General features: G+C 38.7%; 1 long non-coding RNA gene across 1 annotated transcript; it reads left to right on the forward strand.

Moving 5' to 3' along the window:
- The first annotated feature begins 925 nt into the window (after nt 1-925).
- LOC134175111 (uncharacterized) lies at nt 926-52,577 on the forward strand. The gene is made up of 5 exons (XR_009968897.1): nt 926-1,206; nt 18,897-18,975; nt 43,968-44,060; nt 48,060-48,153; nt 52,082-52,577. It is a non-coding gene; the product is annotated as an uncharacterized LOC134175111 (long non-coding RNA).
- The last annotated feature ends 8,371 nt before the right edge of the window (nt 52,578-60,948 follow it).

Here is a 60,948-nt window from a genome sequence, read left to right on the forward strand (position 1 = left end):
ATCAATAATCTTGCTTCTGTTCTGCTCAGTCCTTCTCTTTCTTCATGGACAGTGCCTCCTCCACCTCAATTTCTGATTACCTAGTTCATTACCTAGGTGCAGTATTTTGTTGGTTTAGATTATATCCTGTCAGTTTTCCTGGCAACTAATTCCACTTCAGAGGTTCAATATCATGTCAAGAGACACTTTGAGAGGGTGTTTTCAGTTGTTTGGGGAATCTGGGTCATGGGAGTTTGGGGCATCATTTTCTCTACAGCCCCATTTTCTCATAACCCCAGAAGGGTTATGCTAGCATGAACAGCAGTGCCGCATTTTCTTGGGGGGGGGATGGGTGTGGAAATCAGAAACTCCTTATCCAAATTATAGTTGATGTTATAGCATTAAAATTAAGTAAGACCATAGTTAATAAGAATATCTCATGTACGCATTAAATTTTAAGGGGTATATTCTCCATCCATTTAATGTGTGATTATTCCTCTTTGACATTAATTGGAATTCTGTGTAAAGGCTGAAGAGAGACCATCAGTGGTAATGTAAATTGAAAGAAATCTTTGCTATAATGCAGCTTTTAAAGAAAGAGTCATTCAAGCAACACTGCTGCAGTACCCAAATATTCTGTGTCATTAACAACTGAAGAATCCTCAGGGCTTTAGAAATTATGTAGTAGGATGGTATAACCTACTGTTGCTACATGAAGACATCAAATAAATACTATCAGCTAATACTTTTACATAGCAAATATTTGAAACTGCTACATGAGATGGAACGACCTCTGTTGCAGTCTCACAGCTCACCACAGTGAACTGAGAATGGATAACTTCGATATGGTTTACATCACCTATGAAAAATGACTGGAAAATTGACAAAAAAAAAGATGTTAGCTCCTGACTTGTACATCTTAGTCAGTGGAGCTAGAGACAAATTATGAGAACAGCAAGGTCTGACTGCTTCCTTATGCAACCAGGAAAAAAAATCTCTCCTTCTGTTGACAGACAGCTCTGTGCTCTGTCACTGCAGTTCAGCTGGAAAAGGCAGAAACAGGGGATGCTGAAGTGCAGCTCGCTTCTCCTTGCTGCTCCTAGATGGCTCTGACTGCTACTGCTGCACTTTGTACAGCTGCGTACCAGCGTCCTCTCGCTGGCTCCCTGATGTGGGTCCTGCCTGTGGGTCTGCATAGCCATGGCACAGACTGAAGCCTCCCTCATGGTAAGGCTTTCTAAGATCTTTCTTTAGGGAGAAAAGATAATTTATAATGTATTCTATTCTCTCAAAGGTTCTTCCTTTGCTAGGATACCTATAGGCGTTATTATTCTTTTTAAGCAGTTTTCCTAAATGGGGATCACTGCTCTGATTTCATTTACCACACAGCCACACCAGCCGTGGTGTAGCACCAGAGAGAAGAGCATGGGGTAGATGCTTAAACTGGCTTTACTGTTGAGAGAAATACTAATTTATCTCAACTTTGCTGACACTTTCCTCCTTGAAAGGCAGTGCTTCAGCACTCACTTCTGTAGGGCCCAAAAGTGACAGCCCTCCTTCATTATAAAGGGTGTTAAAACAGTGGAAAAAACAGCCATGTACACCCTCAGAAGAAAAACTGGTGCTTCTGATATGCCTTTTTTTCTGTCCTAGTTTAGTTCTTTAAGTGATGCTTTATTCTCCTTCTACTTGATGAAATGCATTCACAGAAGTTAACTCTATTTTCTTAAGCACACACATACCCAAACCAGAATTTGCTTAGAGTAAACATTTGTTTCCTTTTTAAATGGAGCTAATTGGCAATTAGCATGATTTAATTAATGGCAGTGATTGCAAATTTACACCTTCCCTAAAAATTTATTCCAGGAAACAAATAGTTGTTTCTAGTCTTTCTTGATGTAAGAAAGCCAGGATGAGGCACAGCCATTTGTGTCTTGAAAGAAATGATTGCAAAGGGGGTAGATTTGCATTTGTCATCATGTGTTAATTATTCCATGTTAAATGGCAACCAATTAAATAAATACAAAAGAGGACCAAAGCATGTGGACTAGGCAAGATTTTCACTGAAACAGGAAAATGTTCCCACATGTTGGAAAGCATCAGTCAAATGTAAGTGTGAGAAGGTGGTGGGACAGGAGGGAGGGACTGTGGTATGTTGTACTTTGAAATGTTTACAGCAACCAGATTGGGACTTATGTTGACTACTGCAAGGTTTGCATTATGGTAAAGAAGTGAGAAATTGAGCGTTATCAAAGTTCATTTAAAAAAAAAAAAAGGAAAAATAAAAAGCAAATCTCGTCCTAGGATTATAATATAGCATGGCTTGAGGTCTGAAGAATACAATTTAATGAGATTGCTGTCTCACTCAGTTTATAGTAAGGCAGGTAAAGAGACTCCCTGGTAAAACAAAACAGGCAGAGAAGAGAAGAGAATACAAGAGAATTCTCTTGGAAGAGAAGTATTCTGTATTGCTCTGTGGACTCTGAAGGTTAGCACAAAGTAAGAAGCAAACAAGGGGGAATATTTTCCTGGTTTTGCCTGGGTTGTGAGGAGAGCAGCTATGACTCTGTGCACTTTTTTTCCACTTGAAATTCTTGCATCACTTTCTAGCTCTCAAAATGGCATCTCATTTCCATTCCCAAGTTTCTGTATTAGCTGTTCTTCAAAAACGCTGTGGTAGAGTTGTGTCATAAATTATATCACTGAATTGATCCAGTTTATCCCACTAACTTCATGAGAATATTTAAGTTCTCGTCCAAGAAACGGCATGGAAACCTTCACGATGGGCAATGCGTGCACCATGTATGCTAAATTACAAACCCTCAGTGCATAAAGCTTAGAGTTCTGAGAAACAGTGTGTTTAAGCCCTGGAATGTCCCCTGAAGAATGAAGGAGAGCACCACTGCCTGGGCGGATAGTGAGAGTATGGTAGCGAAAGACAGATAAGATGTAAACAAACTTTTACCCCCAAAAGATATATTTTGGGGAGGTCTTCCACTGAAAACACCTGAGTCCACTGAAAACAATTCCTGGATTTTTTTTTTGTCACAAAAGCATCGAATTGTAAAAATGCATTGCCTGAAGTTTAATATGTTGACTTCTTTCAGGAAAGCAAATTTCTATCCTTTTACACCAATGTGGTAATTTATACAGTGCTTAAAAGACTATAGGCAGCGAATTGTACTTTAAATGAAGGATGAACTTTTACATCTGTTGTATCAGAACTAGATTCTCTCTAAGAATGTAAGTCTATCTTTATAAAGCTTACACTAAAAAAAAGAAAAAAAGGATAAATCCTTGACAACCCTATTTTTCAACATCCACTGAATAACTCCTAACGTGTCTCACTAAAGGTTCTTGTGCTTGTCTTGGAATATGTTGCTATTTTGTCAGTACCTTTAATATTCATGCAAAACCCTCAGTACGTGAAGCTGCAAGGAAGCAAACTCTGTATTTTTGAATACTTGCTGAAACTTGGTTTTTGCTTTGTGCTTCCAGTGGTATTATTCTCTTCTGATTACTGTTCCTGCTGCTTTTAGTTGCCACCTCTGCATTTTAAGCATAGTGGAAACTATGCAACATTGTGCATTGTTCTTTTTTTAGCCAGTATAAAGAATCAGGAAAGTACAAAAGTAGTTGCTATGATTTTTTATGAGTTTGTTACAGTTTTGGAGTGCAAAGCAGCTTAGGTTTGGCAGGCTTTTCAGGTGAAATGTAGCTGTATCTGAACTCAGAATTTCCTGAGCTTGGTAGATCATATCCTCATAATGTGATTCAGTAAGGGTACTCTGGGGTATGCATGCTCGGAGTGCACATATTTGTCTTCCTTCACTGCTATTTGTATAGCTTCTTTCAGATTTTTGCAGGATGACAGTGTTTGCATTTGGCCTACTTTAGTTATTATTAGATTCTTTCTGTGAACCGTAATTGACTCTTTTCTGAGATGCCATGTAGGATGCCCGAAGTCTTTTACATGTGTGATTTAAATATTTGATTTCTTCCATTAGTTTGTCTGTATGCCCTGTTTCACTCTTCAGCAACAACCTCAAATATTTTCAAGTCCCCTAATCTTCTGTAAAACTACCGAAAACGAGCAGTAGTACCTAGTGAGAAACTAACTGGGTACTGTCAATCAGGTACAGTGGTGCTAAAGTTCAATAATAGCATCTTGCCAAGACTTCCAGCAACATGGTAATGTAGCAAGAAGGGATTAGGCAGGATGGAAGCAGATCATGCTCCAGCTATTTCGCCAACTCAGTGAAATGGTGAGGCATCGATAGTTTGACCAATGTTGTCAGCTGAGTATTTTCTTCATATACCTGTTATGATTCTAATATCAGCCAAATTCTGCTATATCATTGCCTTGTTTTATGGTGTCTTTTGAACATTAATTTCTACTTAATAAATTCCTTCCACAACCACCATCCAGGCCTTGGGGCCAAAGTAGAAGGTATGAAATTATGTAAGTAGTAGAGAACTGCTTGTGTTGCAAAATCGGGATGGGAATCCAGCATCAGCATTAATTGAATGCAGGGATATTTTTGGAATTTGGGGGAAAGGCAGGTGGTGGCAAGAGAGGAAGAATTTCAGGTTATTGATTTCCTAATTACAAGCAGGTCATGTCAGACACTAGAATCAATAACTTGTTCACCCACATTTCTGCATGACTGGAAAATACTGTGAGTTATCACGGTGTGTATTTTTATTTAAACAGCAGGGTAGATGACCTTACATGAGGGTCAAAGCTGGTGAGCTGAAGTATGTTGCAAGTGAAATTTCAAAGGGATATCTGCTAGCTAGTGAAATTATACTTTCACGTGATTAAGCAATTTTAGACAAGTACTGTAGCCAAGAATCAAAATGCAATATTTTTCCCCAAGTGATTAAGCACAGATTCTTTACACTGTAAAAATATTTCTCCAAGTTCGTTCAAGCATCTAAACATCTGACTGGATGATAGCCAGAAGCTAACCGAAAAAACTTGTGCTTGTATAGGCTGGAAGCAATGAAAAAACTGTTGCTGGAATGTGTAGTTTTGAGAAAATATCTAAGTCAGTTACTCTTTAAATACAGTTTATTGGAGTCTCTCTCTTTATGCTTTTAACTAAAGTTGCAGGAAAGCATTCAACAACTGTGAGGAGAAAGCATAAATACTCAACATGTATTCTAGAAATCATCTTATGATGAAAAAACCCAGACCACTAAACCTGCTTTAGCAGGCTCATGTACATTCATGCGGTCACAAAAAGATTAAAATATGCCAGTGAATACTGTATTCTTTCTTCTGTTGGACATCAAATAGGCATTGTGTTCATGGGGAGACTGAAGCACTCCAAATTCCAGTGCATCAGTCAGGTGCCAGATGTTTCTCTGTATGAGAAGCCAAATTTTCATTTTGACATGGAGTTTTTCCTTTTTTTTTGTTGATTGCTAAAATTTTAGAGAACAGAACAAGTTGGATACTGACAGTTCTGCAAAACAGGGACTGTCTTGCTGATCTGAAAAACTGAACACAGCACTGCAAATACCTGAGTCACCTTTTTCAGGTTGCTAGAGGTATCTTGCTCAGGAATGGTGTAAGTGGAGATGGATTAATTTAATCTCAGCCACCAGAATTGAACCTGCTTCAGTTCAGATACTGTTTGCATTAAAATGTTGTTGTGCCTAGCCTAATAAATCCTGCTTCTTAGGGCTCTTTTGATAAGGGATAGAAGTTAAGCCTGTTCTTTTCACTAGGACCTCAATATATTGAAATCTTCAAACTGGAGAAGTGCTGAGCTCACTACTTACTCCAAAACTTTGCTCAACAAAAATAACCAGCTTTGCAACAATTCCTCAAGTTTTGGTTTATACAGTTTTTTACAGGATAATTTGGGTTGGATCCTTAGGAAAGTTGGACTAATGCAGGGATATGTATGTTGTCTCACAGACCAAGCCTACTCTTGCCAAGTCAATGAGCATGACAACTGTGATTGCAGTGAGAATTTGGCTGGCTCCAAAATAATTGAAGCTGACAGCCAATATGGAACTGAAGCACATCTGCCTCATTCAAGGAGGAGAGCTGTTCAGGAAATTAATATTGGTGTGTACTATATTTTAGGAATTAACTAGCTGTGATAAAGAAAACATGGATATAAGACAACAGTTGCAAAGCAGAGAGGTTGTATGCTGTGAAGAACAGGCTTGCTAGAACAAGTAGTCTGTATTGTTGCTGTTTGTACATTATGGCTTGACTTGTATCATCTGACTGTTTGAGATATTTTGTTCACTAGTTATATCGCTTGCAAATTTAGGAAAACCAAATTTAATTCTTCAAGGCACTGAAAACTATAGCTTAAAGAAAGGATTTGCTCCTATGCTTGAAGTGAAATAGTATGTGCTTAAATACTCTGTTGAATTGGATCCGGAATGTTCAGCATCTCAGACTCAACTTAGGGAAATTAATTCAATTTATTACCAATCAAATCAGATTAGCAGAAATAAAAAACTAGTCTGAAACCACCTCCACCTCTTCTTCCCAGGCTCAATTTCACTCAAATTCTCTACCTCCTCCCCACCCCATAGCAGCACATGGGGACATGGAATGGGATTGTGGTCAGTTTATCACACGTCGTCTCTGCTGCTCCTTCCTCCTCAGGGGGCCATTCCTCACACTCTTCCCCTGCTCCACTGTGGGCTCCCTCCTACAGACTTCTTGTTCACGAATTGTGAAGTGTGGGTCCCCTCCATGGGGTGCATCTTTCAGGAACAGGCTGCTCAAACAGCGTCACAAGTCCTGCAGCAAACTTGCTCCAGTGTGGGCTCCTCTGTCCATGGACCACTGGTCCTGCCAAGAGCCTACTCCAGCATGGGCTTCCCATGGGGTCACAGCCTCCTTCAGGCATGCCCCTGGTCCAGCATGGGGTCCTCCACAGACTGCAGGGGGAGATCTGCTCCACCATGGACCTCCATGAGCTGCAGGGGCACAGCCTGCCTCATCATGGTCTGCACCAGGGGCTGCAGGGGAATCTCTGCTCTGGCACCTGAAGTGCCTCCTGCCCTCCTTCTGCACTGACCTTGGTGTCTGCAAGTCCTTTCTCTCACATATTTTTACTCCTCTCTCTGGCTCCCATTACTGTTGCACAAGTAATGTTGGGTTTTTTTTTTTACCCTCCTTAACTATGTTATCCCAGAGGTGCTCTGGGATAGGCGGATGGGCTCAGCCTTGGCCAGCAGTGGGTCCATCTTGGAGCCGGCTGCTATTGAATCTGTTGAACATAGGGGAAGCTTCAAGCAGCTTCTCACAGAAGCCATCACCTGTGGCCCCCCAGCTATCAAAACCTTGCCACACAAACCCAACACAACAATTTTATTTTTTCCTTAGGATATAAAAGATCAGCATACTTTAAGAATAATAGAGCTTCTGAATTGCATGGGAAGGAAGAAAACAAATACAAAGAATTGAAAATGTGCTGCAAACTTGTTTACCAACCTACTCAGCTATTGGTTTTAACATATGAAAATATTATTTGTAACTTATGCTTCTTGCCTTTGGCTAAACCTCTAGCATATAGAGAAAAGCAAGGAAGTAAGTGGAGAAAAACTGTTATTGTAGCTCTGGGAAACAGATCAAATTATATCTAGAAACGTAATTGTAGCACATTTCATATGTGGGGGGACTCCTAGGTTTCCTGTGCTCTGCTGCACTAACTAAAAAGTTGTCTTTAATATGAGATCTGTGTCTAAGTTAATGTTTAAAATTAACTTTGCTATTTACAGAATGTCTGACCTAAAGATTTTTCTAACAGCTATTTTAGCCATCTAAAATATTAGATACAAACAGTGGAGAAAACCTGAAATGCTCATAAAATTTGTTTTAGAATTTGAAGAGAAAAGGGATGAAACACAGATGGAAAAATATGTGAGCTAAAGCAGTGACTAGGCACTGGAAATTCTGAGGACAAGGACGTGAGGATGGCAGGAGAGGACAATGCAGTGAACACAGGCAGATGCAGCTTGGGGAATGCAGCCTTGAATTGGCAGTGGAGGTGGTTCAATTGTGAAGGAAGGATAGCTATTGCTAACAACTGCTCCTCTTTTCCATGGAGCATTGCCAGATAGTACAACCTGGGTTATGAATTACATGCCCTTTAACCAGGTGTCTCGTCAAAGACCAAAATTCTTTTCTTAGGACTGCAAGGATTTTTATTGTTATTTAATCTGGAGAAGTGACACTGGAATGGTGTTGCACTATGTTGTCACTTCATGAAAGTCTGCAGGTGGGAAGTTGAAGCCCGTAAGTTAGATTGACTCAATAGTCTGAGGTGTCTGGAGATATGCTAAATAATGGTGTTTAAAATATCTGTATTAATTGAATAATATTACAAGGATATTGCTGTTATGTAGTGATTTTGACCTGAGTGATCCAGAAAAGTGTCAGTTAATAAGCTCCATGTGGTGATCAAAGACTGGCACCCCTTTCACTTACCAGCTCAGCATTAGTAGTGATCTGATTCCATTTTTGTAGCTTTTATTTTGGAACTTTGAGGGAAGTTCTCTGATGTTGCTGGTTTGGAAGGCATTCAGACATCTGAAGCTGGAGATAGACATCTGCTGTGCTGAAAGCCTGAACAGGGAGATTTGCTAAGCAATGCAGATCAAACTGTGGGCTAGAATCCCGTTCTTGCTGAAGGTCTAATAGTACTCATGGCTGGCACTGAAGTAATTACAAAGACAAAGAAGCCATTGAGGACATTCTGTCTGGATTTAGGCCAGGTCTCTTTCTTTTAATGGCCTTACTTTCTTCTCTCTTCTCCTGAGTTTCCTTTTATCTGGCTATTGGATCATGGCTAGAAGTCAGAGAGGATGGGCCTAGAGCCAGGAGAACATCCGTATAAGCACTAGCAGAATCTATCCTGCAGAATGAACATTATGAAGCAATGCTGCAAGTATAAATTGAAGAGGCTTGTCTGTGACCATGACCAAGTAGAACACTGTAGAGCTCTCATGAGGTCCAGCTGGCCTTATGCTGTCCATCTTGTCCATTTACATGAAAGTTCTTATCATACACAGCCTGATGTTGGAGATTTTCTTTTGCTCTCAGTTTGTTTACAGCTAATTTCATTAAGTGATTTTTTTTTTTTTTGTTAAGACAATGGCCAAGGAAGAATTCATTATTTCCTCTTGTAAATTTCTCTCTCTCCCACCTTTCCATCTAGGCATAGTTGTGATACAAATCTGTCACGTTTCTGAGTCCTAGGGTGTCTAATTAAAAAATGCTGATGATATTCTTAAGCCAGGACTCCATAAATACAAAACTCCTTAAATAAATTCTGATGATCATTTTTTAAAAAAAAAAAGCTTTTCCTAAAAGGTTATCTAATTGCTTTCCTACTTGCTGTCTATTGATTTTACTACTATATTTCAAGTAATTCTTCATCTAATTATCTCTAAGCACTATAATTATGGCCAATTATCATAATACATATGTTGTATAATTTCATTATATTCATTGGTGACTCGAAATCCAAGCTGATACAAAGATGAAAGCAGAGTCTAGACCATTATGTTTTGTTCCACTGCTGTGGGAGTCTGATGTAAGGCACTCTCCCTAATGTCATGTGAAAGAAGGTGCACTTTTATAAAACAGCTTTTCTCATAGAAGATGAGAGATGTGGTGGGTAACCAAGTAGCCAGGGCACCAAAACAGACCTGAGAATTGCAGGTGTAGTCACAAAAAAATAATCCTAAAGTTTCTGTTGCTTGATCATCAAGAATGACATTAGATTACCTGAATTTATCCATAAATGTAAGCCTTTCAGAAAGCAATTGAGTAAAACTTAACTTGGGTTCCTTCAGAAGGGAATTCAGAGCATCTGCCTCCACTGACAGGAAAAGGGTCAGGGGGGTTTTGCTAACTAGATTTCCTGGTAAGATTAGAAAACTAAATTCAGATGGGATTAATGCTCCTTTTCTCCTAAGGGTTCAAGCAAAGAAACAAATTTCCCTAGATAGAGCTTCTCAAGACTGGTATACAGTCTTGTGACTTTCATATCTCCTGTGATTTTACCCAAGTAAGGCACACTATGTTTCAGTTTATTACTAAGATGACATTATCCTGTATTATTTAGTTTCTGGACAAGGTCTTCAACTAACCTGCCTTCATCAAGGTATGTCTATAAGAAGCTCATTCTCTTATAATTCTGTAGGAAGTGTTTGTTCAGCTACTCAGTGATTAGGAGGATTAATGATATAATGTTACATATTTTATAGAAACACTTCAGATACCTCCAAAATAGGCATCCAATGCCATTTTAGATGGCTGGGTTATCATGCCTACTCTTTGCTTGCTGCTTCAAGGCAACTTGACTCTCTCCTGTGTACTGCATCCCATTGCAAGTCCTGCATGGATGTCACTTATACCCTAGGATGTCTCAAATGTCGCTATACAAACACATTTTATCACCTTAATCTCACCTTTTCCAGCTTGAACATAAATATTTAATTTTAACAATACAAATTGGTGTGAGATACTGCCACTGAGATGTTCAACTTCAACAAAAATAACTTCCAAGCATTGTTATGTCAGATGGAAACCTATAAGCAAAACTTCTAAAACATTGTTTAGTTTTGAGTTGTTTGTTGTTTTTGCAGGTTTTTTTTGCAACCCAGAATTGAAAAAGCATGTCCTTAACAAAGCAAAGCAATATTATCATTGCAAGCCAAACACCTAGAGTAGTTATTGAGCAAACAGGATAATTTTGGTACTATTATGGTGTGTTGTATTGTATCTCAGAGAATTTTGGTATCATTGCTTTAAATTTTATCTGGAGTCTATAGAATGTGACAATTTCAGCCTGTAATGAATTATCTCCATTGGAAGATAATTTGACAGTCTTATAAACTGTCACATCCATAATTTCAATGATAAATTAGAATGTTCACACAAAATATCTTGAACTGAAAAGCAGTGGTCTTCAAATTTAGTTAAAGCAACAGACTTCAGGATTTTATGCTCCCTTGCACAGAAAGTGCAACAAAATTGCTGTCTTCTCTCAATTACCTGCAGAAGATACTACTTGCGTAATGTGCTACCAAGTTTGAAGTTAGCACAATACAGTATGTTTAGGAGGAGAAAAGTGAGTTTTCATGAAAGAAAGTTGGTGTTTTTTTCATAAACATTAAAAAAAAATATAATTTTGTAACCTGAAGTATTTTGAGGAGAAAACTTATCCTCTGTAGAAATGTTTGATTAATCTAAACCAATTCTCCTCTGACAAAAAAAAAATCCAATGGAAAACTTGCAATCATTTCCGTCTTGTGGTGCTTTGTTGGTTTAGTGTCTTTACCATATTGCTCTGCTAATTACAGCAACACTCAGTTCTGTTGCCACAAAGTATAATAAATCATGTTTGGAAAGGTATCTGCAAAGCAGATATTCCTTCCAAGTTAAAAAGTCAAACATCTAGACTTCATTTGACAGCAGATACATGTTTCTCATTTCTTACTACGTTTCTAATATAAATTACAGGCTTCTTCAAAAGCTCAAACTTGACCCCGGGAAATCTCTTTCACCCTTGTATGCTGATCTTTTGGAAACATGCACTACAGAGAAGTGTTCATAGAAAAATAAGAAAGATGTTATAGTTTTTTGTGATAGCATTTAATCACCCCCCCAAAAAACATGCTCCTATCTAAGATAACAAGAGTATTGTCATTGCTCTCAATGAAGCCAGAAGCAGGATGCCATACTGAATTTAGCTGCTGTTTGTTAAATGAGGTCTGTAGCTTTTTGCCGATTATTCAGAATCAACTCTAAAGTCAAATCTCTGGTTTGCTACATTTTACTGACAAGAAAGAATTACAAAACTTGAAGCATTAATGAAAATATTTCATTTTATTTTTTTTTTTAAAGAAAATCTAGTATGTTAGCAGGTCCAAAATAAACATTTTCTCTGTGATGCTTTTTCTTTTCTGAACTTGAAATTTGAAATTATACTTCATATCACTTAACACAATGTTTCCATACTAACAGTTAAAAGCTCTTATAATAAATTGACCAAAATTTTACAATCTACTGTGACATTTTTTGCCTTTGGCAATTTTTTAAATGGATGCATAAATATATAGACATCTTGAATGGTCTTTTAATGGCTGTAAATTCTCTTGAGCTAATTCAAGGGTTATTTTGCCTCTGTAAATGTCTCCTGCTGATGTCAGGGGCCCTCAACCCAGCTCTGTTTCTCTAACCTGGCAAAGCACTTAAACTAGTGCTTAACTTCAAGCACAGGAATAGATAACGGGTATTAAAAGGCTGACCTTGTGTGTAAATAATTTCTAGGCTATCTATCAGCTCCTTAGAGGAAAGGAATTAGCTTCAAAATATCCTGAGACTTCCATAGCTTCAGGGGCAAAGTCACACAAATCAGTAAGACCTGGTGTGTAGTAGAAAAGAGGTCAAAGATTCCAGTACAGAACGTTTCAGTGCTAGAACACAAAATTTATTTGTGACCTTGTAGAACATCATCAGCAGAACAGATACTGCTGAAAATATTGCATGAGGTGCAACTATAGCCAACAAATTCAGGAGATAGTCGATAGTTTTGTTTCAGTTTAGATGCAGATTTTATTTAATTATTATTCAGTAACTTACAGGGAGCATTTCTCAGTTACATTATTTGACTAAGATGATGTGGCCAAAGTCAGCCATGATAGAATTGCTTAAAATTTGTCATGACTAAGAACTATGTAGATTTGGGATTTTTAGCAAGCAACACGGAGAGACAGGCTAAGCAAAAGCCAGTGTAACCAGAGAAGAAACCAGTAAGATAAGAAGATGCATGGTGTTGACTCCAGCAAATACAACAGATAAAAGGACCATGTTGATCTTGGGCAGCAAGTCATTGATAAAAGTTGGTATGAGAGCTATTGTTAGCCTGCAAAGACAGGTGGAAAAAGTATACTGTAGACAGCTGGGAAGATCTCTGCCCAGAAGGCCCTGGAACAAGAGGTCACGATGGAAATGGAAATGGAAATGGACAGGTCTGATTCTTCTTTAGGTCATCTGTGTCCTCAGCAATTCCAATCACTTCCACTTTCCTTCACTAGGATTTAGCATCATCTTCAAGCAGATTGAGTTACCTTTCAGCCCAGCATTAGAAGTCTTGCAAAGTTTTAGCTAGATCTGAATGTCCCCATTCTATTCACTACAGCTCAGCAAAAATATTTTGGTTTTAGTTGGTGAGTCTATGCACATTTGTATTACTGTCTTCTAGATAAACTAAGGACATTTGCATCATTGCAAAAATAAATATTTTAGATTTTACCTGTATTTTTTGCTTATTTGTCTACTAAACTCAAACTCAATTGTAAAAATATGGTAAAATCTTAATACAGTAAGAGTTTACCTAGAAAAATCGATGTTGAAGTATGACAGGAAAGAGACTCATATAAGTAGTATGACTTTGCCATGTACTCAAGCATTTTTGGAGCCCAGAGAGTACATTAAGAAGTGACAGATTCATGTAGTTTAGCTGGTGATTTATAAAGTTTGCTAGCTGATTTAATAGAGTGCTAGAAAGCGTTGTTGTTCAACCAAGTAAAGAGAATCATAAAATGGTAATGAATGTTATGACAGTTCATGAATATTTCATCTGGGGTCTCTTTCAGATGCCTGTTAGTTTATCTCAAGATCTAGGAGTATATTGCATATAAATCTGATACAGGGTAGAACTGCACAATATGCCAAGAGACAGAGAGGAGAGGGCTGAGAGAGCAAAGTGTGTTTGAACAAGTGTCTCAAAAGCACTATATCTCAGTTAAGTTTTCTACTAAGCGGTCATGAATTGTAAAGTATCTATGGCAGAAAGCAGTGGTCTTATATTTCTTTATTTGCTATTTGAACATTTACAAACAACAGGTAGGTTTTTTCATGCTTGTCATCTTTACCAATGACTTCTGAGAGTACTGGTTTATTGTAACTTTGAAGGTAAGCTTTATTTGAAAAGACCAACTGAATTCTCATATCATCAGCTTACACATGCTGACCAGAGCAACGTACAGTGGGGACAGACACTTGTGATAAGGTAAATCTGGAACAAAGACTTCCATTTTTTCATCTTTATCATTCTGAAGTGGTGAATTCTATATGCTGCTTTAAGTCTTGCATGGGTATGTTTGCCCCCTAATCAATTAAGTATTCCATTGTTAATTTTGTAATAGGTCTTGAATACTTCAAATTCTTTCTGTGTTCTAATGCCAAACATAGTAAAAAAAAAAAAAAGTTTTGTCCATATAACGTGGTTTTCACTGCCTTTTGATGCACACAAGCAAGACGGATCTGCCTTTTCACAGCAGCACTGTACAGCATGAGGTGGAAATTCTTCTGTTTCCATTTCCTTGGTTGTTTCTTGAGATAAACGCCCTTAGAACAATGGACTTGCAACTTCATGCAGCCTGAAGGCTTGCACAACTCAAAGCAATGAAAGAGCAATGTCTGAGAACAGATCAGCAGCAGTGCCACGTTAGAAGTTTAGTTTAATGAGAATTACTCAGAAAAGGTGAAAACAAATATGAAGGATTTGAAGGGGCTTACGCAGTTAGTTTGCAGGTTTTTTGTAAGTGCTTGCATGTGAAACTAGACTGAATCCCATCCCACAGTCTGAAGGCTCTGGGATGAAGGGTCTTGTATTAGCCCATGATCCAAAATTCAGCTTCATTTTTCTATCTTGTAGGCAAGATGAGCTTGTACCTGCAGATGAAAATGCACTATTTGCAATGAATTAAAAGGAAGGTGGTAGAGATATTCTTTGCTGCTGACTGTATCTTGGCACAACTTTGTACCACTTGACACCATCTGAAAGACAGTAAGAAGGGAACGGCATTTCATGAAAGCTGCAGGGCTTTGCAGTCTGTCACACTTGTTGAATCGCTATTTATGAAGGGGTACAATTCAGTATTAAAATCTCCGTAGCACAAATCATTGCTTACTTTCAGTAAAAAGCCTAGAAGTCCATAAATGAGTCTGCTTTTACCAAATTAATTGATACTGCCATACATACAAACAAAAATGCACAGTTTCCCTGTATAGTTTACTCCATTTCATTATAACCAGCATAGGTAACTGGTGCAATCTCACACAGGTAAGCCCAAATATTTTTTTTTTTTTTAATTATTATTGTCACATGTTGGACAGTAACACACTGAACAAACAGTGTGTACAAAGTTTTCAGTAGCTTCAAAGATAGCTTGATCTATATTTGCAAGATGGACAAAGAAGTCTGAAAATATCTGTGAAGAATTGTTTGTTCTACTCTGGCTTGTTTCAAGGTCTGCTCTGCAGACAGAGAAAGAGGTATGCTGTCCTAGCAGATTTGACTTATGTTTACAGTAATTTGTTTGGCCAGTGTTTATTACTTAATAATCAATCTTTATTATTACATTAATTCTAATTGGGATATGTGAAATATGTAGTGCATTGACCACATGACATCAGTTTACTTCCTGAATAATTTAAGCTATTTCCTTCTAATACCTTAGGCTGCAATATCATTACTTTTAGGCTGTCCTAATATTCCAGTTATATTGATGTTATTTCACTTGTTATTACCTTCTTGACAGGAAATTGTTTTTCAAATATGGAAATCTTGCTCAAATATTTCTAGATGACAGAATCCTGAATTAGTTTCTAATGCATCATAATAACAAAACAGGGCAACACAGAGCAGATGATTTGTTTTCTAACCTGTGCCAGGCTTCACAGTGCAGGGACAAAAGATGCCAGAAGGAGAATTTTGGTCTGTATATTTTTTATATATTCTTATGCATTTGCCAAAATTCAGGGAATAATCTTGCTGATAATACAGAGGCAGCAAACACACAACCCTTAAATGGACAGAGTGATTTATCTCACTTCATGATCCTTTGTAAGCAATATGTATCGCTCCTGTGAGCCTTCTGCTTAAAGAATTGTAAGAAATATATCTTACTATTACTTTTATTGATAAAACAGACCAAACCACCTTAATTCATTCTTCATTCAGAGTCTTTTATCACAGGGTGGTTGTGATTAGGATTCTGATCAGCCTGTGTGCCACTCTGAGATTGAGAGTCTCTATCTACTCATCTATTATTCTTCATGAAGCAAAGCTCCAGTGTACCATCTGTTTTCTTACTGAGTCTTGCATGTAGCTGCAAGGAGCTCATCACCAGAGATTGAGTCTGGCAAGCAAGCTCTAGATTTGCTTAGAGATAGCCAAGCATTTGCTGCTATTGGCCTGTTTATGTTTCAGGTGAAAATAAACTACTTTTCTCTGACATGTTTTAATTTATATTTCAATCTAGTATTTATTTACATTTAATTTTAACTTAATTTCTATTGCTCATAATTGACTTTGGGGTTTTGTTTGCTTTTTTCCAACCCAAAATCAATTGGCAAAAGACCCCAGAGCCATAAGTAAGCATGCTGTATAGCTTTAATTGAGGACATGTCTTATATCATAATACAACTTGAATTAACAAAGGCTGTTTTATGCTGATGATGTCTGCCCCTTCTGACAGAAGAAGCAGAGATGGTTTCTGGTATGCTCATGCTCAGACAAAAATTGGTAGCAGCAACCAACTGAATATACCTGAATATCATCATCCCATGATTGCTCTTTCTTAACCAGGTCATATAATCACCATTGCTTTATTTTAAGAATGTAGGATTGAAAACTGAAGCACCGAGGCATCACAAGTTTACATTAAGTTGTACAAGATTGAAAGGCAAGGTGCTGAACACTGCGTAAGGTTGGGATGTGGCCATCTCTAGGACATTGCACCATCCCTGCCCCATGTACCACTGTCTCCTACAATAAGAAAGTGTAGCTCTACCCGGCTCACTGCCACTGAGCTTTCCCTGTTTTCCTGGAGGCTTTTTTTTTTTTCCTTTAAACTGCACAATGCTATTGGAGCTTCATAAGCTGCAGTATTTTATAATAGTCTGCGCTATTCCCCGAAGAGCAATAAAATGTAGCTTTTGAGGCTCCTCTTTTTGATCCATTATTTAGAGCCTAATTTGTGCTATCTGCAATCCCCACATCAGTGCCAGGGGTCCTGTAGTTCTGCAAACTCCCTTCAGGAGTAGACTAAAATCATAAATCCTTTTTTAGGAGGTATTTAGACATCATCCTAGTACAATTTTTTTACAATCTGCTCCTCTCACCATGGATTTGATTTTCATAGCAGAGAAGGCCTGTCTGAGGAAACAACTCTATTTCTTACTGACTATCAGCTTCCGGATTAAATTTTTACTTGGCAACAAAACTTTCTATCCCAAGATGATGGTTTGACTGTATTGGTCCTGGGCTCAGCTCAAGCAAACATTTGTGTTTGTACAAAACCTGGCTATTTTCCCCATATGCTCAGTAGGACTCTGGGAACTGAGCCATACAGGGTCAGCAAGATCTGAAGTCATTAGCTCTGTGCAGATTCTACATAAAGCAGTGCAGGTTATTAGACTATGTCAGTAGTAGAAAGGGAGTTTATTTTTATTTCATTCCTGTAAATGACAGCTTTATAATATGCACACACTTGGGCAATCAGTCTTTCTTTTTTCTCTCTTCCTCCTCACCCCCATTTTCCTTTTACAACAGGAGTCAAACCATTCTTTTCCTTAAATATCCCAAGGCCTTTTTTCACTTCCATTGAATTCATTTTGCTATATATAATGTTTTGCCTGACATGGCAGCCCAGTGATGCCACATGGCAGTCTGATACTGCATTATGATTCATTCAAACGCCATAGCTGCACACAGTACTTGACAAAACTAGTCCCCCCCCCAGCTAGTCTTTAGCCCAAGCAGCTTGCAGTCTAAGTGCTAATGATGCTGTGTGGTGAAAATCCAGAGTCATGGGCGTGCTGCTGGCAATAACTGTACAGAAGTATTGCAGGCTTCATATTTGCAGCACCAGGGAATTTTGTGTGGGTTTTAAAGCAGCTCAGAAGGCAACTTTGTTGAGTGAGAGAGTTAGAATGCGAGTTACACAAGAAGCAGCATAACACCCTTTTCTGCTGGGTGAAGGGTCCTTGCATAGGGGATCAAGAAGGAGCACAGGGGTTTAGTTCCTACTTCAAAGATTACAGGCATGTCTTGGATTAAGGAGTCCTTGAAACACAGTTCATCCAGAATGCTGCTCACAGGAATACCCTAGGGATATAATCTATAATGGTATATTACCTTGTTTCACCTCACAGGCCCTCCCTGAGAACCAAAGACAATCTTTTCTTTTTTTTTTTCCCTTTTCCATTATTTTTGACATTGAGTAGCTCCAGGAAGGGGGAGCACAAGGTTTCTCAAGGCTCCCAAAAGCCGCTCTTTGTAGCAGGAGCTAAGAATCATTGTGCATGTTACATAAATAGCTAGAGAGAACAAAATCCTTCAAAGAGAGCAGAGCCTGGAGATTAAAAATGGTAAATCAGAAATTAGTCAGCAGAAAGGTGAGATTTATTCAGGTACTTATTCAGCCATTGCCCTGGGCACTATATGATTTGATATAAGTATGAAAAGTGCAGATGGACCAAAAGAAGATTATGGTCTGCAAGTCAGGTATGGTCTGAGAGACAAGAGCTGCTGCTTCTTTCTACCAGTGCTGTTTTGTGCCTCTCTCTTTGTGGTTGTTTTGTTTTATCTTCTTTCCAAAAGAGCTGTTATCTTCAACACCTTCTGAAGAAACATCAGTGTGATCTTATGTAACAGGATAAAACAGTCACTAACAGTGGTGGTTTGTCATGGAAATCGGCAGACTAATATCTCTCAGAACATCACACCTTGTTTTACTGCCTGATGACAAGGATGACAAGGCCATGCTAGTGCTTTGACCATCTGATTCTTCTTATGCCACTGAAATCATCCACATCACAGTGTAGTAGTTGAGTAATGCTTCTGCTGTACCTCCAGATGTGCTCTGAAAACCTTCAGGCTGGAAGAGGCTGTACACAAGGAAGATAACACCTCCCTGCTCCCCCATGCACACCAGGTCTGCCTCTTACCTACATTATTAATTGCTCGAGGGATTTTTAATAACCATTCTTCAGTTATCAAAATGTTCTTGTTTTTTGATAAGTTGCAACATATATTATCTAACAAGATACAGTATGTCTGAAATAGTAAGGGAAAAATGAATACCTGCTGCTTTCAATTCTGAAATCAAAACTATGCGTGACATAATACTGCTGGTCAGAAGCAGCAGACTGAGCTGCTAATGGCCATGTTATCTATGAAATACAGATTTTTCCTTTCCACAGATTGCTTGAGGGAAAAGTACAGAACAGTGAATTCTCACATTTCAGACTCTCTCTTGATAAAAATAAATGTTTGATTATTCAAATATATGCTGATTGAAAAACAAAATTTGAAGTGGATATTAAAAAATGAAATGGAAAGATGTCTTCATGCTTAGTGCCTAAAGCATAAAAGGTTCATATTCATGATCCTTTTTCCACTAAAGACTCCATCTCTGGCACTGGACAATTCTGCCAGGTCAGATGCTCAAAGTGGCCACACATTGCAATCAACTTGGTGGTATGAAGATCTTTAAGCGGCAATTGAGGATCTGGATTTGGTCCCTGTGGGTCAGTTCCCAACCTGTGAAATTGCAAAAAGTAGTTTTCTGTTTAAAATTACACTTTGTAGGTACATTGTAAGTAATCACAATACCTCTATGATGAAGACCATAAGCAGAACAGTTACATCATTATGGATGTAACAGTCAAATTCCTAACTTTGTTGTGCTTAATGCTGTCTGAACTTTACATAGTAAGCTATCCCAATTGAAAAGTTAAAGAAATAAACCAATAGAAATAACATAAAGAGTAAAGTTTTTTATTAAATAAAAAGTCAAAATAATTCATATTCTAAAAAATACTGTGTTGAACTTAATTCCATATGAAGGTATTTGAATTTCATTGTAATTGTTTAAAAGCACAGACAGTATAAATACATTCACTTCAGGCATGCATCTTGGCTAACTTAAACAACTGTCACACTCATATTGACAGTGGCTAGAAATTGTTATCCCTCTTTGTAGGGAAACAGTCAGAAAAGCAAAGATTTTCCTTATTGCAACTTCACTGTACGAGGTAATGACAATTCAGCGTCTCTTAACCTACAGCTTTTGGCATGAAATGTGTATGAGAGGGATGAGTGAGTTTAAAGAAAATAAGGCAGCAGGTACATACTCCATTTTATTTATTTAAGATCTTGAATTATTAAAAAGACAGGTGCTGCTTGGCAGATAGCTTCCATTGTTGTATGAACTACTAACCAGCAAAAGGAGCAATGACAGATATCTTGACCATGAATTACAATTACAGAGATTGAACCATGAAGGACAGAAAGGGAGAATCCCATTACATTTAAAGCTGGAGTGAACAAAAACCTGCAGATAGATGATAACAGTATGAACTGGCATTAATTATTTTAGGATTAATTCCTTTTTAAACAATTAATATAGAAGATCACAAACTAGAGGACCTGTTTGCTAAATGACACTAGGGCAAGCTATCCTGGTAGACCAGTAACAGGCTATAATGCTTTTAATCTACAGGTCATTGACTTCAGTCTGTCTCAAAATGCTAATTATTAGTGGAGGGCCAAGGATCTCTTCACTGATCTAGACATTTACGTTCAGAAAATGGCAAGAACAATATAAAAGAAGAATGAAAGACAAAAGAATAAGAAAAGATTAAAATGCAGTGATTTTTTTTATTTTTTATTTTTTTACCATAGCAGAGTATACAGGCAAGATACTGAAAGAACTCTTCCTTTAGGAAATAAACTGTCTTTGCTTGTAGAGGTACCTTTGAAAGAACTGTGTTGTACTTACTTTTCAGAGAATATATAGCATATGAGTAGCATGATATTGCAATGTATGTCCCTAACTCATGAGCGAAAGAATATAATTTTAACATAGAATCGTGGAATCATAGAATAGTTAGGGTTGGAAAGGACCTTAAGATCTTCAAGTTCCAGCCTCCCTGCCATGGGCAGGGACACCTCACACTAAACCATGTCACCCAAGGCTCTGTCTACGCTGGCCTTGAACACCACCAGGAATGGAGCATTTGCAACATCCTTGGGCAACCCATTCCAGTGCCTCACCACCCTCACAGTAAAGAACTTCTTCCTTATATCCAATCTAAACTTCCCCTGTTTAAGTTTTAACCCATTACCCCTTGTCCTATCACTGCAGTCCCTAATGAGGAATCCCTCCCCAGCATCCTTAGAGCCCCGCTTCAGATACTGGATGGCTGCTATGAGGTCTCCATGCAGTCTTCTCTTCTCCAGGCTTAACAGCCCCAACTTTCTCAGCCTGTCTTCATACAGGAGGTGCTCCAGTCCCCTGATCATCCTCGTGGCCCTTCTCTGGACTTGTTCCAACAGTTCCATGTCCTTTTTATGTTGAGGACACCAGAACTGCACACAATACTCCAGGTGAGGTCTCACAAGAGCAGAGTAGAGGGGCAGGATCACCTCCTTCGACCTGCTGGTCACGGTCATTTTGATGCAGCCCAGGATACGGTTGGCTTTCTGGGCTGCAAGCGCACACTGCCTGCTCATGTTCATTTTCTCATCAACCAGCATCCCCAAGTCCTTCTCCTCAGGGCTGCTCTGAATCTCTTCTCTGCCCAACCTGTAGCTGTGCCTGGGATTGCTCCGACCCAGGTGTAGGACCTTGCACTTGGCATGGTTAAACTTCATAAGGTTGGCATCAGCCCACCTCACAAATGTGTCAAGATCCCTCTGGATGGCATTCCTTCCCTCCTGCGTATCAACCGAACCACACAGCTTGGTGTCATCGGCAAACTTGCTGAGGGCGCACTCAATCCCACTGTCCATGTCAGTGACAAAGATGTTAAACAAGACCAGTCCCAACACCAATCCCTGAGAGACACCACTCGTTACTGGTCTCCAGCTGGACATTGATCCATTGACCACAACTGTTTGCGTGCGGCCATCCAGCCAGTTCTTTATCCACCGAGTAGTCCATCTATCAAATTGATGTCTCTTCAATACAGAGACAAAACATCTACTTCAGACTAGGAATTTTGATGCAAGTCTTACGTTGTTTTTGTACATGATGCTGGGGTTTGGTTTGGTTTTGTTTTTTCCTAGGCATGGATTTCTGAAAAAGAACTAACTAAGATTTTATTAAACTGCCTCTGTCCTAAGCTCTGTTTGACTCAGAATCAATTATAGCACAGCTTCTCTGAGCAGAATTTAACACTTGAAGAAACACAGAGTCTTATTTCTTCCTGTCTCATATTGTGCCCTGCTTTCAAATATTGAATATGAAGAGATGTCCGCACAGGGATTTAAATGTGCTTTAAACTTCCACCATAAATTTCTCTTCACAGTATCATCATGTAAATAATCCATACAGTATCAGTGCTTGATATATATCCACTTGCAGCCTACAGTTGCAGATCCCATGGCATCTCCCCGCTGGATAGTCACTGTTTTGCTGCTGCTGGGTTTTATGTTCTTCTAACTCTCAGCAGAGAATTGAGGCCAGTGACAGCACTGTCCATAACGTAGGGAGTTCCTCATTTTCTGACATGAGAACTGCTTGAAAAAATTAATGTTTTGCTGAATTTTATTCAGCCTCTTAGTAATGCTACCCTTGCCCTAGTTGCACTTGGACAGCCCTACTGTGTTCATCAGACTCCATTTAGAGCTGCCTCACAGTGTTTTTATCACAGTCACCTTTGCAGGGACACTCTACATGGTTGTACAGAGCCAAGCATTGATTCAGCAGAGGTTATCCATTTTACTCTACCTGCAATAGGCCAAAAGCAGAGCTTCCATATGAGTGTCGCTTCTGCAGAGCACACACCAGTTTGCCAGCTCTGCCTGGAACCAGGGACATCTCCCACCTGCCAACGTCCCAAGTCTATGTCAAGCCTCCCTTTCATGTCATCCCCTCCTCAGAGGTTCTTTCTCTAGTGCTACACTCATTTGGCTTTTTTTATGAGGTCATCTAACAGATTAGGTAAAGAACAAATTTTAAACTAGAATTTCTTGAACATACAGCTTGCTGTTGAACAGCATGTGAAATGTTTAAAATTAATCAAGTCTATGAATTTAAATCCTGAAAATAATTCTATCAAAGACGTCAACTTCTTGGGGTATTTTGGGGGAAACTCTGCTGCTCCTACTTTTCCCTTTTGTGATAGCAGTTCCTATTACAGAGAAAATATTATTTTTCACAGTAGGCAAATATGATGTTTTTATTTTAATTCTTCTGTCTTTACCCTCTTTCCCTAGTCAGACCCCTCTGTTTCTGACAGAGAACAACTAAGAGTCAGTGTGGCTTTATCTGCTTGCAGCCCCATTTCATAACAGGTGTCAGGCTTGTTTCACCTTTCTTAGTTGCCAATCCACTTCTATGGAACTTTTGATCCATAATGGAGACTATAGACATAAAAGTAATAATAGACAAACCAGCATCTGAACACTATCTACGTCACCACAATTATGCTCTTACATGTACTTCTTGCAGTTGGATAATCTGCATGGGGAATTCTTTGTGTCGTTAATAGCATTTTATCATTTTATGACATTTTGACTCCTGTGCAGCATGGTAGATTTGAGTACTGTCAAGAATTAAATTCACACCATAACTCCTGACTATTTCATAACAGAAATTTCTCTTTCAGAGTTAAGTACCAAAATGATGAGTGTGGGCAGAGTCAACGTTTTTCATTCAAATAGTATTTATTGGTTTACCTGTGGCCCATCAAGTGAATCCAGCTAATTTACAACATCATACAAAAATCACATCTGCTTCCTTCTGCCAGAATAAACACTCTCTCTACTTCTTTGTTGCAATAGCTTAGATCTTCAATAGAACCACTAATGACCACATGAACTCAGAGGTGCACCTTTGATTGATTGATCTTAACTTTTTAAGCAGTCTTAAATGCATTAACTTTTTTGTTGATTAAGTTCTGGACAGATGCTTTTTTTCAGTAAGGAGTTTCAGGATGTCATGTGCAGCTCCTGGGACACTTAGATGATTATCTTTCAGGAGAACCATTCTGCTTTGTAGCTCATCACTATTATCTCTCATTAAGAGTCTAGCCTGCACAGAGAACAAGGAAGGTTTTCTCATCCTCATTATTTTCCAAACCACAAGCTCCCTGGCAAGAGTATTTGTAAATCCAAGTTGTTACAACAGCTAGATGAAAACGTGATCTAAAGCCATTGCCACATACAGCGGAAAACAGATTTGGACACAACAGTTGTATTTTTGCATAATATGTGGAAAACACTACCAATTGTGTATTTACAGCTTAGAAGATACACTCTGGGTCACAGGTATTTATGTACCCAAATTAGTAGAAATTGCTAACACTTTAATTCAAATATAATCTGTTATTTCTATGCAACTTTGTTGATCCTAACAAATTTAGAGACCATTAAATTGTAAAACTGCTTATCAGAAGCACTAGAATGAGGGAATTAGCTTGGCAAGCCACACACAGAAGGGAGTATTCTCTATTTTTAAAATAAGTGACATAATTTGAATGTGCTGGTTTCAGGCTATTAAAAGACTAAATAAGCCATACCTAGTTTTTCATGTTGCTGTTCTGTTTAATGTTTATATTGACAAAATCTTTCCTTTTATATGGCAGGGAACAGGCATGAAATGCCTTATTTTACATAATATAGAACCCTAGTAGTTTATGCTTGTAAAAGGAAAACTGTCCTTGTAAGGGAAAACTAGACTCATGCAAACAGACTCAAAATGAGTATTTCATGCCTCCTCTCAGAAGCACTTAATATCTTAAATCAGGAGATTTTCTGGGTCTATATGTCACAAAACAAATGTCCAGACTGAGGCTGGAGAGCCTGACCTGCACCCTCTAGTGACCCAAACTAGTTGAAACATTGGCAGCTATAAATCACTAAATTGCTTGGAACACTTCTCCCCAGTCAAGACCTTTATTGCTCTATTACTTCTTTAGGGCAAATAATCAAAGATCTCAATAAAATTGAGAAAGCTGTATCAGGACTGTATCAGGAGATACAGAAGCCTCCACAGACCATAGGGGTTGACTTTTCCCACCTGGCAGCCCGTCCATGAGCAACCACATAAGGTAGAAAGCAGATCCGTAATATCCAAGCTGTTTGTTCTGTCCTCCTGGCCACCCGTTCTCAATGTTGCACTCCTGGAGCACGGACTAGGGGAAGTGTCTGTGCCTTCCATGCAGTGCCTGCATGCCATTCTCCCTCCATGGGAAGGCTGTGCCGCTCCTAGCTTCCTGCTGTCATGCAGCAGGGTTGTACGGATTAGCCTAAGGGAGTCTTGAAAGCATGTTCCAAAAATAAAGGCAGTTATAGTAATCTGCTGTGGCAAGCATGTGTGTGTATGATATGCACTTATTGCAAGCCTAGCGATTTAATAGGATTAAATTCTGATCAGCAGAGAGAAGATTGATCATAGTAATGAGAAGATGGGTTGAGTACATCTGGCTTAGTGGCAAACAGGCTTGAGGAAGAAAGTGATACAGTTCAGTATACATTATGAAGGAATCATATTGGACCTTGGGCTTATTCACTACAGTAAGTGAGCAGTACTGTAAGAAAATTGGATAGGCTAGCATCCCCTTTTTAGGTAAGCATCTAATGCTTTGCTGTGATACTTCATTCCTTTTTCAGTACTAGGCATGAAATGAAGTGTTCAAAATAATATGGTTATAAAAGCAGATTTACAAACAGAAAGAAGAATTCCCAGCGCAGTAGCAAATGTAGTGCCATGTAATGCAGCATTTGGTAAAGATTACCACGAAGCAATTTTCATGGCTGGATTCAAAACGTATGCTGTCAGCAGTCCTGTTTTCAGTAACAGTGAGCCTGACAGGGAAATCACCTGAGAGAGAGTAGACTCCCAATGTTGTCAAACTGCAAGGCAACTCTCTGAAAGGGACAGCTTGTAGCATACAGATGAAGTAAAGAAAACTACAGGGGGGTAGACTGGTAAAGTGTGGTATAGGTGGTCATTACTCAGAGGCAAAACAAGTGGAGAAAGAAAGTTCAAGCAGAGGGCTCCAGGGAATTACCAGGGACAATAATTAAAAATTTGAAGGAATGCTAATGTGCTGAACTAAGAAAAAGAGAAAATTTAAAGATTAGGAAAAAACCAACAAGTCAAGGGAATAGAAAAGGCAATGAAACCTGATGACTGCAAATGTGCTTTCCTGCCCTCCTGGCAGTCTTAGGCTTGATAAGAATAGATTGGCAGAAAGCAGAGAGTGCAATCAACATATCCAAGTGCAACCAGCAGACACTTCTAATGAAAAACAGTAACTGGAAAATGTCCTCTTCAAAACTACTTTTGCCAGAAGTTGGTTTGTTTGAATTTCCCTTTTTCTCCCTTCCTCCTCTTTCTCCCCATGCTATTTCGTGTTTCTAGAACCTCATTGTATTACTTTTTTTTTGCTGGCTTTTTGGTGGTGGTAAGTTTTGTATCAATGTGGCTGTTCTGGCATCTTTGCATTGCTGCATTTCAGTTTTGATTTGCTGAGTTGACAGTGTAATAGGGCTTTAAACCTGGGAGTTTAAAGAATGTGCAACTTTTAAACTGCAGAAAAAACCTCATAAAGAAATCCATGCATGGCTTTAGAAAGTGCAAAAAGTCATTTATTTAGCTGAAGGAAAATTAAGATATTCTTCAAAAGTTGCAAACATCTTTTTATGCCATTGTATTTTGGTTTTACCATGTTTAATAAGTCTCTACACACAGTCCTTTTTTTTTTTCTGTTCAAATCTTGAAGTATAAGCAGTAAATAACAGCTTCCCTAGTGTTCATTATCTGATTAAAGAAATTGAGGCATATAACAGTACAGAGGTGAAAAGACAGGGAGGATTAAAGGGTGAGTAGCTAATTAAGGAACCAGTCCCTGCAAGCAAACATACATGGTTAACATTAAGTACTTCAGCATTAATGGAACTACTCATATGCTTAAGTTAAGCACATGCGTTTGTGAACTGAACCTTGAAGACCACATCCTGTGGGATGCTGAGAACATGCTATACATTGAAGACAACAGGATTTCCCTGATTCCAGTGGGAGACACGGATATTGTACACTTCCTAGTCCCAGGTATTAGGACAGGGTAGCACAAGCTAGCTGGGAAGAGTCTGTTGATGGGGGTTTCACGTTAGGCTTACAAGGTAAATAATGGACAGCATTTCTTTTCAGAAACGTTCAGAAGCAAGCCTTTGTTGATGAGCATCTATTTTTAACAAGCTTCACAAGATCCATACTGAAATTAAGAGGGTTTTTTATGATATCAGACAGCAATATAACATAAAAAAAGAACTGAAAGGGAGCCATTCAACTGGGGTAGGTTGGTACGAGGTATGGTGCTTGCAAGATCAAGTGGGTTGCAACAAGGTGCAGTTTTACTTTCCAAGATACATTTTATGCAGTAGCATAAAATGAGCTACTTCAGTCACACATCTGGGCTCATGCCAAGGTCACATTACAGCCCTGTACAAACAAAACCTCATACCCAAAGGACATATATCAAGTCAGTCATTCTATGTATACATTTGATCCAGACGTCAGTGCTTAAGTTAGCAAATTCATACATCCCTGGGAGCTGTTAAAATCTTAGAAACACTAACAACTACTTTTCAAGTAAAAGTGCACTGATCCTAAACCATTTATGTATAAGAAAATGTGGCACGCTCTGTATTATCCTTCTTCCCCAATAAAGGCAAATTTAATTCTATTTCAGAACAAAGTACCCCTAGCTCCTTCTGAAGTGCTAACCTATTTTGATTGAGGTAAAGGCACAGAATCATTAATCCACTAGGATTTGTTTAGTTTACCAGTTTATTTTTTAGAAGCACGACTATCTGTAACTTAAATGAGCAAAGGGATCAAATGTAATTTGGTCCTGTCTTCTGACAGTGATAACTGCCCACGCTAGCCGGGAAAAGATTTCATACACTGTGTTTGGTCCGCTGTTTCCTAGGAAAAGGGAATGGCTGTGGATATATTTTCTTGTGGTTTTATTTTGGGGTGGGGATTTTTGTGTTGATTTGTTGTTGTTGTTGTTTTTTTTTTCTTTTCCTGGTGTGCCAAAAGGAAAAGGCTTGTTTGGCATCATGCACTACATCGTTTATGGTCTTTCTGTATCATTTCCAAAGAAAGAAATAGTTGTTGACACTGATTTAGAAATTAGGATTAAACTGTCAGCATCATAACTGCCAACCAGTTGAGCAGACAGTAAAATGATGAAAAGTGAGAAGACAGCCTTATCTTAGGCAGAGTGTATCTCAGTGGTCTGCAGTTTCCTCTGCTGGAACCCATTAAAATTATTGATTTTTTAAATTATTTTTTTTCCTCCAATTCAAAGGAGCTGACCTTTTTCAAACTGGGCACTGTAAAATCCTCAGTGTTTTCTCAGCTGTTGTCCTCACCAGTGAGATTCCATTAGTAGAGGCAGTTGTGAGAATTCAACAGAAGGGGAGGAGGCATGGAGGGGAGGACGGATTGACTTGATTGATTGGGCAATCAGTGAAAATGACACTGAAACTCTTAGTTAGTGTTGACATGTCTGCCTGAGGCAGTCTATGAGAGACAGCAAGATTTGGGATGGGCCCTTCTCTTATACTGGTTGTTGTTCCATTTTGGGGTGCAAACTCTGGAGCAGACCAACTGGGAGAGTTTAGATGCCAGCAGCAATATGTTGCTGCTTGGCATTAAATTCCTACTCACTACAAAGATCTATCACTTCACAGAGACACCGTTCTCCTCGTATTCAGTAAGCTTTCCATACCCTGCCATGAGCAAATAGCCTCAGCCAAAGAACTCCTCCCAGAAGATGGTGAGATTGTCTTTCTTTCCTTCTCACCTCTCACATTCGCAATTTAGCGCTGGAAATTATTTTTGTGTGTCCATTAGCAGCTCCCAGATTCTCCCCATCATGTTGGATATTTTTCCCCCACTCAAACATTCCCATCCACATTTTTTGGGGAAAAAAAAAAAGACAACTTAAAAAGTAGAATTCACAGATAGTATTTTTAGCAGTACTTCTGTGCAGTGGTAAGTCTTATATTGCCAGTTCTGATGCCCCTGCCAGCATGAGAGAGGCCAGGCTACACCTTTCTTTTCTTCAATCCCCTTCTCATGTGACTCATTGATACGACTTTTCATATCAATGTACTACTTTTCCACAATTTTGAGTTAAGTTTGAAAGGCTACTGCCACAACTCTAGTGCCCCTGAACGCAGGAAACGATAGTTTTCATCGCCTATCCAGAGGGTTAGCAGCTTACCTGTTATTTTATCAGTATCTGCACATCCTTCCCGTTCCATTTACCCTGCCTCTTCCTGGCATGCAGACTTTACAAAAAGGTCAAAGCTGGTTCTTGTGCACCTGAGAAGACATCCCTGGTTCCTATACCTTTGTCATTCACTTCAGTCAGACACCTCAGAGGGAGTGGGTCCCAGAAGCAGTGAGCATTTGCATAGTGATGTGTACCAGGCCCCCCTGGACTGGCCTCTACCAGAGCCAGCCACAGTTTCAGGATGGGGGGCATAGAGGAGAACTTGGCCTTTGCTCTGCCTTGGAATCACCCCTCATAATTTCTAAGGACAGTATCTTCAAAAGGACCTAATTCTCTTAAACCTTGTGTAATTCAACATCAAAGTTCATCTCCAGCTGTGCTCGCTATTGCTTTTTTGTCCCTTTTCACATCCAAATCTGTCTCTAGCTGCATTTTCAAGTTTTTCAGTTCCTGTGTCTTTTGAAGTGTTGCTATGCCTGTGTTCCCCTGAGCCTATTCCCCAACCTGATCTGCACTGTTATTGAGGACTGAGAGATCCTTTGTCCTAAATCCTTAAAGGAATATTTCAGTCCTTTCTTTATCCCTTTCTGAGGCATCTCTGTCCCTTGGCCTGTGCACTTCCTAATTTACTCTTAACATTCTATGCATTTTTCTATGGCACTTAAAATTCACTCCTAACTTTCAGCATTTCGATCAGCATTCACACAGGGACACTTGCATGTGTCCTGAATTGTCATTTTACTAAAACGTGTTACCTCTTTACCATTTAAATTAAAATTTTGTATAATATCATTTGCATTTGCATGGTACCTTCACCCATAAAAAAAACAAAAGTTTTTATTCTCTCTTAATAGATGAGTAAAATGGAATCAGAGAGACTAGAAAGATATCTTTACAGCTCAATACAACTATATGGTCTCAAATTCATGAGCTTAATTGCAGTGGAGGAATATACTGTAAGCACGATGGATTGGCATGTAAATCAAAGTGATATAAATCACAGATCTGAATCATGGAAGCTTGATTTGAATAACTGCTTTTAATCTTCATATGCATTTGTGCTTTTTATTGTTATTCTAAAATTGCTTGTTTTTACTGGTGTGCATAAACATTCAGACTTGCAACTGCACATAGCCTTTACTCCAGCTGGATATTTCTTACTACGTACTGTTCATATATGTATTCATTCAGATAAAAAATTAACATATATTTATTCAAATTCTATGGTAGAAACCTTAACTTGCATTAGAAAATAGTTCACTGCATGTTCAATTTTAGTAGATGAGGTACTTTTTTACTTCTTTTTAATTTGTATCAAGGTGAATGTACCAAAACATATGCTGTTAGTAAACCCTGCTTTTCCATTCTGATAACATCATTTATTAAAACATACATTAGCATTCTATTAGTATGAACTACACTGCGATGGAGACAGCCCAGATATGATGGGGATACAAGCCTACGGTGTCCAGAAGTGAGACCACTGTGGCTGCTGAGCTGGCAAGGGAAGGAGGTCTTAGCGGTGCAAGACTGATGTGTGCCTCTGACAGGCCATGCCCTAGGTGGGCCATTCCCATAACTTGTCTTTTCTTTGTTCTCCAGGATCTGAGAGATCATGGTATAAGGCCTGCCTCCTAAACAGCCTCCTTGGTTAAGGCCAAATGGCAGCTCTGCTGAGAGCTCACGGGCAAGACAGCTCTGCTGTAGTTAGTGGTTTCTTTGGGTAGAAGCAGCCATACCATTGTCTCATTTGCCACACACCTCTCTACATCGGATTTCTCCTGGGTTGCCCATCCCCTCCTGCCCCTGCACTCACAGACAGCCAAGGACTTCACCAGGACAGACAGCTGGGTCCAGCACATGTCTTGATGTTCATCAGAGCTAATGTGGCAAGCACCTCTGCACTAGTGACTAGGCAACAGGAGGGAATGATGATGATGCAGCTGATCTCTCATGACCACAGATGCTTCCATACTGGCCACTGGAGGCACATGTGTCAAAGCTGTGAACTAGATGAACTAGACTCTAAGGTCCTTTCCAACCCAAACCATTCTATGCTTCTATGATTCCTTTGCCCAAAGTCACCTGCTTTCATCAAAGACCTTCACACTGAGGGACACAGGACACAGCAAACCTGGGTTCAGCTGCCCTCAGAAAATCCTCAGAAGCCCTTCAGAGAGGATGCTTTACTATGAACAGCCATGTGTCAAAAATTCCACTTAACCTTAATGTAGACACCAGAAAACACTTCCTGCCAAAGAATATATTCTACCAATGTGAAAATTGTCATGCTGTGTACAAAGAAAAGTAGACATTTCAGTTTGACATACTGAGAATTATTATTTCAATTCTAACTGGTAATTTAAAATCATTTCCATTTTATTCTAAAGAATGACATTTCAAGAGCTTTAAGAAAGAAATGTTTCATTTTTGAATCAAAGGAAATGTTTCATTACGTTTTTTTTTCTTTTACTTTCTGCTTTCCTTTACTTGCAGTTTGCTGCAACTGTGAGCACTTTTTGTTTTGTTTCAGGTTAATCCAGTACAATTTCATTTTGACAGATCTTCACACAAATCATAGTATCTGTTATTTACACACCTCTGTCTGTTAAAGCAGTAACTGATATTCACTGCTCACCACTTTAAGGACAAATTGAGACCCTAATCCTGTAAAGACCTACCTGTTTTTATGGGTAAAACTTCTTTCTGAGCACAAAGTTAATCACATTAAGCTTGTAAAGCACTAGAGATCCTAGAATGGAAAACATTAGAGATGTGCAAAGTAGTATTTCGACTTTCAAACACTTCTCCCTTTCTCAGCCTTTTCCTGCTGAAGGATGGGGGGCTCATTCAAACATAACTAAAAAAATAATGTTATAAACTCAGTTCTGCTTGTTTTTTTCATTTTATGCAGAAACCATATTCTTGACATGAATATCTGTCTGCTCAATTCAGTTCAACTTCAAATAATTTATTCCAATCTTTTGTTTTGAAAATATCATATAGACAGAGTGGGTAAGAGCTGTGAAGACATGTAAAGAGTCATTGCTGACCTTAAGTCAAAAGGTGTAAAATGTTTTTCCCAGTTGGGATAATGCGCTATTTGTTCTCCTTTCTCTCCTCTTTGTTCTCTTCAAAACACAGATCTCAGTATTAATGACCCAACAAAATTATATCGATCTCTTTGCTAACCCTCTTCTTTGCACCCAAAGTGCCTAGGAGCATGCCTCTGCTCTAGGCTTCACTTAGTGTCATAGCTTAGGTGATGCTTTTCACTCTCCTTTTTTTGTATGTGGAAAAAAAAAATCATACACCAGCTTGAGAACACTTTACATTCAAACAAGTGGACACAATGAAGGATAGGCTTAATCCCAGTTTTGCCTCAAGCAAAGTTTGAAATCAGCTTTTCTCAAAATATATTCAAAGTGGGTATGGGAGATGTTCATTTTGGCATCCACAGCTCTGCCTGAGCAGCACTCCCCCTACTTTCTTCTTTTGCTCTATTTTTCATCCTCTTTGCTGTAATTTGGCTGCATTTTCTCACCATGCAAACAAGAACTAACCCTGAGACCTAACCCCCTCACCTCCCCTGAACTTGTGGTGGCATGATACCTGATAGATACAGGTTGGTAGAATCCAGAACAGTTGTTAACAAAGTGTATTGTTCCCAGGCTGAGCAAGAGAGAAATGGAAGTTAAGAGAAAAAGCTTTCCTAGGACTAGGAAGTGTGAAAGTCAGTGAAAGCTGTAAGATGGCCAGCTGCAAATCCATGCCTTCACACTGAGAAAATAGCTGGATTTGGCATGAATGGTACTAGGCAGGTTCTGCAGTGCCAGTGTTGCTTGTGCACAGCTAATACTGCAGGAAAGCTGTAATACACCTCAGGACAAAACTCTTGGATTTTATCCCCAGGATAGGAGTTCAGATTTAAACCTATGTGGGAGTTGCTGATCACTGCTTATCACTTAGGGTGTTCAAAGGTTAAATTGGGCCTGGCAATGTAGGTCCTCAGCTTGCATGGCTTTGAAGACTTGCCTTTATTACTTCTGCAGCTATGACAGACTAGCGTGGCTGGCAGAGGCCCAAGTACAGATTCAAGACGTGCTGACAGGAATTTTTTGGCTGATATAGCTGCACCACATTCCTGACTGACATAAGCAAAGACAGCATTTTTCTGCTGACGTAGCTGAACACACAGAAGAGGTCTGACAGCAGAGCTAAGAGAAATGGAAGCGTGGATTTATTTTTTAATAAAGAAAATCGTCATCTACCATGATTGTTCCAGAAGTCTTGGAAATCTGAAGCCAAAAGGCTCTAGCACAATAAAACAAATAAAAAAATTATAATTAAAAAATACATATTATTTGATGCACAGGTCATGATTTATGTTTTCTTGCAACTGGAAATACTGCTGTTTGATTAGTGTCAGCTCTTCCCCTGTGTCCTGAAACGACTGTAGACAGTGTAGTCATATGTCGACACACGTCTTCATTCTTTGGCAGAAGCAGGCTGTAAACAGCATGTTATGATTGCTTAAAGTTTCAAACTTTTTTATTACTTTTTTCTTCTTGGTGCTTTTAAGGAAATAAAAGAGTATTGGTACCTTTTTTTCTTAAATACCTTAAGTGTTGTTTTATCAAGCAACAACAATTTTGTTTTTAATTAAAAATTGATGGTACAGAAAAGAGTTAGCATGTTATCACAGAAAAAAATACCAAAGAAAATAAATAATCCTTGTATAAATTCACAAAACATGTCACTAGCAACAAGCCTTATAAAAGTTATCTCAAGCCAGAAGATTAAGGGACTGCTATAGCAAGTAAATATGGAGACAAAGAAGAAATTTAGACATTCAGGTCAGGTATTCATATAAGTAAATATATTCTTTCATTTATTAATGAAGATCAGAATCCTGTTAAATTGTTTATTAAACAGAGCTTCAGTATCTTTTGTGTCTGTAGCTGAGTGTATTTTAAAGAGTTAGAAAGTCAATACATGAAAGATTCAAATAGCATTATTCACTATTCTGTCACAGCAGGGTGACCAAGTCTGCTCCCATTAAAGCAGTTATTGCCGTACCTACGTTCAGAGACTGAGATAAACGCATACATGAAATATTTTAATATTAGCAACAAATGAAAATAAAAGTAACAATAATCTTGCACATCAAAGTTCTGCTGCAAACATCAGTCTTCCAATTTAGTGCAGATTTCAAACTTATTATTCGTAGATTTGAAAGAATTAGTATCAGTCAGGTTTGTCACTGATGTAAACGCAAGGAGCCTTCAAGCAAGTTAACACTGTTATTGTGTTGTGCACCCACTTCACTCTTAAGTTTTTCCACACAGACTGAGCAGGGTATGTTGCTGATAAGGCACTCGAGGCAACTATATGTTAGAATACATAGAACATTTTTAAGCCCAGCTCTTCTTGCTTAGGATAGTAACCTTTCTGGTTGAAATTTTGCTAGAGATAGTTCTTCTCTTTGCATATTGTGTTTGGCAATAAGCATTTCAACCATTTTAAACAAGGAAAGATTGAAATGTCAGGTTTTTAAATAGATGATACAAAATATAAACAATTACAGCATTGAAGTAATTATACATAATTGGCACAGATGAAGTTCTCCAATGCAGTTCTGTATTCATAACTTTGTCTTACATCCTTTATAAAGAAATGTTGCAAATGAAGGCACTACAAGGAAGGCATTGTCATGACAGTAATTCCTTTATGGTACTTTATTATATTTCATATAAAGCTATCGGGGGGGGGGGGAGAGGTCAGGTGAATGCATAGTTATTTAATAACATTTTTCTGTGTATTCCAATTTGTGTTTCTGTGTGAGTGTACATGGTTTTATATAATACATTGTGTATTTTAATAGCTAGGAACCTATTCAAATTACTACACCTTACTGGAGTGGAGCACAGTAAATTTTGGCATTTAACAACATTATGCATAAGCTTCAATCAAGAAAATAAATTGCTATTAGCATATCTGTTGCAGCACAAGTGACCAAAACCATAAATACTGATGTTAAATGATGTGCTATAACCATAGGCATACCAGGGGAAATAACTACACAAAACCTTAAACCTTCCAAAATTTTTGACCAGAAGAACCACTGTTGTTTTTTTTTTGATTTTTCATAGACCACTGTGCCTCCATATCGTCAATCTTTATGAACACATAAAAGATGCAAATTAACAAACATGTAATGTGTCTTAAATAATTCACACATACATTTATGAACATCCTGGAGTGCGTGTTTTTGTACTTAGAGCACCATCTACTGGGAAGTCGGAATTTATGAACAGAGCTTTCCCGTTTCTTGGGATCAAAGTATGCTCTTGTAGAAAGAAAAATACTGTACTGGGGATAGTTATTAAGTGAAAAAGAAAGCTTTCTTCATAATTAAATTTTACACGGTTATCAGATATAAACCAGAAACTAGAGTATTGGAGTGAAAATAAAATTTTATAGACTTATAAAAATTATTACCCACAAACATATCATTAAACAATGCAAACTTGCATATCTCATAACAAATCGTTACACATGCAGTTTTAAAGTATTTTTAGTAATATCATGGTAGCCATACATTTGAAAAACTGCTACTCTCCAAATAAGATCAAAGCTTTATTTTTGCCCAATCATTTTACTATATAAATTGAAATAATAACCCAAGATTATGATGTAACAAATCTGTTTTTAAGAATTACGGCTAAAATGTAGTTTTGTGTAAGAAAACCTTCAGAAAAGGAATTCACTGTAAGTCAGAAAATGGCAAAATCTAGCAAGCATAAAATAAAAATTTGGCAATATACCTGTAATTCACAAAGAATAATTTTAAGGAGATTGATTACCTGCTGGTTAGTTTGCTCTCTGCATCCTTTGTTGTTGTTGTTGTTGTTGTTGTGTACTTTTAGTTTTGCTTTTGTTTTATTTTGGTTTGGTTTTAATTTCCAATTCTTATCCTACCATTCTTATTCAAGAAAAAGTGGGGCCAAACAGAGAAGCCCGCAGGTGGTGGGTTTGGGACAGCAGAAGGTGGCAGGAGATTGATTGTAGTGAGCACTGGGCAGTTTGTGTAAGGCATTTATTGTGACTGTGATGGAAAGGTCAACGGAGCGGTTTGCCTTAGTCAATGAGGAATGGGTTAGAGACCAGTTGAGCAATCTGGACATCCATAAATCCATGGGTTCAGATATGATGCACCCGCGGGTGCTGAGGGAACTGGCGGAAGTCATTGCTAGACCGCTCTCCATCATCTTTACCAAGTCTTGGGAAACGGGAGAGGTGCCTGAGGACTGGAGGAAAGCAAATGTCACCCCAGTCTTCAAAAAGGGCAAGAAGGAGGACCCGGGTAACTATAGACCGGTCGGCCTCACCTCCATCCCTGGGAAAGTGGTGGAACACCTTATCCTTGGTGCCATCTTAAGGCATATCAAGAATAAGAGGGTTATGAGGGGCAGTCAACATGGCTTCACCAAGGGGAAATCATGTTTGACCAATCTCTTAGCCTTTTACGAGGAAATAACACGGTGGATGGATGATGGCAGAGCGGTGGATGTGGTCTACCTTGACTTCAGCAAAGCATTTGACACAGTCTCCCACAGCACCCTCACAGCTAAATTGAGGAAGTGTGGTCTGGATGATCAGGTAGTGAGGTGGACTCTGAACTGGCTGAAGGAGAGAAGCCAGAGACTTGTAGTCTATGGGGCTGAGTCTAGTTGGAGGCCTGTAACTAGTGGAGTGCCTCAAGGGTCAGTACTGGGACCGGTATTATTTAATATATTCATCAACGACTTAGATGAGGGAATTGAGTGTACTATCAGCAAGTTTGCTGATGACACTAAGCTGGGAGGAGTGGCTGACACGCCAGAAGGCTGTGCTGCCATCCAGCGAGACCTGGACAGGCTGGAGAGTTGGGCAGGGAATAACTTGATGAAATATAACAAGGGAAAGTGTAGAGTCCTGCATCTGGGCAGGAACAACCCCAGGTTCCAGTATAGGTTGGGGAACGACCTGTTAGAGAGCAGTGTAGGGGAGAGGGACCTGGGGGTCCCAGTGGACGACAGGATGACCATGAGCCAACACTGTGCCCTTGTGGCTAAGAAGGCCAATGGCATCCTGGGGTGTATTAGAAGGGGGGTGGTTAGTAGGTCGAGAGAGGTCCTCCTTCCCCTCTACTCTGCCCTGGTGAGACCCCATCTGGAATATTGTGTCCAGTTCTGGGCCCCTCAGTTCAAGAAGGACAGGGAGCTGCTGGAGAGAGTCCAGCGCAGGGCAACGAAGATGATTAAGGGAGTGGAGCATCTCCCTTATGAGGAAAGACTGAGGGAGCTGGGTCTCTATAGTTTGGAGAAGAGGAGACTGAGGGGTGACCTTATAAGTGTCTATAAATCTATAAAGGGGGAGTGTCAAGAGGATGGAGCCAGGCTCTACTCAGTGGCAAACAATGATAGGACAAGGGGTAATGGGTGCAAACTGGAACACAAGGGGTTCCACTTAAACTTGAGAAGAAACTTCTTCTCAGTGAGGGTGACGGAGCACTGGAACAGGCTGTCCAGGGAGGTCGTGGAGTCTCCTTCCCTGGAGACATTCAAAACCCACCTGGACACATTCCTGTGTAACATTATCTAGGTGTTCCTGCTCCGGCAGGGGGATTGGACTAATGATCTTTCGAGGTCCCTTCCAATCTCTAGCATACTGTGATACTGTGTGATACTGTGAAACAAAAGTTAAAATGAAGAGTGAGGGGCGGAAGAAGTTCCCTTGCAAAACCTCTATCAGTGCTGTGTGACATCATAGCAAAACAAAGGATACCCATGGCAGGGGCTTCGGAAGTAGATGATCTTTAAAGGTCCCTTCCAACACAAACTATTCTATGATACAAAGATAATAGGTGTTATTCTATTCTGTACCTACAAAGATAATAGGTGTTATTCCATTCTGTATCTACTGCCTTTTCTTACTGTTTCCTACAAGATCATGTCTGGGCGCTATTTCTTCCCTGACATGGGGACCCATGCAGGTCAAGTCCTCTAATAACAGCTTTTGTGGCTCAGTGACTTGCTTTGAAACTTTAAAATTCAGTAACTTCCTTAAAGGAGTAATGTTCAGTTTAAACAGTTACAGCACAGCAGATATAGAGGTAACAGAAACTCAGCTGCAAGTCTGTTTCTGCTGCTGTTTTCAACTGTGATACTACTTCAGATGTCTTGAAGCATAGTTCATGACATCACTAATTTATAAAGGGTAGAGTGCTGAATTGCTGAATCTGAAATAAAAATCCATATGGGGTGCTACTTCATTATTTTTCTTTCCTGAAAGGAAAACTGGAAGCTCTTTTGTGAGTAGAAATGGCTGAATTGATTCAGATAAAGGAAGCCACCTAAAATATTTGACAAAATTTTAAAGCGATTAAAATACCTGCTGGAAAATTTGGAATAGTGGCAGTCATTTTGGGTTGGTTTGTGCTGTTTTCTTCTGTTTATAGTCCCAGTCTTTGGGTTTGGGTGTTGGGGTTTTTTTAGACATAATAATCGACGTTTTAAACTTCGTGCTCATCTTTGTAAAGGTCTCAAGACTGTTCAAGACTTGAGACAGACTTTCTAGTAGGGCCTGTAGCAATAGGACAAGGGTAATGGCTTTAAGCTGAAAGAGGCTAGCTTTAGACTGGACATAGGAAGAAATTCTTTATGATGAGGATGCTGAAGCACTGATACAGGTTGCCCAGAGAAGTGGTAGATGCTTCATCCCTGGAAACATCCAATGTCAGGCTAGATGAGGCTCTGAGCAACCTGGTCTAGTTGAAGATGTCTCTGCTCATTGCCAGGGGGTTGTACCAGATGACCTTTAAAGATCCTTTCTAACCCAAACTATTCCATGATTTTATAATTCATCACTGTTTTCTTTATGGGGATGGGAGAAGGTTTTGTTGAATTTGAGGCTGGGCTGAAAACACTGAGGACATTTGACTGGACTGATACTGCCTGTACAGCTTGGGACACAGATATTAATGTTTTTTCTATCTCAAGGACCATTTAAAGGGACAGCTGTCTTACTGTAACTAAGGTGAGGTATAGGAAGACTCTTCTGTAAGGGAAGAGTTAGCAAGAGACAGAGAAACACAAAGGAAAAGTCTGATAAATAGAAAATGTCATGAAAATGAATACATAGACGGTAGGAGAGAAAAAGGGAACTCTATATACAGTGGGAGGAAACAGGACTGAGAAAAGTTCAAAGAAAATATTAGCTTAACCTTAGTAACCCACTCACACTAGAAGGGCAAAGAATCCCATTTAACATTTCTTAGGTTTCAGAATTCATTGTACTTTGAAAGAATACTTGATAAATTATTTAGACAGTTTCAACTGAGATTGGAAAAATCCCAGCCTGTCAGAAGCTGGGTTAAAAAAGGTTGGTGCTTTATAAATAATTTACTTCTTTGGGGAGGAAAAAGTCATACAGGTCTAAAGTAGAAAAGCACTAAACCTGCTGAAGCTCGCTAGCCATACAGTGAATTTAAGCCAGCAGCACAAGCTGAGTGCTCTCATTTAAAAGCAGAGGCTATGCCAAAGCTGAGTTATCAAAAGAAGGTCAACATTAAAGAGTTACAATTCACTGCTTTTATACATTCATGCTTTTAACACCATGAGCATACTCCAGTTAAAAAAAAAATGAATTGTAAAAGCCTCTTTTTTCAGTGATTTCTCATAGAAGCTAATTTAAGTAAAGCAAGCTTATCATTATCATCAGTGCTGGGGGGTTTTGTTAATTCATTAATTCTATAAAGGTTTAATTCTATAAAGCAGACACCCTCCAGCTTCATCATATTAATCCACTGTTCTTAGCAGGTAGCTCCTGTTCCAGTCAGAATTGCTTGACATTTCAGGGGAACTAGAGCAAGCGGTTTGTTTGTTTGGTTTTTACATGGAATAATTGTTACTCATCATGTTTGTTATAGTACCTTTTAAGACTAATCACCATAGTAACAGAGGAAATGAATTTATATATATATTCTATCATGGCTTTTATTTCAGCAAGTATAAGTGCAGAACTTGGCAACAGCAATGCCCTTCTATTCCGAAATACTAGCACTATTTAATATTCTGAGTAATGTCACTTGAGTGATATTAGATGTATAGTGAGCACAGAAGCTGTCCCCACTGACAGTGTAGCTCTGCTGGCTGTCATGAGACAACGCTTCTCCCTACAGACACCATTCTGTGAGCGGCTTTTGTTCTCCATTCCTTACTGAAGTCCGCAGAAAATAAGGTGACTCAGCAGCTTAGCATAAGACCCTAAATGCGGTATTCATTTCTTACTTCTAACCACTACAAGAGCCCTCAGATAAGTAACTAATCAGGCTATCACTTAGTTATGTATAGGGTATATATATTTATACGTGTCAATACACTCAGTGGCGAGGACGATGAATGGTATTTCTGGAAGTTTGACTGACATGTATCAGGACTGTCTCAGATTTGTGGCTAGCAAGAGAAAATAAATGCTATAGATCTGGCAGGTGATTGATGGATTGATGCTCTGCAGGAATGAGGTTAGCTAGATCACAATACCTAAAAACTGTTTAGTGTGTGCCCATATATAAAACTGGAATTCCACTTGTCTGCCTCCTGCGCAGTCTGATTAGCTCACTAGTCACAGCTAGGATATTTGCATCTCAAAGCTGCTGTGTACAGTCTGTCTTGATACTTTTTGGTAGAATTAAAATGTGTTCCCTGTGAGAAGAAGATGTATTTAGACTTCATTTTCAAAGTATCACCGCTGTGTGAGAGCACACGAGGGCAACACACCCCATAATCCGGCTGACCTGTGGGGGAGGTTGGAAGAAGCAGAGTCATGACTTTATTAATTCCTGAGAAACTTAAAAGCATATGGCCCACAGCGTGACAACATCTACTGCACGCATGACTGTGATGCAGCCTCTTACACCCCATAACTAGAAACATAACACTTTCTATCTTCAGTGCCCTCAGTATCGTTCTTTACTAATTCATGTAATTTCGCTCTGTAAGACTGATGTGAAGAAAATTCCTTTGTTCTGACCTATTGGCCCCAACCACTCTTCAGTTCTTGGAGACTCTAGTAACTATCTTCCTTCTTATGTCTGGGGCTTTAACCTAGTAGAGTGACAAATCCCTGCCCTTCTCAGCCTTTGCCCAGAGAACCCTCTGGATGTTCCAGGGATTGAGGGCTGGAGCAGAGGTGATCATTTCTTACCCTGATTCTCATCAGCTCTGAGGCCTGTATTCATCAAAGAGACGTAATTCTCACCAACACAGGATGTTGCCTGAAACACTGGTTTTAATTTGGTATCTTTATACTCCATATTAAATCTTTTAACTTCAAGAGCTTAATAAAGAGGTGATAATATAGGAGTTGGAAGATTTCTCTTTTGCACTTACAATGAATATATTTTACATAGCTAGTGGGCAGAGCATAGTTGTTTGTTACAGGTTGTCTAGAAGTGCTATGAATGAAGAAAATGATCACCCTCATTTTTAGTAGCAGTATATCAATATCATGTGGGTATGACGACAGCTTGAAAAGTCATATGGAGCTTAAAGTAGGGAGTTAAATGGGGAAAAAGAAACTTTCACTATAAAAAATCAAATTATTGTTGATCCCTTCCATATGAGCCTTTATCCTATGATTGTCATAGATCAAGGGGTTTGTCAGGGTTTTATGTGTTTATTTATTTATTATATATTAAGTTGATGATCTTTAAGGTCCCTTCCAACCCAAACCATTCTGTGATTTACTCTTTTTTTCCCAGATTTGCCAATTGTAGCGTAACAACTGCAGAAAGGTAAACTGCACTAAATAATGGTAATAAATACTGAACAAAAAGAAATGGAAGATTAGTTTGCTTGTTAAATTTTATGTCATTCTTTGCTTTCAGAATTACCTGCTTGATCAATACTTCCGCTGTTCACATTTACTTACATCAGCTACTAGAGGGGAAAAATCGCTAGAGGATAAATATCACCAAGGATAAAAAAATCTATTTCAATGTTATTCTGTTTTATATAGAACAATAGTGTGGGAAAACACAGATATGGCAAAAGAAACAAAACCCTTAAGCTCCTCTGCATTTTATTAAAGCTAATGCAAGCTGGAAAGCAGGCTCCCTGGGAACGGGGTTTCAAGAACATCTGCAGATCCCTACCCCTGGAATATCCCGTTGTGCTACTGGGGTACCACTATGTGTACATATGTGCATATGTGTACAGATATGTGCAACTTTGGGTTAAATTCCTTGTTTTAAAAGTGATACAATGACACATAGTGTGGGAAGTGTAATTTTTAAACTGGTACAACATATTACTTCACATTTTTAATTGCTTGTTGGTTGGCAGTAGGAGGTAAAACACAGGAAGGAGATGGAAAAGGACTTTGTGGTGTATGCTTGCAGCCTGTTCCTGCAAGGTGGCTCTCCCAGGGTGGGTGTCAGGAAGCATCAGTTTATCTAAACTGATATATCCTGTCAGTAACCTGGGACAGCACTGCCTTCCAGGCATCCCAGTGGGGTCTGTTTCAGTGCCAGTGCCCACAGATGTCAGAGACTGAAATGGAAAAATGGGCACCACAGCTACTACTCTGGTTATGAGAATCATAATCATGGGGGCTGAGCTGTGGCAGGAGTATTTAAGCTGCATTTTGTTTCTATTCTTGCATGGCTGCATGACAATTACTGACTTCGATTGAATCTCTCCCTCTTTGCTCCTTGGCCATGTAGCTACATGAGATGCAGCACCCAGGCACGCCCCAGCATTGTTGCTCGCCTGTTCTGCACGAGTAGTGCCAAGGAGCACTGGGTGGCCAGGACTGGCTCTGAGATGCCTGGGCAATGCTCTGCTGTTCCCTGCGGTTGCCATTTGCATCTCAATGCCAGAACCCGGCCGATGAGCTGGGCTCCACCTCACACCAGTGTAATAATTGATTTCAGGCCTGAGTAAGTCCATTGAGCTCAGCTGAGCTTCTCCAGATTTACATTGACATTAACTAAGAACAGTTTGTGACCTCTGTGTAAGATGAAACAGTATTATTAAGTGTTTGTCCTTTTGCTCCCTTATCTTATTAGCATATGATTGTCACTAGTGTGTCCTTGGCTCTTCATGAATGCAAAAGATGACTGAGGAAGGAAGAAATAGTTTTGACTGCAAATCTTTCGTAATACACCTGAGCAGTCTTTCAAAATTCTGAGACAAAGGTGCTCAGTATTTAGATAGAGACGGATCTGACAAACATAATATATGTAGACCTGAACTTTTATTCCCATGATTTCAGAATGGTTTTGCCATCAATTTCAAAAAATGAATTATCCAAATATTCACTTTTCCTCTCATTGAACTTTATGCTTTCACGGGAGCATGTTCACCTTATTTCACAGCTATACTTTGCTTTTTAATTTTGAAAAAAAATAATGTATTATAATGTATTATAACCTTGAAAATTACATGCTTTGCTTTGGTAATTATTTATTGATTTGTAGTTCCATTCCCTGTTGTAAACAAGAAAAAAAAATAAAATCTGAATTCTTTGAAATCTGAGATAAAACCAAGTTCTAGAATTTCTCTATACAAGAAACATACAATTCCTGCCTGCTGATCAAGCTTTATCCTTTGTGTGGCAGTAGCTAGGTCTGTCCTGCCCAGAATTCTTCCTCTGTGTTGTGTTGCCTTCAACTGCCATTGCATGACTAAGATCCCCAGCTCTTCTGAAAATGGTATACCACATCCTCCTGAAACTCCAGAGCTTGTTACATTATTACTTGCCTATGTAGAAAACAGCAGGAAGAATATCAGAAAACCTAAGTATGTTGTTCCTTTCAAAAAAACTGACTGTAGTAAGCACAGTTTAGCTCCAACGACATAGTAAGATCTAAAACCTTTATCCTTCTACCAGCTGAAAAAAGGCTAAGTCCTACATCATATCACTTCCAAGCCCAGCTGTTGAGAATACCTGAAATGGGAGATGGGCAGATGAACCACATAAATTGCTCATCTGCTTGCCAACACACAGGCTGCCTTCCCTTTTGAAGTTCATCTATCAGCTTTTCACAGTTCTGTTTTCTGTCCCTGGCCTTTGCTCAGTTCTGTGACGACCTCTTCTATAGATGCTGGTAAATGACAAACATGGCTAGGAAATACAGTGCATACATTTACAAATTATATATGTATAGCTTCATAATGAGCATCTATGAAGAAAGCACAGCTCTTGGCAGAGTGGATTTAAAGAAAGTCCACAAAGTCAAAGCCAGTCCTACAAAGTTGTGTCTTTCTGCTGCCTTTCACTCCTTTTGTCCTGTATTCTTTTTCTTTCCTTCTTTACTTTGTCATAGAGCAATAAGGTCAACACAGCAAGCCAGGCTGTCTATGCACTGGTTACTAGCTGAGGCTATGTCTTTGGTATGTTGGAATTAGGACCTGACTTACTATATATTTCACTAAAGACATTTTAGGGTATTTTTTAATTTAGTAAAAAAAAAAAAAAAAAGAGATGATCCATGTTTTCCAAAGAATAGACATGTTTCCACACTCACGATGGTTGTTATTGACTGAAACATAATTCAGACAGCACTTGAGAAGAACTGACTGTCTGAAATCCCACCATTCCCTCAGTGGTGCACTGGTCCAATTTTAAATAGATATTTCTGTTCCTGGTTTTATTCAGTTTTAAGATGCTACTCATTTTAGTCATCTTCTTTTGCAAATCCCAGACCAAAAAGAAATGTTGTAAGTGTACAAGTCAATGCTGCTTGAAGAGAATGTATTGTAAAATTATCTCTGCGTCCTTTTTATACTATAAAAGTGCTGACAGCACTTTGATGTGGAAAGGATGAGATACAGTAATCTGAGTGGCTGCTATGAAAGGAATGACATGCTTTAAGCTGGAACTAAACAGAGGAACACACAGAGTAATGACAGCTTCACACATCTAATTTGATTCCTTCTTTGGGCCACAGTAGAATTATTAAACCACAGCCATCTGCTAATGAGCAGAGAGGCTTCTGAACAGAGGTCACTTTTTTCCCATGTATTGTAAAATTCACTCTACTCCAGTTATAAAACCATCCATTATCTTCCTTATTCCACAACATTTTCTCTTTGGTGAGTTTACAGTTACACAGAAATCAAATCAAGAAAGGGAAAAATTAGTGCCTTCACTTGCAGTTGAAATTACTTCTAATTTGAAGTAGAAATTTCTCCTATAGATGAGGAAATTGGTTACAAATATTGCTAAAAAAAAAAAAAAAAATCAACCCCAAAGCAACAGAAAAACAGATCTCCTCTCCCAGACACACAGACTTCAACCAAATAACAGTTTCAAGCAGGAGTAACAACAGTACATACATGCTTGCAGATTGCTGCTCTACCAGCAAGTGATGGGCTGTGTGGGATCATATTTTGGTATTACCACCTCAAGCTGGCAAATATTGACTACAGTTGTCAGGGGCAAGAAATTTCAAGAGCAGCAGAACTATTTGCTGCACTGGGAAATGAAATGTTGTGCTCATTAATACACCTGTTCAAACGTCATATCTGACTGGGTTAATAATAAAAAGAACAAACTTCCAGTTAAAGGCAAATGCTGAATTTTAAATGTTAGAAAATAAATGCATCAAGTTATTTTTATGAGTGTTAGGTAGTGAAACATTTCCTAAAGCTCAGAAATCTGTCATTTTATCAATCAGAACAAAATCAATCCCCTGAATTGCAGGCAATGCACTGAATGTCTAGTGAAAAGGCACGCTGATTAGCAGTACTACAGCTTTCCTGTGCTTATATCAAGCACAAAACACAAGCAAATGATCTCAAAGTGTCTGTAACTAACACAAGGCACCTAAACCTTTAAAGAGTACTTGTTTAATTTTATCAGAGTAGAGTTTATTCTTCCACCCCTGAGATGTTCTGAGGCAATCAGACTGTAAAGTGTGGTGTCAAAGCTATATAAAAATCCATAAAATAGTGATAAAGAAAGTAGATCTTTATTTTCATTTATTTGAGAAGCCAATATAGACTTTAAAAGATTAGTTACATAGATGCATTTAACAGATAAATTACAGCATGTTTCTTTTATTATTATTAGGGAATCTAATTAGTTGTAATTCTAATACAACAAGGAATAATTATTAGGTGCAGTGAGATAAAGAATGGACACACTCTGTGACCCAAAATCAGTTTGTAATTCCGTGTAAAAATATTTAGTGAATGCGTAATGAAGCTGAGGAAAGCTGCAGTATCTAGACATCTCCTATGCAGAGAACAAAGCTATGTGTCACAGAGTTAAGCTTAATTTTGGTGCTGCCCCAATGACTGAGAACATACTTTATTCTTTGTAAATTGGGATTATCTAGGAATGCTATGATTTAGTTCTTGTATGTGTGTTTTATAGCACTTTCTCTTTCTTATGCTTATCTTTGTTCACACAGATCTGTACAACTCAAATAACCACATTCTGACCTGCTGCATGTTTGATCTAAACAACATCATCTAGTTTACTGCACTACTGCTCTCGCACAGATTTTATCACATCACAAGCCTTTTACACCTATTTATCTTTCTTAAATGCTCTGCATAGAGTCCAGGTAGAGTTCAAAGTACTGGCTTTGACTTCTAAAGCTTTCAGTGACCTAGAATCTGGATGGAAATCACTGTTTTTAAATTGAGGTATACCTGAGAAAATTGGATCGCTCTGCTAAAGAGAGCTATTAGCTATTACCAGGCTATTTTGGGAGACCATGCCTACTATTTATATTTTCTCCTTCTGTGGTGGATGGAATCTTGAGCTGCTCCTGTGACAGATAAGTGAAAATTATTTAAAGCAATTATTTTCACAAGTACTTTTTAAAATTTCACTTATAAACTTCTACTTATGGCCAACCTATGTAACGGGATGGTGAGAAAGACATAGAATTACCCAAAATTCTGTTTGTGGTAAATGTTTTTCAGGGTTTAGACAATATTAGGGCATCAGGGTGGTGTAAGAAATATTGGAGGGGAAAAGACTATTTTTCTGTGGATGAGGCAGCTGCCTTGAACCAGCAATGAGTAAAAAGGAGTGAGCAAAGCAAGGGGGGTCACTAGCTCAGCAAGTGGCAAAGGACCCTGCTGAAGCCAGAAGGTGTCTCAGCTGGGCAGTGGAAAATCAGCTGAAGTGCATGAATGTGTGAGTGACTTTCATAGCCTTGCACTTACACAACCCAAGCTCCTCAGTTCTGGTGTAAAACAGCCTGTATTGCTAAACATCACAGTATGCTGCAAAGCTCATCTGTCAGTGACTGTGGTATATGAGACTGATGAAAAGACTGCCAGGACAGGCAGTTTTTCCTTTACATTTCATGGATTTTAATTTGTCACTGCTGCACAGGGTAACTGCTGTGTGAGGCAGACACTGCTACCTTTCATTTTAAATTATTTTGAAATAGTTTTCGTTGCTGTGGAGTTCATTGATAGTAATCCTTTTCTTGCTTTCCTTTCTGGTAAGATCTGTTACCCCATAAGAAAACCAACCGTTATGGAGAAATGAGGGGCCATGCCCACTTCTCCTGGCTGTTCTTCTCACAAACCCAACCTCAGCCCATCAGCCACAATTCCCAGTCCTTTTGCCACTCCCAACAATGAGCTAATCAGAGGTAAATGTTTAGTGCCCATGCAAAACTTGTAGCATTGCTCTGATGTATACACCCTTTTATTTAACCATAAAAATTGCTACTTTTCTGTAGACAACTACATCAATATAGTATCAAGGAGTCAGATTGGAATGGGTATCATCTTTCCTGGGAAGATCCACAGTCCTAATTGTCCTGTCTGTATATGGTGAGTAATCTCATACAGTTTTGGATTATAATTAAATACAATTACAATGCTAGTTTGCAGACTGAAGCCAGTGATTAATTTTCCCCAACCCCCCCTTTTCATTTTATTTACAATTCCTCTTGTGCTCTGTGTTGCTAATAGTACATTCAATTCAAGTCTGCACTGAATGTAATGATTAATGAAGGGTTGTTTTTTTTTCTTTCCAAGTGGCATGCTTTCCTGTTTTCAAGCTTTTTCTCTCTTACCCTTCCCCTCTCCCTCATGCTATCTCTTAATGTAAAGGCTAATTGACAGGTAAACTGGCATTTTTTCCTTTCTGAATTTTTCTTCAAAAAATTTCTCCATTGAGGATGATGAATCTACTAGATGCTGTGATGATGATTCCTCAGTTTTTCAACAGTCATGATGCTGTCAACCAACTGTTGTGTATTACTCAGAAAAAGTAGTGATGACTCTCAACACTTTAAATATCTGCCCCTGTGAGATTTAGGGGCTATTCATGATTATTTTCATGTGTATTTCATGTAGTTTAGGAAAAATGCATAATAGGCTCATTATTTGTATTTTATAACTCTGTTGTAGCTAAAGTTCTTCCTGGTTTTCTCTTTGTTCTTCTTCACTTCATGCCATCTTTCTTCTCTGCTTATCCACACAAACAAACAAACAGTGCTTTCTGCTGCCTCCTGGACTGCTGCCCGCTGTCCTGATGTCAATTCGCAAAGGGCAAAACCAGCCCACCAATAAAGAAACTCACTAAGCAGCAGTGCTCTGCAGCCTTAGCAGACAGCGCATTCTCCCTTTCTTCAGAATACCAGCAAAGATGTCCTCTGCAGGCAGAGGTCTCCAAACATATTAAAAGAATTTAGTCATTAAGTTAACTTTCTATTATTGGGCATAAAATATGAAAACCAAACCAAACTGCCTTTTGACTGTCCTTCAAACCAACATCTGTGGTTGCAATGCCTGGCAGATTTTTTATATTTAGGGATTAATATACTGGTGAACCATTAATTGACTTAATTTTCTTAAACTACCCCTTCCTAAATAAAGGCTCTTGGGGGCACTGTTTCATTACAAAAAGAAGAGAGAAAAGCTCAGAAAAATAAGATGCTTCTGTTCTTAGAATTTAATTTCCCACAGTGATACACAGTGATACTATAAAGCATGACACAGAAGTGATAGAAACATTATCAGTACATTTTGGAGCTATGAAAACTACTCAGTGTCAAAAATTAGTAACTCCAATAAAGGTAATTCATAACTGGAGCTGAAAAGCAGTGGAATAATATATTAGGGATGTTACAAAATTATTTCCAGAAGTAATAGCTATAGGTAAAAGGTAGGGGACAAAATCCATATTGTTGCTGACAACTGGTATGGAGGAAAACAACAGCTATTTGATTAGGTAGGGAAAAATTAAGAATATATTTTAATTTCTAGAGAGTCCATCCCTGAAAGAAGAAATTCTAACAAACCAATTAGAATTGGTTTTTGATTAAAACATTAATTATTTAATGTCTTAATTGATTAACAAGACACTCATTATCCTATTTATCCTTACACAAGCACATTACCTATTCAGTGCTTCCAAAAACAGAACAAAAACCCTAACCATCCAGTGCCTGCTAATGCATATTGGCAGAAACACACACCAAAAAGAAAATCAAATAAAGTTTTCATTCATGTCAAAACATTCATGTCAAAAAACAGACTACCTTCAAATTTTAAGATTATATCAAATCAGATATTTTAAATTACGTCTATAAAGCAAAGGCAGTTTACAGCTGAGTCATGGCAGTTTTACAGGACAACTCATCCAAGTAAGAGTTAATGAACATGTTTTTATAAACATTAGTAATTTTATTCTTTTTTTACCTGTGCTCTTTTTTTAGAACTACTAAATCTTAAGTGTACAGAACGGGGTGAGTATCTGTGCTTATTTCTAGCTCTGTTCATTGAGGAGGCTGTCTGTCCTTGCTTTAACCTACTTTCTCTGCTGAAGTCATTTTGCCTCATAAGCCCCATGGAGATTTGAGACACAAAGCCAGTTTATTTCTGCAGCAGTCCCATTTTGTTCAGAAATACTGCCAAAGGCTTATTTGGAAACCCTTCTCATAGGAAATAGGAACATTTGGTACTTTGCAAAGACCGTAAGGACTCAACTCAAAATAGAAAGTACAGCTGCCAACCGTAAGGTAAGTATACTGCCTCCCTTCAAATTTAACATCTGAGGAGACAGTCCATTAAAACCAAAAAATATTAATATTCATCAGGTATTAAAACATGGTGTGACTCTAAGTATTGATATGACTATTGGTTAATTGGTTGATAGTTATTATCTATGACATTTTCTGATATGGACTTTACCACACATTCTGTAACAAAATGTTGAAGAAAATTACTATTTTTGTGTACACGTTTGTGCAGCATTTTATGCCTCAAAATGTAGAAGTCTTTTCATAGTGATGAAAAAGATGGGACATTCACAACTGTATATTATACAAAAAAAAATAAAAATCAAAAAACAAAAAAAAACCCCAAATTTTTACAAATTTGTAATAAATTGAAAGATGTGTGGGTACACTGGAATGCCTCCTGTTAAGCAGGATGCAGAGATGATCGACAGAGTGTGCCACCTGGATCCAGACTGGTCTTTTGTGAATGATCTTCTTCATGACTTTGTGCTTTCAAAACAGAACATTGTTATTATTTTATATATTCCTCCCCACAGTGAGGATGAAATCTATCTGTCCGGAAGGGCTCCTGGAAAGCTGGCAGGTTTTTGTTGGTGTTAATTGCTGTCACAGTGTCCCCAGAATTTTCATGAAGTAGATACTGTACCAGGAGTAGGACAGCAAAGAAGTATAACCATACCCGCAGCTGAGCAGCTGAATTTCATCTCCTGAGTAGCTGAAAGTAACTGTGCATGGCCACAGTGGTGCAGGGAGAGGACAGTGGTTAGGATTAGAATTTAACCTTGCAGGGGAAAATAAGAAATCTCTTCCTTGACTGCAGTGGTATTCTGCCCTTCAGAAGATCCTACCCATGTGATCATGCAGTCTGTTTCTGTTTAGGCCATACAGCAAATCTGTTCTGGTATTCCTATTAATATTTTTTATTTGTTATATATAGGAGGTCTTAATCAAAACAATAATGCAATTAGTTTGGCATTACTCCATTAGCTGTGCCATGGTGCTTGCAGGTCTTCTGATCTGCAGGCCATAACAATAACTAAATCATCAAATAACAATAAAGTATTCTATAAAGTTGCTATATCACAGCCCTTTGAAGAATTACAGCCATATGCCATAGGAAAACCAGTGCCCATTTTTAGCACAAGCAACACCAAGATACAAATCACATCACACAGAGTCAGAGTTAATTAAGTCAGGCACCTACTGTTTGCTTATAGTTTGCAATAGCTGTTAATTTGAAGGTCTGCAATAGAGTTAAGGAAAGATAATTAGCAAATGCAGGATTTCATGACACAATGAATGCATTTCTAAAAGGGCTTGTTATGGTGACTTCTGCTCCCAGTGAAATTTTTGTCAATATACCATAGTAATTTAAAAGAAAAAAAAAATATGTTAAGAGATCTTACATCTGTTTCTAGGTAAAGTGGAAAAAGGCCAAGAGGTCTTACAGTTGAATACACAATGTGCAAAACCACACTACTGCTGGTAAAACTGTCAAAGGAGCATCAGTGTTTTGGCATTTGTTTTCGTTATCTTGAACATGCCATTTTGCAAATTTCTGTAGAATTGTTTTTAACTATATGTATTTTAAAAGTGACAGAATCACTATATTTTGTTTGAAATTATACTGAATTACATATATGCTGTCACATGCTGTCAGGGTCACACCAAAATCATTATTTTCATATACTTAGTGCATCTCTATTTATTAACTGAAATATCTTCTTTTCTAGACTGAAGTGCTAACTCTTCCATTACACCAGCTTCTTCCACCAGCATAAGTTTTGATCTAAGAGGAAAAAGACAAGTCTTCTGGGTAGGACTAAGGAACAATTGCTATGACATGAACTACGACTAAAAGGATCCTTAGATCATTTTCACCCTGAACACAAATACTGATCTCACATAGTGAAAAGCTGCTCTTTAGTATAACTAAAATATGTCATAGAATCATAGAATAGAATCACAGAATAGTTAGGGTTGGAAAGGACCATAAGATCATCTAGTTCCAACCCCCCTGCCATGGGCAGGGACATCTCACACTAAACCATGTCACCCAAGGCTCTGTCCAACCTGGCCTTGAATACCTCCACTTCCAAGAAAACCATATCGGCATCACATTTTGTACAAAACCCAGTACTGCAACACTAACTGGCTATTTTAGAGGAATTAAATATTTTAATATTATTAAATATGCTTAAGTATAGAATTCGTTACCTTTCTTGTTACTCTCCTGCTTTTATTTTTTTCAATTATGGTACTGTTTTGCATATAATAAAGTTCTTTGTGAAATGCTTCAGGGGGTCTTCCCAGCATTGTTATGTGTTTAAACTCTGAATAAAATATTTTCAAACAACCTTGTAACTTTTTTAGTCTCTGTTAAGATGAACTCGTATAGCCAGATGTACTGCAAGATCCAGGAGCTCCAAGTGGTGCTCAATGTCCTACCAATATATGGATGTTCTATCCCGACACCAGGACCATAAGTTTTGTCAAGAAACTGAAGAAATTCAGAAGAAATAATTAACACACACATTTTTCAGGTCCACTAAACATAGGGCAAACTATATATAATCAGATCCTTTCCAGTATATTATGATATACCATCTACCCTGATGTATTTATGCTGTTATCTCACAAGATTCATTGTAAGCACTCACTAGCTCCAGACAGTACATTTCCCTCTGAATTGCAGAAGACATGAAAGATGAGTCCAACACGCCAAATGCCAGTTTAGTAGTTAAGAAATAGGTATCAGTAACGAGTGGCATCCCTCAGGGATCGGTGTTGGGACTGGTCTTGTTTAACATCTTTGTCGCTGACATGGACAGTGGGATTGAGTGCGCCCTCAGCAAGTTTGCCAATGACACCAAGCTGTGTGGTTCGGTTGATACGCAGGAGGGAAGGAATGCCATCCAGAGGGACCTCGACACGCTTGTAAGGTGGGCTGATGCCAACCTCATGAGGTTTAACCATGCCAAGTGCAAGGTCCTACACTTGGGTCGGAGCAATCCCAGGCACAGCTACAGGTTGGGCAGAGAAGAGATTCAGAGCAGCCCTGCGGAGAAGGACTTGGGGGTGCTGGTTGATGAGAAAATGAACATGAGCAGGCAGTGTGCGCTTGCAGCCCAGAAAGCCAACCATATCCTGGGCTGCATTAAAAGGAGTGTGACCAGCAGGGCGAAGGAGGTGATCCTGCCCCTCTATTCTGCTCTTGTGAGACCTCACCTGGAGTATTGTGTGCAGTTCTGGTGTCCTCAACATGAAAAGGACACGGAACTGTTGGAACAAGTCCAGAGGAGGGGCACGAGGATGATCAGGGGACTGGAGCACCTCCTGTATGAAGACAGGCTGAGGAAGTTGGAGCTGTTCAGCCTGGAGAAGAGAAGACTGCGTGGAGACCTCATAGCAGCCTTCCAGTATCTGAAGGGGGCCTATAGGGATGCTGGGGAGGGACTCTTCATTAGAGACTGTAGTGACAGGACAAGGGGAATGGGTTAAAACTTAAACAGGGGAAGTTTAGGTTGGATATAAGAAGGAAATTCTTTCCTGTTAGGGTGGTGAGGCACTGGAATAGGTTGCGCGGGGAGGTTGTGAATGCTCCATCCCTGGCAGTGCTCAAGGCCAGGTTGGACGAGGCCTTGGGTGATACGATTTAGCGTAAGGTGTCCCTGCCCACGGCAGAGGGGTTGCAACTATATGATCTTAAGGTCCTTTCCAACCCTAATGATTCTATGATTCTATGATCCTAACTTATTCTTTAGTTAAAGGTTTGAGTGGCTGCTTCTGCTCGATAAAATAGTCATAAAAATACAACAGAAAAGTGACAGAAAGGACAGGGGAGTTTTTTGTGTTTTGTTTTGTTCTGTTTTGTTTTCTTTTAACTTGTGAAACATAAACTATGGGAAGAACATATTTCCCATTTCTAGCTTGGAAAAGCAAAGTTGAAGAATCTAGCCATTTTTAGAAACATGTAACCACTAAATCATTGATCCTTAATGCAGGACAAAATTTAGGTGGAATTTCCAGTATGGATGGAATATTCTTGTTTCTGGTATCTTTACAGTCATGTTCCCTTTCTAGTTGAAGAGTAAAATTTGAGTAAAATTATAGATCAAGATTTCCGTAAGAGAAGGATTACATCAAATAAACTTTGCACGCTTAGCAAAAATTGTGGACACAAGCTCCCTAACCCCTAACTAGCACATTACCCAATACAGTCACTGGTTTGATGCAGGTAGGCCAAAAGGCAAGTGTATTCATCATACCCTGTCCTACAGTTTCTGGGCACAAACCCATCTGCTGGCACTGAACATCATGTCCCCATGAGTAAAAAAGGACTTTTTCATGCCAAGCTGCATTTCCTGTGTCCTCCTTTTCTGAATAATATGCTTAGTCTGTGTATTACTTTAAGGGTGGAAGGTGCCTGAAAGGACAGGAATTGTTTCCCATCGCAGAAGCTGGTTGGAGAAGAGCATTGCCACAAAATTAAAAGAAAATCTTAGCATACAGACTAGGCTCCTGCTTTAAACAGGAGCTGAGCAGATTTTTGACTACTATGAGAAACAGCTGAGAGACTGCCATTAAAAATAATAGAAAACATATGTGATGTGTTTTCACACAGTGGAGAATGTGTCAAAGTTCCACATGCAATCATCCCTACCCACTGAGCTCATGGGGATAGCTTTGCTTTGATGAGGTAGCAAAACCAGCTACGAGTCTGCTAGCACTGTCTTGAGAAAAATAAGATTTGGGACGGAGTGTCACAAATGTTACTCTTGTAAGGTACCAAGTTACTATTGTAAATCTGTGATCTTCTAGCATTTATTAAAATGTAACGGTGATGGGACTTCGTAGCATAGCTATTAGGTCCCCCTGAAAGTGTGGTGCATACATGATGTAAGAGCTTTCTTCTTTCTTTCCCTTTCTCTCACATGTTGCTTCTTAACACCCTGTCGCAACATTACTGATGCTTCAAAAAAAGGTAGCAGAAGGGGTTGCATGATCATGTCCCATTCCACTAACAAACGAGTTCAGCTGTGTCGTCTCAGACCTCCTTTGCTGGCTGGGCTCAGCTTGCTTATCTGACCTGATACTAAAACCGCAGCACTGGCTGTGATTTCTTGTCTCAGCTGAGGTGTGGAGCAATATCCTATGGCTGATGCACTTTAACAGCATCTGGAAATACAGTTTGAGCCTTGCACAGAAATTTAATTCTACAGCATGCCAGACTCCATCATTCTGTGGTTAATTAAGCAATATTAACTGCAGAGTAACAGCTACTAAAATAAAGTATTGGAGCAGCTATGGTGTTTTTTCCAAAAGTATTAGAGACTTTCAGTGAGCTTCTAGATAGAAACCTTTACTGCTCATTTGTAGAAGACTGGGAATTGATGGAGCTACAGATGCTTATTCCAGGAGAGGTGCCAGTCCAGTGGATGATTTTGTAACTTGTATCATTTCAAACACAATGACAAAAACTGCCATGGGAAAACAACATTACTAAAACTATGTTTCCTGTGGCTTACTAATGGAGTATTCATGCACAACATTAAGCTGATGAATATGAATTTGTTGGACATATTATCCTTTCTCCCTTTCTGCAGTTTTCAAAGATTGCAATTATGGTTGTTTTAATTGCTATTAGTCTCAGTTGAATTGTCACTGCTTTCAACACTTTCAGTGTGCAGAAATTTATATTTTAAATTTGCCTTATCTGAAGGCACAACTTCTCATGTTGATTTAATTTTGTATGAATTGGGTGTTACTGTATTTTAAGGTCTGATCTACCATTGTACTCACTTAAGAAAAAAAGAAGGATTCTATGTTAATTACTGCTGTCCTAAATATATATAAAGCTACTTGTCATGAGTTAATTTGGATACCAGAAGTGATGTGATCCTGCTAGCCAATCCATAACACTGTGTTAACCTAATGAAACAAGTTGTATCAGATAGCACAGATTTCTACTTAGTGTGGCTATATTGTTTCTGGTACCAGAACTAGCTCATTTAGAGTTAACTTACTTCATTCACGTCCATTTCACTTGCACTGTGCAGTAGACATGCCTTGAGGTAACTCAGAAATACATATAAACTCATACAAAAGTAGTCTCCAAAGACCTATAATTAGAACACTCTCATGCATTTTCTTCCAGATGTGTTTGTTTAATAATATTCATTAGTTACTCTTGCTTTTATGCATTTTACTGGAACTGGGGGAGTCAAGTTTCAGTACGGGGTTGAACAGAGTCCTGCCACACTCAGACTGATTCCACTAGGTGCTGTTACCTGGCGACCTGCTCTTTGCATGTGGAGGGCAGCTCTGTGAGGTCACTGGGGTTACTCATGCATACATGTAGGACTGATGATTGAGTATATGCGATGATTGAGTGTATGTTTCTTCAGGGTTTTTTGTTTGTTTGGTTTTGGTTTTTAATTTGTTTTCTTGAGGGTCGGGTTTGCTTTGCTTTTTGGGTTTGGATTTTTCTTTTTCCCCAGACTCCAAAATCATGCTCCATTCCAATTGCATGAATTTACTTCAGACTGAGCTAGAGATACAAAATCGTAGCCATCTCTTACATTTACAGACTAGCTGCATGGCTCCTGCAGGGTGATTGGGATTGCTGCAGTTAGATGCTTCATATACCACAACCACAGAGACTTGAGTGTTTTCCAGACAATTAAGACACCCCACAAGCTGAACAAGAAGCTGTGCAAGACACACCGAGCAAGAAGATAAACCCAAATTCCTCCTACTCTCTAGAAGTCAGAAACCACAGTCATGGCTCTACCTCAGACTACATATATTTAGGGTCTTGAGCTGTACTTGAATATACACTGCTACCTACTCCTTAAAGCATTCACCCAAAGACAGGCTTCAGACAGGCACATATTTTCACCTTCACAGAATTAAACTTACATCTCTTAAAGCCCATGTTGGCAAACCAAAACTAGACCCACTATAAAACTGAAGGTATTCTTCATTCACCATGATGAAGAATAAAATGTAAGGGTTACACAATGCAGAAAAAGGACTGCAAGACAAGCAGACCAGAGAAGAAATGAGCAGAAGGGAGCTTCATTCATAATACAATAGTAAAAGCATTAACTTAAAAAAGGAGAAATGGAAAACCTCACTTCACTACTTCTATTCAGTTTAAACTGCCCTTTCCCTTTCTTATTCAATGATTCCCACCTTCCCAGCCCCTCCTCAGCTTTCCACATTTAAGGAGAGAAGAGTGTAACTTATGTAACCCTGTGTTATTCAGCTTTCAAAACACACACTTATTTCTCAGAGGTAATAAGTTGTCTCCTGGTGAAGACACCTCGAAGCAATCTATTTATTTCCTCTCCCTGGCCTCAGGCTCCCTCTGAGGGGAACGCTCAGCTGTCCATGTTTGCTTTCTCCCTGGGCATTTGGAGGGACAGCCTGAGTGATGGTACGTGCACCATCAGCCACAGGATGTCCTTCTCATGAGCTGCTGCTGCCACATTGGTGCCATATGCCTTTTTATTTCATGACACCTGTTTACACAGTGTGAGTCAGGAAAAGGATTACTTTCACAGCAGAATGAGAAACCATAGAGCATTCAGGGCCAGGCGATGCTGTTTGCACAGGGTTCACAGAAAGCATTTAACAATTTATATTGTCAGAACCTGTATAACCATCCAGACACATGCTGCTTTCAGTCTCATGTCTAAGCACCACAGTTGCAAACCAGTTTGAAAGCCAACGAAATCAAATTCTATAGCTAAAACTTAGTGATAAGCAGAAAAAAATTATGCACTTTTCCCTATTATTATTACTTAACATATCCTATTCCTGTATTTATATTGATTAGGGATTTCTTGCTTTATTGAATTTTCCTCTTGGTATTGCAAAGTAAATAAGAGAGTTGCCTTTTATGACTTTGTAAGTACAAATAGCTATTATCTCTGGAGTGCAGAATATTTATATCTGGTATGGTGCACAATTCTGTGATAGCACAACTGGCCTTTGGAAAAGTTTGAGAACAGGTTTGTACTCATTTTGTTAACACTTAAGTGTTGGGGAGCAAAGACTGGTAGTGTAGTTTAAGCCAAAGAAGTTTTGAGTTAAGGTGCTCCACAGCATACTCAGTGTTGTCAGTCATGGCATGATGATACTTTTTTCACTCTTCTGTAGTATCAGAGTCTTGGACTGAGGAGCAGCGCAGACATTTTAAATCTTAATAGCTAAGTCTTCAACTGCTGCACCAGATTAACCCGATTTAGCCTGTCAATGTTTTGGGTTTTTTTTGAACACTGAGGATTCAAGCTTGTAATACTTGTTGCAGTTAAAGTAGTCTTACAGGTGTGTTACATGATGTGACAAAACACATGTTACACGATGTGAGAAAAAGACTATAATACTCAGTAGAGAAAAAGTTGATTCAAGAACCTAGGAAAAAAAAAAAGAAAAAGAACTCGTAACATTTTCATTCTTTGAGGACGTTTTACTAAATTCAGCTGACAGCTTTAAAAATTAACATTGCCAGCAAAAAATATACACAAAATCAACTAGAAAAATTAATTATATTGTATTCATATAATTTCATCCACAAAAGAAAAAACCAACCAACCAACCAAAAAACAACACCAAAAAATAACCAACCAATAAACCAAAAAAACGTCAAAACCTGAACACAAAACCTGTGATCAAATATAAGCTAGATCCGACACACACCCCCAAGTACACCTGAGGAAGCTGCACTTTCTACATTGTTCTACTAAAGGGTTATCTGAATAGCAAGGAAGATTTGGAATTAGCCCAATGTATCACAGCAAGTAATTAGCAAAACTGGAAAAACAACTCTGGAGTCCTGAACAGAAATTATACAGTAAAGGAGAAAGCAAGCACAGCCAGGAATGTGGTATCATTAAGGAACAGAGGAATATGTAACTTAAGAAAATTTAGTGAAGAAGGAGTGGAAAAGGCAAGTTGTTTTCCTGAGCACATTATCAAAAACAAGCCTTTATAAAGCAGGAAAATGGATTTCTGTTTGAGCAAAACCAGAAAGTATGTAGTGTCCTTCTGCCTTCATGAAGCAGTTAATTGAAAGATTAGCTAGAAAAACTACCAGTCATCTACTCTAGAGTGCTGAGAGGACTACTTACAGGAGAAGTATTTGTGTTTTGAATATAGCTGTCATTACTACCACTGACCTGACTGAAACAGAGTAGTGCATGAACAAAAGAAAAGCTAAGAGGCAGCATCATTTTAAGAATGCTAAGAACAGATGATAGGGGAACAAAAAAAAAACACTGGGGTTTCATAATAATATGTAGAAACCATCATTTGATTATGATGTACTTCATCTCTTCTCCACATATTTTGTAAGCCAAACAAGCCAAACAGGTATGTTTGTAGAAGCCAGTATTAATTCACAAAGCACCAGTGACAATGGACCCTTAATGGCACCCACGTACCTTTGCAAAATGAAATGCTGGATCTGAATTTTAATTAAAAGTGGTATGACTCCATGAAGGTTATCATGATTAAAGTGCTTTCTTGTATTTGCATCAAAAAATCCCAGCCTTTTACTTATTAATGCATACTCAATGTGAGCACAAATGCTGGGAAGAAATGGTTCTTTTAAATTACTGCATTTCAGAACATCTGGTTACATGATGTAATGTCCTAATGTCACTGGTAATGATCTGCATGACAGAACCTGGTGGTAGAATCAAGCCCTATTTCAAGTGAAGCATAATTACTGTAACATTTGCAAGCTATATAACTAAGACTGCCCTTAGAAAATATGCAAGTCAAACACTAAAATAAAAATCCCCAAGCAATTAAGCAATAAGTCAAAGTCATCACAATAAGCCCATGCTGTTTACAAGCTCACAGATGTTAGGCCCCAGCTCTGCAAATTCACCAGCCCCACACTTCAAGCAAGATGTGATACAGAGGATGTTGTTGATTTTGCAAAGCAATCCACAGGGCACAGTGAGAAAGTGTTTTGCATCACTGGGATTTAAAAACATTTTGTTTCAGTACAAATAGCCTTATCCCAAGGGAATTCTCACGAAACAAATACGATATTTCCATATTGATGAGAATGAACAAAATGTGAAGTGTTAAACATGTAAGTACAACTAAATTTTTAATGCTTTCATCTAGTGCTCTATATGCATGTAGTTAATCAATGACAAATCTTTCAGAACATGTACAAATTAAAGTTCCCTTGTTATTAAGAGTAGCAAATATCCCCATGCTTCCTGTAACTACCTTTTCTAATCAACATCTTAATCCTCCAAAAGCAGAAACCTTCTATCATTTCCACAATGAGAACAGACTCACATGGGTATACATCAAGCGCTAACAGAAGAACAAGACTGCTGAATAATAAAGGAAACAAATCAGTGTCCTGAAAGGGCATTTAAAAAACAGTAGCTGTTCCAGCAATTGTATGTAATCATGAGCTGTTGTGAACAAGAAGAAAATCCTGGGATGCCTGACACTAAATCATTTTTAGAAAGCAGCAAGAAGATACTGAGAGCTGTGCTTTCCAGAAAAGTGTGGAGCTTAAAATTTGTAGCCTAACCAATAAATATTACAGAATAAGTCAATAGAT

The sequence above is a fragment of the Pezoporus occidentalis genome, unplaced genomic scaffold, assembly GCF_034315485.1.
Source record: "Pezoporus occidentalis ecotype Australia unplaced genomic scaffold, CSIRO_AGI_Poc_V1 ctg66, whole genome shotgun sequence".
Classification (NCBI taxonomy): Eukaryota; Metazoa; Chordata; class Aves; order Psittaciformes; family Psittacidae; genus Pezoporus; species Pezoporus occidentalis.